Genomic DNA, 72,089 nt, shown 5'->3' on the forward strand with positions numbered 1-72,089 from the left:
TTTCACAATAGTGTGAAATCTGCAATTTCTAGCAATTCAGAAACCTTTTTCTCAGGAAGTGAATAAAAAGCTGTAAATCCCGAAACGTTCTACAAAAATGATAAGTAAGGTTTCGTTTTTTTTAGCATATTGTTTTTATCAGTAAGTCAAACGATGTTAGAGTTAGATCGATTAATTAACTTGTACCGCCATCTATTAAAAGTTTTTAGAACTAAACAATTAATTCACACTATTATTGTATAATTAATACCTAATTTGTAATAAAAAATTATAAAAACTATCCTATCTTTTAAGTTGGACCAAATGACGCATAGGTATGAAATTTGATAAAAATCGGCTGAGTAGTTTCGGAGTTTACTCTGAACAAACTTTGTGACACGAGATTTTTATCTATATATAGATATAGATAGATAGATATTCACTGTAAAAACGATTCAGAAACGTTCCTGGAAATTAATGGGCAGCTGATGTGCCCAATTTCTTCCAGTAACATATCTTGGAAAAATCAGGAACGCTTTCCGCTAAAAGTCAGTAACCTTTCTGAAATTGATCTTGAAACTTCACGCAGACGTTCGAAATCTGCCCTGTTAAAACCAGTCATGTCTTTAGAACCTTCTAGAATAATTAGGTAGGTTTAGTGTAATTAATTAGAACCTTCCTAATTTACCAAGAAGGCTCCATAAAAATCAGAGCGACCACGGCCAAAGCTATGTACGAAGGAACCAAGAGGATCTCTTGCCTGCAATTCCTGCTTTGCAAAGCTGTAGCTATCCATTGACATTTTTACTCTCATTGGGAACTAAGTCATTCTGGACAAGCCGCAAGCATCATTAGGTCGATACACTTAATAAACACGCTCATTCAATCTTTAAACTGGTTGCTAAAAATATTTTCCACAACAGTGAAAAGTCTGCACGTGTGCAACTTTTTAGCGATTCAGGAAACTTTTTTGTGACGATACTTGTTTTTACGGGGAAATAGGTGAAAACGTGTGAAATCCCGAGACGTTTCACGGAAATAACCAGGAACGTTTCGAAATTTTTTTACAGTAAGTATATATATATATATATATATATATATATATATATATATATATATATATATATATACTATATATATATATATATATATTATATATATATATATATATATATATATATATATATATATATATATATATATATATATATATATATATATATATATATATATATATATATATATATATATATATATATATATAAGGTAATGCATATAAAAATGGTAGAGGAAGTGGTGCAAATGTGGACGCCCGTTGGTAATGTGGAAGCATAACCTGTACGGCTTGAGAGGCGTTGCCCTTTTGCGGTGAACGCATCAACTTGTTACTGTGTTTGTTTAGTAAGCCTGTAGCGTTGGTAATCAACTCGTGTTTTATTATCAGTGAAGTTGTTGTTTTAAGTTTTTCTTGATTTTTGAAACTTTTGAGGTAAGTCGTTAAAGTTGGTTTTTTTACATAGTTCATTAAGCTATTTCTTAGTACTTAGGCCTGTATTGGTTAAACAAAAAATACTCTACAATCTGGTGCAATTAAGTGGATTCCTAACTTGAAAATATAGCGTAGTTTTATCTTCATAGTTCAATATGGCTATGCTGGTAATGTGGAAGCACTACACTGTTAGTAATGTGGAAACGTTTGTGACTATCTTCATGCGCGCCCATGCCTGCTGCTCAAAATGTTCGAATTCAAGACAAAGGAACCCGACCCAGTGATATTGATCTGGCAGAAACTGGCCCTGCAAATCGACCCGAGCCCTGTGTTATGCCTTGGGATGTAATGCCTGTACCTACGCCAAAGCGGAAAACTTCGATCAGAGGAATAGAACCTTCTTTGGCTGCAGTGATTACAAGTTCTCCCTATAAAACGGAACTTGAAAAAGCTGTGAACAAATCTAAAAATTAATTCCGACAGGGAAAGGGAAAAAACAACTACCCAAAAGAAAAGTCTTACTTAATGAAGAGTCAGATGACAGCGATTCAATATCCTCAGGGTAGTCTGCGATGGATATGCCTGTGGGAGAAGTACCAGCAGAAGAGGATGGCGCCTTTGACATTTTTTGCGGGGAGGCTTTTTCGAATGATGTTCAAGTGGAACTTTGGATCAGATGTTTGGTTTGCGAGTCTTGGTGCCATACTTTGTGTGCTGGATGTGTAAATGATAATTGCGTTTGTGACTGTTGCAAATGAACATTTTATTTTATTTATTTATTTGTTTAATTTTATTTTTTATTACAAAAGTTTAATTCTTAAGCCTTTGTATTAGTTTTGCTATGTACAGGGTGATTATAATTAAAGTTCCACTTTCAAAACGCTGTAAAAATAAAACCACTGGTCAGAATGACCTTAAATTTGAACGGAATATTATCGAAGATGGGGAAAACGTATGGAAAAACAAAAATAAATAGTTGAAATTTTTAACAATAGATGACGCTGCAAGTGCCAGAATATATAAATCAAAACACCTGTCATGCGCACTACTCATTGAAGTTGTTATAAAAACGCCAAATACACGTTTTTTCCCCTCATTTCGCATTTGAGAAGTTTACTATGACTGTCTCAATGAAAGTCCTGGCCGTCCCGATCACCTGATCTTAACCCGTGTGACTTCTGTATATGGGGCTATCTGAAAGCTGTTGTGATCAGTGCTCCAAATGCAAACTTTGCTGAGCTGAAGGCATGAATCGCGCAACACATTCCAAACGTGACCCGGAAACACTTCAATCAGTAGTAGAACATGCTGTTTCTCGATTTCAACTTGTTACAGAAAACGGGGTACATCATACTGAACATCTTTTGCGCAAGTCTCACGAAAAATTAAAGACTGATTTGATTTTAACTAATGCTTTTTATGCGGTTTTCGGCCTCAGGACAATTAAAAACCGATTTTTCCCATCCGATGTGATATGACCTTGCTGTGTTGGATGGGCTTACTTAACTAACAGTATCCCACCTGTATCCTCGTGCACGCTAAGTAGTACGGTGTTTTAACGTATAAATTACACCTTAGGTAATATTTTATGATTTATTTGTCATTTGTAGTCGACCACTATTAAACTATGATGCTTACAGCGCCATTTATTGCTAAAAGTTTTAACTATTTATTTTCTTCTGCCATCAAGTTCCCCCTTTCTTCGATAATATTCCGTTGAAGTTTGACGTCATTCTGACCAGTGGTTTTATTTTTACAGCGTTTTGAAAGTAGAACTTTAATTATAATCACCCTGTATAATAAATACACATTTAAGTATGAATTTTTTTAGTTAGTGTTTTTATCCAGAAAACAAATGTTTCCACGTTAACAGCACATTTTCAAAATTGGGTTAAAGATTCAACTTATTATTAACAATTATTGATACGATGTAAACGTAATGTTTTGAATAAAACCAAAAGCGGTTATTGATATAATCATTTTTTGAAGTGTTTCCCAGAATTTAGACAAATTGCATTGATAAAAAAAACTAGATGCACCAAAAATTAATACAGGGTTTCCACATTTGCACCACTTCCTCTAATTTCAACCATAAAGAAATTTAATATTTTTTAGTAAAATCTTCTTGCATAAATAGGAACGAAGCAAGGAAGACTGTTTAACAGAGATAATCGATTGATAGATTAATGCACGGGTGTTACGAGAAACTCACTAAATACCGTTAGGATACAATGAAATTTAACACATCATTTTTGGTGCCTAATTTGGCAAGAAATAGTCCAGTTGTAGCCAATTCATGATGTCAACGTGTGCATACTATAACATCACTTTCATTTTGACCTCAAAATAAACCGTAGCTCCATCAAAAGAACAGTGCAGATGATGCATAAAATAATTATGTAACTACGCCAATGTTTCAGAAGTTTTACTTTTTTAATTGCTGAAATTCTGTGTTTTTATCAATTTTATTCACAAACAAATCGTCCTTTTTTTGCCAGATAAGTATAAAGATATTCATTTTTTTTCTTCCTCAGTCCCATAAGGTTTAACCAATCCGCATGAAGTGCAACTCACAAATAAGATGAAAGCTGCATAATACTCTCTATAAGTATCTTATTCCCCCAGAGAAATGGTTTGGCATTAAGCCAACTGGTATGAAAGTAAGAATAAATTTCCTTTATTGATTGGGTTTTTTGAGAGATCAAGTAGTTTTCAAAATTTTGTTTTTATGTTGTTTTTATTTTTGTTATGATTTTGTCCTTTTATATTTATTCCTTAGAAAACATTTTTTTAATAGCCATTGTTCATATTTATGACAGTGCACAAAAACTTACTGCATGTAAATTTGGCTTATTAGTTATTAAACGAAAATATTGCTGCTACCTTAAAGATGTATCTCCCTTTTTGTTCAATATTTTTATAACAAAAATTCATGTTTTAAGTTTTAGCAAATAAACATTAATTTTTTACTAAAATCCTTTTATTTTACTCCAAAAGGTTTTTAATTGATTTTCGAGGACTTCAGTGACGAAGTAGTTGACAATGCAAAATTTCTTTCAACTAGGTAGAGGATAACAGTAATCAGGTGGGAAAGTTGCCAATTCGAGACTGAAAATCAGCAAAAAACCTTTTACACTTTTTGGAGCAATGCTATCCCTAGAGGAACAATGTTCCCCAGTTTTACGGTACTCATCGGAAAGTAGGTACCTACTATAGCATCGCACAAACTTCTTATTTTGAACATGATTCAGTATTAAAAATTATTATTATTATTACTATATTCTTTACTAGTGGTACCCACACGGGTTTGCCCGTAATAGAAAAATAAAAAGGTCTTTTGGTTCGCCTGTATATTTAAAAATAATGTATGGTGAATTTTCTCACCAATTGGCTTGTACCCATGTTACGGTTCCACATTATGATAATTTCGTAATTTACTCGTCCATCTTATGATATTTTTGTTCTTAAAATTGGAATAGAAAAAGAACCAAATCGAATTTTCGAAAAATCGCTTCAAGGTGCACACCCCCATGCTACAAACTAATTCTGTGCCAAGTTTCATGAAAATTGGCCGAACGGTCTAGGCGCTATGCGCGTCACAGAGATCCTGACAGACAGAGATCCGGACAGAGAGAGACTTTTAGCTTTATTATTAGTAAAGATTGTTTAAATAATATTTTTATCATCAGGCACAATAAATATTTATAACATTGTTGAAAAGTAAAACTATTTTCATTTCTGACAGGCTCAGGCTTAGCTAAAACACAAAAGTATAGCCTAAGCTAACATCAAATATCAATTAAAATTAATTTAACTATTATGAATTTATGAGTTTAAATATTTCATCACACGTGTTTAGCGTTAGTTGAGAGTAAAGTTTATTAAGTTAATTAGCTTTCCTTGGTTAACTAATTAGTTCGTGCTAATTTAAATATTTTACGCAGTTGCTTCAAAAAGAGAAATACAAACTGCGAGTTTTATAATTAACTTCGCCGACTTTCATACTATGTATCGATCCTATCTAACAAATCTTCAAACTAATCTTAGTGAACATTTTAATAGTTAAACACTTCTAGGTGTTCATCACTTATTATAGCTATCACCTGATATAGTTAAGTGTGATGGAAAAGTCTCCAGCAAATTGCACTGCGGAATATAATGGGTGCGTAATCGTTGAAATGGCGGACACTTCAGACGTAGGCAGAATAATTTATTATTTCAATTATGTGTAGTGAATGGAAATAATTAATGGAATTTCCAAGTTCTCTATCTGTGAGCAATGTACGACTGTAATGATAATTGAAATATTGAGTTTGTTGTCAGTTCCTGTAAGAGCAGTGCTTATCAATAAATTATAGTTAAAGGCGAACAGAGAACGGGCACAAATGAGAATATTTATTATTTAATCGAAGCTTGTATTTTTGATTACGATCGACTATTTTTGGAGCTTATTCGTAGTTAACACGCAAATGATGTTTACGTTATAGTTTTAGGCTTTAATTAGTGCTTGCATTATTCTTTTAAAACGAGTTTTGTTTACAGTGTGATTTTTTTTCATAACAGCTTAAAACTAGTAGCTGTGCTGGTTACGCAAAGCCGTAGTCGAATACAGGTGAAGTCCGCAAAAAATACTATTTTAAATTTCCTCATTTCCAATGGTTTTCTAAGACCAAACAACTAACTTAGTAGCACTCTAAAGCTAAGCAATGACTTTTGAGCTTAAAAAGTAGAAATAAGTAATAACAACGTATTGTTGAACAAAATTGCAGATTGCTGCAGACTCTTGTTTCGGAGTTACAAAGAACTCCTTTATCAATGTAAAATAAGTGCATTAAGACATTCGACTCATTCATAAGCCCGAAATACGTGTCTACAGTAATCTGCAACTCTGTGAAATTATGCATTGCGATTTATTTATTTTTTCTTAGTAGCACTTTGATGGCCGATTCGGACAGTCACGTCTTTCGCACAGTAAGTTTTTATCAGTTTTGTAAAAAAAAAAGGCTGGTTCCGTGAAAAATTTCTGTGGGAGAATGCATATAATTTGCGGGATTGCACAACAAAATAAAGTAAAACTCTCAGTAGACAACTTATAGTCGGACCTTAAAAATGTCATGGCAGTCAATTCAGCTGAGAAATTCCAGAAAACTGGAATTTGGACCTTACCAGCTATTTTTACTCGCGCAAATGGTGACTAAAACCAGACCCCCTGGAAGCAAATGCCGCCAAAATTAAATCAGCGTCTGTTTCTATGAAGGTTCACTTTTTCCAAATTTCTTCCAAACTTTAGCAGTACTTTTTGAAATATAATAGTCGCAAGTAACAAGATAGAACTTTGCACCACCCTCTTGAAGCTATTGGGGTAAAAATTGAATCAGCGCCCTTACCCTCCTGAGATCTACCTTTGTACCAATGTTCGTATGAATCCGTCCGTTACTTCTTGAGATATATCAGTCATGCATGACGGAGAAAACATTTGATTGCTTTATCTACCTTAGAGAATATGGCTCCAAAAATTAATGGACACCACTTCACTTGGGGATATGTATGTGTACCAAATTTCGTTCCATTGCATGCGATAGTTTTGCACTAGAACGGCCACAAAAAATTAGTCACTCACATATGAACAACAGGCAAACAGACATTCTCAGAAAACTATCATAATAGATTATGCACACCACACTCGAACAAATGCGATGAAATTATAAATTTGCAAATTTTCAGAAAACCAATACCTTCTTCTGTATATTAAATAGAGAAGAAAGTAATACGATTGATAAAAAGAGAAATTACTCAGCAAAATTGTTGGACCTACGCTTATCGTGAACCTACCTTTTATGCACTGATGAAGTATATTTTTACATCCTCGAAACAGCTCCTTGCTGACTTTGAAAATTTTTTATCACTTTTATTTGTATATCATTTTATTGGATTACTGATTTGTAACCTCTTTTATCGCTTTTATTTGCACTTTTATCTATTTTGACGTATGTTGCAGTTTTCAGAGTTTCACAACCTCTCCCACCCGCTCTAATTTCTACGTATTCTTTTGTAGTTTAATATATTTTTTACTGAGTTTATTTACGCTTTTTATCGCTTTTATTTCTACTTTTATTTACTTTGTGTCGTGTTTTGCAGTTTTCTGAGTTTCTTATCAGTCTTATTTGTATTTCTTTTTATGTAGTGTTTTATTGTTTGACAAATTGTTAACTATTTTTTCTTTCTTTTTTTTTTGTATGCTTGCTTACGTCGTCTCATTTTATTGTTTGTGTACATATTAACTGTTTTTACCGTTCTTATTTCTACGTTTATCTGCGTTATCTCGTTTCACCTCTTTTCTTCTTCAAAAGGTTTGAACTGTTTTTTCAAATTAGATATGTTTAATAATTATTTTTTAATCCTACACTTATTTTAAGATACCACACAAAATCAAAAAAAAAAAAAAAGAAGAAGAAAAGAAATTTTCCGTTTATCCAGATCGTACGAAACGCTAGACCTCCAACACAGTTGAAACCTGCATACCACAAGGCGGCGAATTTATATATATATAAATTTCCCCCTGTCTCTTCCTTTAATACCGAGAGTATCTCATTTGCACTAATGCTAAAATTTTATAAATATTCATTAGAAGCATCGTCTGCAAGGGTTCAGGCCAAATCCTCTTTTCTTCTCCAGTATCCTGTGTCTTATTAATAGCTGACGTAGAAGGAGGGAGTGTTTTCCGCAGTTAATTATTATCTAAGATTACAATTCATTTTGAAAAGTGTTTCGTGCTGTGACTGGAATGAACTTATGTTACCAAGGGATGAAGGGATTTCTATCTCCGGGTATTATTGTTGCTAATTACCTTCTCCTTTGACCACATGGAAGTGTAAGAGTGAAAGAGTTATGATATGGCGTGTGCATATATATATATATATATATATATATATATATATATATATATATATATATATATATATATATAATACGCTGTTAAATAATAAAGAATAATTGATTTTCTCAAAATAATAATGAAGTATGTGTATTCGTACAAAATCATTTATTGTAAATTATAGAGAAGATGGAGCAAACACAAATTTAAAAAATGGTCTCTATTTTTGATTTTCTCAGTTTAATGTTTTAGTACTGCTGTGGCCAGAAGGTAACAGTAGCAGTGAAATATCAATTGTGCAATAAATATTTTTAAATTCTTACAAATTGTAATACTTGTTCTAGTTCAGAAAAAACAGCTTGCCTTTGAGTTTAATTAGTGTGTACAGATTATCTTAAGTTATATGATGATGAATCCATAAATAAAATTTTTTTACAGATATAGCTACAAGACTTTAGTAGTCTGCAATGTGTGCTCTTGTATATCAACACACTTCTGCAGGTGCGTTTTCCGTGGTTCGAACACTCCCTGAAAGTCAGCAAATGAAATATCCTTCAGAACATGCGCGCAAGTTCAACAAGTTGCAAAGCATGGAAAAGAGATAAACAAATTTTATGCAAAGTATTAAGCGGACGGATAAACCGAGTGCGATTAAAAATCCCCCTGAGGGGAACTTCATCATAAAATTGTACCTAACCAACACCTGTTTAATGGACAGAGTTCGTGATGGGAAAAATGTTTCCACAACAATTCATCTACCCTTCATATAACCACGACGTTGTCCTAACAGTCACTTTCCACTTTCTAAGAGAAATGTCACCCTTAAAGAACACAACCACAAAGCTCTTGGCGCTTTCAAAAGGGCTTGTATACGTGCTCTGAAGGATGCTTTATTTTGTGACTTTCAGGAAGCTTATGAGGCTTGGAGATCTCTCCTGCAGAAGTGTATTGATACTCAAGGAGCATATTTTGAAGTCAATAAAGTTTTTTAACGATATCTGTAACATATTTTGTTTTGTGTATTGATTCTAATTGCAAGCAGACCCTGTATAGCCCTGTATGTAACAGACACTAGCATAGTCAGAACTTTCTTCTGTAGGAATCGTCTTTTGGTCATAGCATGAAATATTTATTTCCTAAAAGGTTTTTGGTTAAGCAGACCTTAAACATGCCTATAACACCCGACTAAAATTGTATTACTTTATTGACCTATAAAGCAGAAATTAAATAATGCTCTCAGGGTTTATCTCAAAAATTAAGCCAAAAATCTCGCAGTTAAACCCAAAAGACCCAGGTTGAGAATATTTGCTGGTTACCAGTGGCGAGTAAAAGCAAATTTATTGTTCGCCGCTTCTTTTTTCTAGTCCCAACATTTTTCGAAAACCAAAAAAAAAAAAAAAACAGATATTTCTTTTAAAGCATGAAAAGTAACTGTTTGAATGAAGGTTAATGTAACAGATTAGAAGCAAATGGAACGTGGCAACCAGCTGTTGAATAATGGTAACATGTCAGTTGCCACTTTTTTAAATTTATTTGCTAGCTGGCGAGTGACTATTGCTATTATCAATTCTTACAAAGCCCCCGGTTGAGCTACACACAATTAGCCAGGTAATAACAAAACGGAACAAATTAATTTGTTGCTAAAACGCATGATGAAATGCTTTAAACGGTAGCTTTTCCGATAACTAAAATCTTTTTACATTGATGTCAATATTATTAGCTCATTAGAGGGTTTACAAATATGCTAAAATGTGTATAAAATTACTTTCTCATCATTTGAAACTGGTGGAAATCTTTTTAGTTTCGCGAAATTCATTACTAAAGTTGATTGGTATTTTTTAAACAATTATTAATGATCCTTTACTATTGCAAAAATGTAAAATTTTTTATTTATTTTTTATTTTTCTCTGTGCTTGCGAACACCTCCACCGACTGCCTTGTCTAGGGGTCAGAGAAATCTGACTGCAGATGGGAGGTCTTGGGTTCGAATCTCAGCTCGAGAAGGACTGTACTTTTTCGATCCTGTCATTGTCTATCTTTATATAAATGCAATGTTGTGATGTGAATGGTTGCCTATTCTATAAACGAATCCTTATGGTATGTGTGTACTGTGGAAATCAGACTTCACACGAAGTTACGGTACAGTTGGAAACGTGAAGCAACGTGCCTCGAATTGCCAGAATAGCTGGCACAAGACAACGACAAAAAATATCTTCAAAAACTTTATATGGGTAAAAAATAGCGTAAAAGGGATCCCGATGTGATGTCTTTTTATTTACTTCTGCTGGCATGATTTTTTCTCTCTATTTTTCTTCCTTGAACCTTCAGCTGCATAAATAAGCAATGCGATTTTCAGATATAATAATTCTATGGATAATTATTAAATATGTGACAGGTTAATATTTTGAAAAGTTCGTTGTTGTCTCATGGCCAGAATTCACTCTGTTCTTCAAAATTAATGGTAGAATATCTTTGCTAAATATTACTGTTTATAACGCTTACATGTCGTACTGCTATGATTTAATTATGAATCCCGTATCAATTTTGTGTGCAAAATGTAAATAGACGGTAAACATTGTGTTTCTCTTTTTTATCGTGTATCCATTTTATGTATCTGAATTTCGCTCAAAGAATATTAACATTTATTTTTAATTACGTTTATAAAATGTGTTTGTGTATGTGTGTGTGTATTTAAAGTAAAAGATTTAGGTCACACATTATTCATACTAGCATTTCTGGATTTTCTAGAAGTAATATTTTTTTGAAACTGTATTCTGGTAAAATTGGAGATGTGTTTGAATTCAAACCAACTAAAGTGGGCATAGTTTTGAAAACTATTGACAGGCCACAATATTTCATTCCAATAGCATTAGGAAAAACAACCATTATCGCAGAAATATGGATCTTTATATAATGCGGTAGGTAAAACTATTTAACCTTTTTTAAAGCAGACGTAAATTAGTTTCACTTTGTGGTATTGATAAAACATTTAATAATCTCATGTGTAAGATTTTGCAATGTAGTCTATTTGATGGCTATAATTTACATTTAGCAAATATCCCTTCAAAATAAAAATATTTTTGTGTTCCTTCAAAGTTAAAATCTTGAAGATCCGTTGGTTTGATACTTTGTACTCGTTACCTTAATCTAAGGTATTAAACATTTTTTAGGTGTGCATACATGCATATAACACCGAATTGATTTTATGATTATTTTATTGCAATAATCTATGTTTAATAATTTTTTTGGAAAATAAAAGTTAAGAAATTCCGAAACTGTGCAAGCACTTATTTTCATTAGTCGTAATTTAAGCGTATAAGAACAGAATTACTTACGTTTACATAGCACTCTTGCATGAACAGATCGCTGGAAGTTGGAAAATTCCTACGAAAAAATATTTCGTGATGCTTGAAATTTCGCGATTACGACTGGCTCGCAAAAGTCGCGAAAATTAAAACTTCACGAAAATAAGTGTTTTTACAGTAATCAATGTCTCATTGATAATTTATGTTCAAACTTAATAACATTTTAACTGAATTTAACGCATGGAAAATGATAATATTTGCACAATGACGTTCACGTAACCATATCATTTAACAAATTTGTCTTGGCAGATTGTTAAATCACGAATATTTAATTTAACAAGCTGTTACACAGTGACATCACAATAAATGGACAAGGAATTAATACCTGAATGATTACGAATTCACTGCTTTAGTGTTGATAAGGATAGTTTTACTTTCAATAACGCTGAAATAATGGTTTTAGTCATTAAATTTGGAGCCGTGTCGCATTATGATCGAGTCGCATATGTTCCAAGAGAAATGTTCACGTAATTCACGTTATGGAAAAGACTAAGTATAACAATTTTTTATAAACATACGAAATATTTTTCGAAATTCGTAAGCAATCCTAAAATTGTTAAAACGAATTTATTAATTCCGTACCTCAGAACCAGAAGGACGTAAGTCACATTTTGATAATTTAACAGTAGAGAGGAAAAACTTCTGCTTCTGCATATAATGCATTATTAAACTGAAAATTGTAATTTTTAGCGTTGAACGGCGAAAAGCTAAACTGAAAATTGTAATTTTTGTAATTAGTACATTTAATTAATAATAATTGTACTGAGGTACATAATTTTGAATTCTCGTTTTATACACATAGAACTGAATATTTACTGAATAAAAAAAAAAATCCAGCTGATGTGTGCATCACATGACTTCCTTTTACTCCATGTCATTTCCCCATTAATAGCAATTTTAATGTGATTCAATAGTTTACTCTCTAAATATCACCAACAGTAGCCAATTTAAAATGAAATTTAAAAAAAAATCGTCAAATTTGTCTCCAAGTTGGCGAAAAAACTTGGCGACCAAAAGACTGGCAATATATCGCCAAGTGTCCGACAAATTATAACACCACTTGAGTTTACATCGAAATTAACAATGATTTTCCCCCAAAAAGGGGCAAAAGACCGCTTTAAAAACACACGAATGCAACCAAAAGGGAGGTGTGCACAACTAGACCCCACTAGAATCTACGTACCAAATTTCAACTTTCTAGGACATACCGTTCTTGAGTTATGCGACATACATACGCTCATACGCACATACATACGTCCATACAGAAGAGAAAACTCGTTGTAATTAACTCGGGAATCGTCAAAATGCACAGTTCGCGTGTCTATACGTTCTTCGGTACTTATCCAAGTGCGATCGAGTCGAAAAAAACACTCAACATTCATTTGGGGGTGAGCAAAATGGAAATTAAGGTCGATTTTTGAGTGAACGTTTTTTCGCGAATACAATACTTCCTTTTTCGTAAACGGAAGTATAAAGATATGTTTTTCAACAGAGTATACTGTTACAATGCACAAAATCAATGAGGGAGAGAGATAGAGAGAGGTATAAAATAAAACAATGAGGTGCGTATAGTATGTAGTAGTAATAACATGCAGTACTTTAATAGTACTATACACTGTACAGTAGATACAGCAATTACATCTAACGCATTTTCAATTGTTCAGCATTATCAACAATGTTTACATCATCTTTAACTGTCTCTCTCTCTCAGAACGTTTCTTTTTTCCTTTCCATTTTCACAAACATAAGGTTAACAGCGTGCTTAGGTGAAACTATATATCAGCAAACTTCGTATTAGAATGAAAAAAAAAAACTGAAAGGTGCGGTGTCGTTATTTGTTTACACTAACAAAGCGATATCAAAGTGATAATAATAGGAAAGTTCAATCACAAAACCAAAATTTCGTAGCTAATAATGAAAGCGATATGTAAGCCCCACGATTCCCTTCTGAGAATTTTCATGTTGCGGGCGAAGAACTCGCTTTAGCTCCAAAATTCGTTATTTGTATATAAAAATTAAAAAAAAAAAAATCGCCCTGTTTAAGACTCTGACTTTTTTGTATCAATCCTTGTAAACTCGAATAAGGGGCTAAAAAACTACGGTTTCATTTATGGAAAAGAAAAGAAATTATTCAAATTATTAAATGTCCCAAATTTCCCTCGATTTACAGATACTGATCTCAATCTACGTATGAGTAAATTTTGTGCAAAATGTCTCAGAACAAAGTAGAATGGCAATTTTTTTTATAATTTATCTATTTCATGATTTGTAAACGGAGAAAAAGTACAACTCAATGCAAAAAGAAACAAAATATTTTTATCTACTACATTACATCTTGTTTAAGTCTCTTTCGCGTCAAGTTCTCCCTGTTGCTTTTTTTTTTCTCTCTCGATAGGAGTCAAATGCCTGAAGCCCTTTTACTCTTAAAAAGACAATATATTTCGCCAAATTGCATCAAGCAGGAAAACAATGAAATTCCCTATGAGAATTTTATGACCAATCATTTATTCATTGATCGGGATTGAAAAACAAAAGTGTAATGCCGAACAAATATTTTTCATCTTCGTTTAATATTCTCGGCAGATTTGCTCCATCTGCATAAATTGAAGGCGTTGAACGGCGAAAAGCTATTTCTTGGTAGCTGATTTATTCTTACGGAATAGCTTGGCACGCAGCCAAATTTGACTGAAAGGTGCAGTAAATTCTAGTTATTGATTGGTGTCAAAACAACCAATAGTGAAATTATCCTCTTTGTTGTTATTACTATGTCCAATAAAATTCTTGTTTATTATTTTTTTATGTAAGAAATTAGTGTTAAGCGTTTCTGTTTTTTAGTTGCTCAAAGTTTGGGGAGCTTTTTTTTATGATTAAAAAAATATGCATTTTTATTGCAGTATTGATTTTAATCAAATAATCATAATGAGAAATACAGTTCGAGGAGTATAGTAGACTTCGATTGTCCAAAACTACACGAACTGAAGCCGCATTAACCGGCGTCGGTTTTCTTAAAGAAGTTGTTTCATGGTAAAATTAAACGGTGACACTTTAAGTTAACTGGAAGCAGCTATTTCTATTCTAGGAATCGAATTCATCGGGAATTTCTAGCCCTTCGGTATTCCCTCGTATGCAGGACCACTAATTAGTTTTTTAAACACTGAAAACTAAATAATTCATTTTTTTCAAAACTGTTAAATTTGGAAATACTCGATTTTTTAAAGATTTTTTGCTTGATAATATCCTCGTAAAACATATCATGTTTACATGTGCGCCCTTTTCCCCTACATGTTTATTTTTACTAATAATAAAGCTGAAAGTTTGTCTGAATATCTAACTGGATTACTGGATCTCTGTCTGGATCTCTCTGTATTTTAAACAGTAGCGCCTAAACCGTTCGGCCTATTTTCATGAAGTTTGGCAAAAAAAAATAGTTGTGGCAAAATTAATTTTTGCGCCCTGAAGTGATTTTCCACAAATTTTAGTTTTATTATTATTATTTTTTTTCTTCATTTCAATTTTAAGCTCATTTTCCACGTAAATTTGATGAAATGGAGGATATATTTCATTCACATTTTTAAGTTTGAAGTCATTTGAAAGCTTGGAATTTTTCTACGAAAATTAGAAGAGCTGTAAGATTTGTTTCAACTAAGTTAAGTTTCAAATAAGAAGAGTTGTTTAATTCGAAATGATTAACTTCGAGGAAATTATCAAAAATTAAATACGAACAGAATTATTTTCGTAACGGATATTTACGTTTGTCTGTTACTATGATTACGTCTTTTAATCACTTTGATTGTTTCATTATTTTTTTTTTTTAATAAGAAAAAAAATAAGAAAACACTTTTACAAAACGTACTTTTTTTGGAATCCAAACTTGAAAAATTTTAACTGTTAAGAAAAAGTCATCCGCTTTTATTTTCTTAGTTTTTATGGAAATATGTTCAGTAAACTTTTAAAATATTGCTATTAGAACGTTCTTTCTATAATATTAAATTTTGGGAAAAAAATGTTTAACTTCGAACTTTAAAGTCGAAAATGATGTGCCGAATTCGGGGACTAGCGTACAACGAACATCTGCATATGCGACCATGTTTTTGATTCCTTTGATATTTTTTTTTCTAAAAAACATAGTTGTTGTCATAGTAGCCATTAATAAAATGACAGTTGTATTGCGAAGTTTTCAAATTTGCCGAAAACATGAAGAGTTCTTGAAAACAAAATACTTAACGCATAGTAGACGTTAACTGTGAATATACAGACCAAATGACCTTTTAATTTTCTACTACGAGACAAGTGAATGTAACTTGTTATAAGTGTAAATAATACAGGAAGTTACTAAATTGAAAACTAGTGGTACTTGCTCGGCTTTGCCCATAGTAGAAAATTAAAACGTCAATTGGTTTGCTTGCATATTTACAAATAATGGATGACGAATTTCTCGCCAATAGATTATATTCATTTGCTCGCACATGTTAAGGTAATTCGTTTACACGTTATGATAATTTACGTGACCATGTTATGGTAATTTACTTGTCCATGTAATGATAATTTCCTCGATAAAATTACTAATTTTGTGCCAAATTTCATGAAAATCGGCCGAACGGTCTAACCGCTATGCGCGAAACAGACATCCAGAGATACAGATATCGTGACATCTAGCTTTATTAATAGTAAAGATATATGATGCGGCTCGTGTGCAACATATGACAGTTTTCAAGATTTATTTATTTTATTTTTTTACAATGTGAAAAAAAATCTTGATATGGGGCTAATGCAAATGAGACCAATGCTCCGGTTTCGAAGAAAAAACAAGCAAAAAGTTTGCAAAAAAAAAAAAAAAAAAAAAAAAAAAAACAGAGAAGAAATCGTTTTAAGGGGTAATACTTCCCTACTTATCCTTCCTTGTCACTAATGTTCATGTTTTGGGACTTTTCACCTCTCTAGACTTCAGAAGAATGTTTAGGGTTATTATAATACTCCCTTCTTTTCTAATTCAACATAGCGTCTATGAAACAGTCGAAAAAATAAACGAATAAAGGCGATGGATCCAAGTGATTGGCGATTCAGGGGTGCTCCGAACCTAAAATTTGGGGATGGTCGAAATTTTCAATTTGCCGAATGAAACTCCAAATTTTGCCGAATGATGAAGTACGGGTAAGCACAAGTAAGTACACCCAAACCTGTTTTTTGGCGGTCTTTTTTTTATACGATTTTTTGTGCGAATTTTTTTGTGCGTTTTATTAAAATTTTAATCAGATTGGGATTAAAATGACGAAATTATTTTTAAAACGAGTGCGAGGTAATATCTTCAAGTGACGACATAGGCACACCGATGGGAGGCCACTGTGACCTCCTAAATATTTCCTTATTCGGGAAATTTTGTCCGACTGCTCAGTAATATTTATCATCGCATGGTTAATTTTGATTTTTTTAAAGATTACAATTTTGTTAGTTTTTGGGTTAGTCCTATGTGAGACTTTTTTTTATGCGGTTACTATCCACCGCATAAAAAACTTGCAAAAACAACTTTTTAAAGCTACTCGTGAAATTTCGAACCTCTCATCGGGGCGCCCTCGGTCGATGGGGAAATCAGTGGTCATATTTGGATTTAGTAGGTCATTTTACATAACAATCAGTAAGAACGAAGTCAGAAGCATTTAATTTTGTAATTTTTTTAAAGCGGTGATTAAAGTTTTTTTCTCACATCTTTCAAAAAAATAAAGTAAGCACCAAAACCACTTTTCATCTTCTTTTATAATGCATTAACATTATCATTTAAATAGATAGTGATAAAGTTTAAAATGGTATCATTACCATAATTAATTGCGCGTTTATTGAACAAGAAATGTGAAGAATTCACTAACGAGGAAAACATTTTTTTTTCATCACATTAAAATGCCTTTAAAAACAAACGCAGAAAAAAATATGCTAAACAAAATATCTTCATAACACGGCCATTGACTTTACAAGAGAGAGAAAAAAAAAACACTATCAAAATAATTCTCCAGGCAAGTAAAAGGAAAATGAGGAAATTTCTACTGTTTCGCTAGGCAACCAATCAATGAGATTTTTTTAGAACTTTTAGATAGGTTTGGCTCTGTGCCAAAACAACTTGCTTGATAGAGAGGAGAAGAAAATTCGAGAAATAGAGTTTAACATCTTTAAGGTTTTTTTTTTCCATTAAACTTTTTTTTTTCATTTAATACATCTGAAAATATTTCCTGAATAAAAAATGTTTTTATTTATTTGTTATGGTTAGGCATAGTTTTTTTTTTCGTTGAAATATCGATCGTATTTAAACTATTTCTACAGAACGTTAGAATAATCTAAGGCAGCGATGATAACGAAGAAGAGATTTCGATTAAATTTTGCTAAACAGCTCTTTTTTAACCTTTTATACACTGCAAATCTTCAGACACTTTTTGAACACAAACACTTGTCACCTTTTGTCTACTGCTTTTTGTTATTTTTTCGTCTGCTGTGATTTGAATTTAAGTTTGCTATTTATTCTCGTTTGCAATGTATAAAATTCTTTTAAATGTCTTTTTTTATTTTTCATTTGCGCTTTCTATTGTTTTTTTTTTTCTATTTTTTGTAATAGCAGCAGAAAAATAAATGATGCAGAACAGGTTTACTTATTATTATGGAATTGAAGGATTTGCAGCAACAAAGAGTTAATTCCACTTTTTGGTCATTTCTTCAACAAGGATTTATCTCCGGTTGATAGTTCTCAAGTTCGTTTTGTTCAACAAAAAGTTATCTCCGATTGATAGTTCTCAAGTTATTCACTAGAATGAGTTAGCTGCATAATTCTTTTGAGGCAATATGGAATTAACTATGGGAGATTTCCCAATAATAAAATAATTGGAGTTAACTCTTTGTTGCTGCAAACCCTTCATTTGTGAATGTGGTTTTTCCTCGCTCTATGTTGGCAGAAAACATAATTTATACCGTTTACATAATTATGCAATTAAAAGCATTCTCTTATAAAAGTAAGAATTTTGATCATTTTTTTTTAGAATACTTTAAAGCACACTTTTGAAGCATTTCTCAAAACAGTTCCAAGAAAAATTTTCAGAAAAAGTTTTTGGCACAGACTCTCGTCTCCTGTCTCAAAACACTTTGAAGCCATTTTTTGGCGCATTTCTCAAAACACTTCTAAAAGCTATTTTCAAAATACTTTTTGAAACATTTTTCCATCACTCAGGCATGTCTCTTCTTTTAGAACACTTTGTACCATACATTTTGGAACATTCCTTTGATTATACCAGCATGTTTTTTTTTTTTTTTTTTTTTTTTTGCTGGTTTTAAAACATTACCGCTGACTAGCTGTCATCTGTCACCGGCTAATTGACGGTCTTCGACTTGGTAAAGCTGTCCTATTTGACCGCATTCGTAACACCAGTCTTCATCAATTCATTGACCAGAACACCTAGTAGCAGGTGAATTCCAGCGGTAACGGAAGGAGAGTTTTACAAAAAAAATCGATGATTTTCTGTCTGTGAGCATATCAAAATACATATTTTTCCAAAAACTGATGCATAGACTTTTATACGCATCACAGTAAGTTGCTAAAAAAGCCAAACCAAGAATTTTTTGTTAATAACTTTTTTTTTAAATCTAATTCAAAAAACGGTAACGGAAGGACATTTTTGCGACATAATTTTCACGCTATCTTGCTCTCCCCAAAAGTTCAGCCAAACCATAAAAGGGAAAATTCTATAAAAATCAGGGAAAATACGGGAGTGTTTAATCATTACAATTTCGCCTTTAGTTTCAAAAAAGGATTATTTTAAGCATTTGAATTGTGTATTTGTTAAGGGTAATGGAAAACAAAAAGTCCAAAACAATTAAAATTCGCAAGTTTCAACTTGCAAACATTTATTCAGCTAATACAACAGTCTGAAACAAGGATATCTAATGCCTGAGCCAACTGTTTCAATTATGAATTATTTAAATAATCAATAATTTTATCTAATCCATAGAACATTTGTCTTCTTTCTCAGCAAGCACGAAGATCATTCCCTCATTATTACGCATTTTCAAACAAGATACTTCTATTTCTTCATCTTCTATATAGAGTACCTGTGTCACATTGCTCGTTGTTATTTTTTTCTTTTCCATTCAACTAGAAAAACTTGTCCAAATGCTAATGAATCCTTCGGCATTTTCTTATAATTTGGTGTTTTTTTATTCAGCTGTAGAGACATGAAAAAAATTGAAATTTTTCGTCGAAATAAATTACCTTCCGGCGAATTGCTGCGACACATTCTTTCTTGAAATCATTTCGCTACCAACTGATAACTGCGTGTTCAGGTCACCAATGTAGAGACGGGTAATCCAGTTGTTAAAAGCGAATATTTATTGTAAATTGTAACAAAACACATTACCATTAAAAGATAGGCCGTTGCCACACAGCTGTATCTTCATTTTCAACATTATTTATTGACTTCCAAAGTCAGTCTGTTGACTTTGATGTAAAATCTCCTTCAATTTGCTAAAGTACTTACTATATTCAATAACATAACTTGTTACAGGATTCAAATAGCGCATATTTTGTGTGTCAGGATAAGAATGTATATTTTTGGATCCTTTTTTCTCCATCTTTTTGAAAGTTGATCTATGAATTTACTGATCTCTTCGCAGTACGTTTAACGGTCAAATCTATGCTTTTAACAGTCCTTTCCTGTGACTTGTGGCAGCAAATCCGAAAGCAGTTTCAATATTATATTGTTACAATGTAAATTTCAAGTCTTTAAACAAATCTTTCTGCTTGAATTGGCTTGTCATACCACACACATGTCATACCAAAATGATTTTCACATGCTTAGGAGTTTTTAAGTAGTTTTCATGATTTTCATCACATGCAATAGAATAAATAAAACAACGAAACAGTTTTTAATAAATTTAAATAAAACTTAAATTTTTAAATAACATCAAACATAATTTGCACACAAATATTACTTATATATGCTTTAAATGTGACTACTAACTTTATATAATATCTTGTTTTGTACTAGCATTCTAAAATTTTAGCCTGTACCAGCTTATAATTAAATGTCCTTCCATTACCGTATTTTTTTGTCCTTCCGTTACCATTAAAAAACATATAAATTAAATCCATATTAAAATTCTAACCATGCTTTCTTGACAAGGGATATACTTCTGCTTTGCATAAAAAAACACTAGTTTCTATACCCAATAGGTTCTTGGTGAACTAACTAAGATGTAGTATTTCGGTAACGGAAGGACTCAAATTGCCACCTTAGTAATGAACCTATTTCATGGTTAAAAAAAAAGAATTTTAAATTACTTAAAAAATGTTTAACTAGACATGCAAAAGATAAAAGTTAACCTAAATATTATATGCTGTTACCAAGTTTCTTGAAATTACAGTATGTAACAAAAAAGAGATTTTTGCCCTGTAGAAACACAGAGAGAAAACTTGATTTTGCATTTGATTTTCTAAAAGTCATCAAACTATTTTAAAAAAAGTTAAGAAACTCAGTTATTTCTGAAGAGAATCGCATATAGCAAGTGACAGAAAATTGATTTTTAAAACTCAAGTGTCAATTCTCCTTTTTCTTGGAATTCACCAACATCATATTAAGAGATTATTTTGACTGGTAGTTAGGGATCGCTGATGAAATTGTATTTGTACGAGAGAAATAGACTTTTTTTACAACTGTGTCCAAATATGTCTCCAATCTATTCTCAATTGTACCCTCAATCTGTTTCAAATGTGTAACCTACAGTGCTGGCCAAATTATTAGACTAAGAAGTTTTTTTTTTTTTTTGTTTTGTTTTTTGTACACTATTTGTACTAAAATACTATTTATTTTACTGTTAAAGTACAGTACATACTGTACACTGATTATTACGTTATTTTAGCATAATTTAATGCAGGTGGCAGCACTGTCTGCTTTGTTTATGTTCTTCGTTTATCTACCGAACCATCAACATAACCTCAATCAGCTTAAACCGTTCACTAGTTCTTTTTATTAGTGTGTTCTGTTATTTTTACAGTTAGTTTTAGGTAATTAGTGAGTATGTGTATGTGAGTATATATAATAGTGAGTATAAACAATTTTTTACCTCCTTCTTTAAAAAGTTAAGAAATGGTGTAACCCTTGTGAAAAGTATGCCAAAAAGACTTAAAATGTTCATCAAGAACAAGGGAATGCATACTAAATATTAGATAATTATTTCATTGTTCGTTAATGTGTCTATAGTTATGTAATCAATAAAGAATTTGCGTTTAAAACAGTCTTAGTTTAATTATTTGGCCAGCACTGTAGCTTAAGCTTAACGCAAATGATGTGCTGCGCACTTTAGGTTGTACGCGGAATCCACATCCGTACATTTTCTTTTTAACAGAGAACACCTGGAATGATTTTCAGTGCCCACTCAGGCAACTGAAACATTGATGACGAACACTACTTAGCTGTATAAAAAAGGCTACATTTAATCAATGGGGCTACACTAAAGAGACTTACTTAAATGAATTTAAAACGATACATTTGCTTTGAAAGTGCAAAATCTAGATTCGTTTGGTTTCGCTAAGCTTTTTTATAAGTGAGATTTTGACAGTAGAACTAAGCAAAATTAAGGACATAATCTGCGTAGCAGGTAATAGTCTTCTGATATTTTCATTTTTCCTATGTTACAGAACGTTTTGAAATTATATTTTCTATATCTATTTAGAAATTTTTTCTTTTTATGTATTCTTAACAACATTCTTTTGGTAGAGAGTAACTTTTGCTTAGAATTTTTTTTTCGATGTATCTGCCTTGTATTATGTAATTTGCGCATTTTAAACTTTTACAAGCTAGAGAAAAAATCAGTTTACATCTAGACATGGCGTTTTTTTGACAACAGGGACAATCACAAAAAAATGGGTTCTAGTTTACAGTACATTGTAGTACATTGGTTTAAAACAAGTAAAACCAGAGCTAATGCCCTTGTTTTACTTGAATACTTAGTACTTTTTTTACCTGGTAATCCAAATAAGAAAAACTGGAATCCTGTTTACTCTTTTTTTGGCAAAATACCTGTAACAAACCTTGTTGAAGTAATAAATATTCCCAGTGCATTCTTAAGCTGAAAAATTTATAAAAAATGAACTTTACGTTTAAGAGATTTGATGAAATTAAAAGAAAATTACATGACGTTTTTTTCTTACACTTTCCTCCCTCCTCCTCTGAATAATAGTAAAAATAATATTAATAATTTTAAAAAATCAAGTATCATTGTCAAAAAGTTTCCTGAATTGCTACAAGTTGCACGAATGCAGATATCTCATTGTTGTGAAAAATATTTTTAGCTGCCAGTTTAAAGATTAACTGAGCGTATTTATAAAATGTATCGGCATTAGTTCGGTTACGGCCTGCCCATGTTGGTTATGCTCCCCAAGGGAGCGAATAAGTATGAACTACATTGATTTGCAAGAATTGCAGGCGAGTAAAATTCTCGTTTCTTACTTTCAATTCTTGCTTGGCTTTTTGTTCCTTTCCTATTCCCATTTTAAGAACATTTTACCGAACAAATTATCAAAACGTGGACGAGTAAAATATCATAACGTGGACAAGCAAATTAAGACAACGTGGACGACCAAACTACCATAACATGGGTGAGCAAATGAACATAGCACGTGAGATCATCCGTTATTTGTAAATATACAGGCTTACCAAATGACCTTTTACTTTTTTACTACAGGCAAAGTCGTGAGGGTACCGCCAGTAATTTATGTAATACAAACCGCATTTTCACAGCAATGATTCCTGCATGCGCTTCAAATTTACTAATTACACTTGAAATAAATACATTGTTTCGCAGCAAAAAACAAAGCTTTTGCGTTTTGCTTTGTCCATAAATATTCAACAGAAATGCTCCATCTTTTCATTTAGTTCATCAAGCTAAGCGCATTATGTCCCTTTCACGGCTTTGTAAAAGCTCATTTGCTTCCCGTTCATAAATATTCATTTAACGTTTCCAACTTACTAGCAAATGAGGGGATGAGGGAGGGGGGATTAGACTGATACTAAAGTGCTTCAGATTTCTACACAACATTTTCCATTGGTTAAAAGGGTAGTGCATGGAGACCTGCTGCTAATGACGATCTTTGATGGCGAAACGATGCTTATTTGGGTCATAACAGTTTAAACTTCTCGTCATTTGGTACGAATTGAAGAGCTTAAATCCGACATATCGTTACTGTTGTGTGCAGTTATTAAATACAGAGGATTATTCTTATTTTCAATCATACAAAAACATGCATTGAGAGTAATTCAGGCACATTAAATGCAAAAGCTTTGCTTTTAATTTTTTAATAGATACAGTAGAGTACAAGCCGCATTCAGTGACTGTAAAATTTATTGAATGCATGCTTTTATTTTACAAACAACTTGAAGGTACAGTCATAGAAAAATAAAAACGAAACACTTTTAATAATTCGGCCATTATACATGCTAGAAAGGAAAGAAAGGTGTCATCCGTCTTGGTTTAAAGTCTTCTTTAAAACTACTTAGGTAAAATTTTGATAAGGGACCACATACAAAGCAAAATAAGCACCAACTCTTGATTTTCAAATAGGAACCCCTATTTTTTGCTACATAATTATGTTTAGACAGCCAAATGCGGCCAATGTACGAAATATCATTGAAGTCCGTGCAGTAGAACAGGAGGTATTAACGAAAAACATTTTAGGAACCGTCACCACATTGAAAACGCTTCTTTCAAGGTCACGGCTTATCAAGTAACGGAGTATAAACAAAAAAAAGTTCGAGATTATTCAGCTCAATGCATGATTTTATTAAGTTCTCTTTTTTTCCATAATTCGATACTTTTTGGCGGATAATGTTGCGCCACAGAGCAATTTAGGGTCGATTTTTTTTTTTTTGAAAAAAAGATTAAAATATTTACTGATTTTTGTCTATCTGGATTAACCTAAGAAAGACGGATGGGGTTTGGCTGGTCCAGCGTATAGATCGTTGTTTAATAAATCGAGCAATGACAAATTAAAAGTAATGGAACTTTTTGACTTTTTCTAATATGAACCTATTAGATTGCTTATATAATCATTCAAACCTCATAGAAATGTAAATATCTAACCTTATACCTAGAGTCATGATGTGAATATGTTTGATAAATGTATTTCACCTATGTTACAGGTTTATTATGGAAAGGTAAAAATATGGGTATGGATAAATGGAAAGTCTTTAATGTAAAATGGAGTTGCGCGTTTTTAATTTCGCAGAACATCGGCAGAAGTTTGGGCCATCGCACGCAAAAATACAAAAAATATACCGCACAACGTGGGAAGACGCAGCACTAAATAGATTGGAGACACGGGCGAAGCAAGGTTTATTTATTCCGTGAAAATTTGCTCTATATACATAAAATGAACGAAGTATCAATCTGAAAAATAAAACAGAAACTGGAGAATATAAATACCCGTTAATGAGCAAACTGTTCATATTTGAACTTTATTTGGTAAAAATTTGGTTATATGAATTAACACGGTGGACAAACACGGTAATTGTTCTAGCGGCTTTTTTGTAATAAAAAAAGGAGAATTTGTTTCAAATTCAAATTTGATGCGGAAGATCACAATGTGTGGTAATATTAAAAAAGCATAACACAATTGGCGGTTTTAGTTAAACACGTAATGACTCTTAAAAGCAATTTAGGAAAGTAATTTCCCAATGCTGTTTCTAGCAACGAGATTCGAGATGGTTCAACCCGTAATTTAAAAAGACAAAAGTTATTTTATCTTAAACCAAGGTAAACCAAAATTAGACTTCTTGTCATTTCTCTAATTTCGTAACATTGCACTTGCAAACAAAGCTTCGCATTATTTAATTTTGTATCGCGCACCATATACTTGTAAACAAACATTTTCCATAGTATCGGGCCACAGACTGTCGCACCTGTAGCAAAACTACACGACGCATACCCGACAGCCGATTTAAGCGATCCAGAGGTTACGATTCCCATCCTGCTGAGAATTTCGCGAATTGGAATCGAATCATTCGGGAGGGATGCAGAAGTCACCTCATTGAAGCTGAGAGTGCGAACAAACTGGTAGGTAAAGTAAATTTATCTGCTGTATGTTTACGGCCTCTCACTGGTCAGATAAATTTTTCTCATCCGCCAGTTTTTAGGAACTCTCAGGTTCAATGACACGATATCTGCTTCATTGTTCGTTTAAGCCTAGTTCAAGGCGTTTATGCTCATTATTCGAACCAACAGCAGCCTCCGAATAGGATAACCAATCCGCAATTACATCGCAGTGAAGACGCGATCCACATTTCAGCCCGCGAAGCTGGTGCATGTGGCCCGTTGTTTGCTTAAAGAATAAGATCAGAAAGTAGAATTAGTTCCAGTGTCATAACGTTGGAGACGAATATGCAGACATTGGATTCTGAAGAACATGCATTTAATATAAGATAGGCATTTAGTAGTTGATAACAATAATTTATTATAACTTTCTTTCTTTTTCCATATTTTTCCATGTTATTCAAAAAAGAAGAAAATAATTTGAAATTTTATCTTAGTCTTGCGAGAATGATTTTAATATGAAATGCACGGAATTGACAGAGAAAGTAAATAGAAAAATAATATTTAAATTATAATTAAGAATAGAAAAAAATTCAACTTAACCTGACACCCAAACTAATGTTTTTTTAAATCTTTGACGAAGTCCAAAAAAAAAAAAAAGTTCCCAACTAGCCACAAATACTACTTTTGTGCAGAATACGGGTTCAATGCACGCGGCCTACTACTGCGACTGACATATCCTCTCCTAGATCTTAACACATTGAAAATTATTCAAACACTTCACAAAATAATAATAATAATAATAATAATTCCTAAAAACCAGCAAACTTCTCAAAAAGAAAATATTACCTATTGACCCATCTGGATACTGTTAAAGAGGAAATTTCACGCTGTCGGCTATTTTTCGAGTGTTTTTTCCCGATTTAGACGAGGTAATAGTTTTTCCTTTTAGCAAATTATCACCGGTAAGAGAATGTGCTTACATTCCTGAACACTTACAAAAAATTATAAAATGAATTTACCTAACACGTGAAACCTTGAAAGTAAAAACACGGTCAATTATCCGTAAAACGAAATGTTAACGGATTCCTTATTTTCTGTACAGTGGACTATCTGTTTAGCTTTTGGGCCATTGAGGATGATTTTTATATCTGAAAATAGTGTAACGGTGGCATATTTTGCATATATTTGTAACTTGTAAAAGCCATTGAATTTATTCATGACTCTTTCTAGGAAAACACTCCAAGATTTTTTTTTCCAGATTAAAATGTTTGTGAAGAGTACTATAGCATGCTTTAATGTCTTGAGGTATACAAAACCGTCAAAGGCAGCACAACGGTTTTCGTATTCGAAGCACCACGCAAAAGGTTTTCCCACAAGATATGCAAGACAATCATTTGTCTCTGCATTAAGACATTAGATGTACCGCCCGTCTGATTCAACCGCAGACAACGTGCCAGTGGACACGGCAGAGCCAAAGAATATCGTTGACAGAATGACAGAACCCCGATAACATGTCTCACGCTTTTTCGTTTTACTTGATGCTATTTTTCCTGCAAATGCTCAACTTTCTGTACTATTTACAGTCTTATGAAAATTTGAGCCTCGAGTGGTGTGAATGCAGTTTTTTACTGTCATTTAGATAGAATTCATCCATTTAATTACCTAAATGATATGTTGCATTGAGAAGCAACCGGGCAACGCCGGGTAATAAGCTAGTAGTTAATACATTCTTCAAATCAAAATTGCTTCATTTATTATATTTATTTAATCTTATCTCCGCATTATTAGTGATACCGCAAACGTGACATTGCACTGAAAAAAATGTTCAGTTAATTCATTGTTAGATGAATAGTGTTACCTTTTGTTTTGAAGGAAATATTCATGTCATAGATTTTTGTCATAACAAAAAGTTCTCTCTAGAACTAGACGAGCCTACTTTCCCGTATACCCATACTACTTTCTAGTACCTGATCAATATTCTCAAAAGTAGCTAAAATCGCAAATGTTTTCAAGCATATTTTGAAAATACTTTAAGCTGATTTCTAGGAATAAAGCATGTTAGATGCGTAAAAAAAGAAAAATAGCAGCAACTTTTAAACAAAGCAGCTAATACACTTTTTTCCATTAAAAAAATCTTTAACAGCTTTCAAAACGAAAAAAAAAAATAACTAAAATTAATAAGCTCATTAAAATAAATACATCATATCAAAAAAAAAAAAAAAATCGTTTCTTTTTCCCCTGTTGCCAAAAACAATTTTTAAATGAATAAATGCAATTACTAAAATAAATAAAAACAATAAAATGTCAATTTAAAGAAATAAATTTCATTGTCAAAAAAAAAAAAAAAAGTCTGCGCATATCTTTATGTAGAAACATAAATGACTTCGAGGTTATTCGTCGAAAACTGAATACCTAAATTAAAACTTTAGTGCAAAAATAAAAACAAGTCAGATCAACAATAATTATTTCACAGTCAAAACCATAGCTGCGGAATCGAAGTCGGGGTCAATTCTTTTTGGGGTAAAGGAGTTGCAGTCGAATATCTAAGAATCGGAGTCAGTCATTTGTCCTCCGTGTATACATTTTTGCCTAAGCTACGAAGTCAGAGTCGAAGTCGGGGAGTCGGAGAACGATTAATTGTCGGGCACAGGAGTCGGAGTCAAGTACCCCTAAATTCTTGGAGTTAAAGTCTGGAGTTTGGCGTCAAGAGCTATTTCCAACAAAATTTGTTTGAAGTAAATCCGCCTTCAAGTACGGAATCTACATTGACTTTCAGTTTCCCCGTAGGCGCTAATGTTAAGGGATTTGAACTGTTTAAAATTGAAAGGAAAATTGTTCAAATCAAAACGATATTTCATGTACAAGTTTTTCATCAAATGCTTTTTCCTACAAAGTTTGTTTGAAGCAAATTAGCCTCACAGTTCGGAATTGCCTTGAATCTCCCCGTAGGAGCTAATGTTAAGTTTTTTTGAACTGTTCAAAATTGGACAAAAAGTAGTTCAAATCAAAATCTGGGAATCAGGTGTCCTCGCCGAGAACTTTCGAACAAAAAAAAAGTTTTTTCGAATCGGACTATTCATTCAGAATTTAATAGGGAGGACAGACAGACAGACCGACATACATTTTCCCTCATCTCAATACCCTATTTTCCAATTTTTAATTTTTCCATATTTATTTAATAAATTTTATTTATTTTTGCCCTTTTTTTTTGCTATATTTTTAAGAAGCACTAAGCCTTCTTTCATGCTTTCTTCTTTTCTTTCTGACTTTTACTGGGAAAGTAGGCTAAAAATGAATCGAAAGAAAAGACCAATTTCTTTTCTTTGCTTGAACTTATCAATATAACTATCCAGATATTCGTATTTTTAAGCAGCCATATTGCTTTTATCGTGTATGTGTAGTGTATTGATTTTGAGGAAATTGAAACCAATATCTTTAAGTTAATTTAAAGAACATGCTTCTTGTTCTTAAATCGTTGCGATAAAGCTCATCTTAGCCATTTATCAACATGTGTCAGTAAATAAACTAAAACTTAATGTAAAATACATCAGAGTAATTTTTCAATTTGTTTCTTTTAAGTTGTCATTTCAAGATGCCACTTTCGTGTTTGATAACTGATATTAAAAGCAACCAACTCGGCATGCAATAAATTTGGGAAGAAAATTCCATTCCATAAACTTTTTCTTTCACTTTGCGACGCTTAAAAATCCGAAATCGAACGCCACGTTTCACAACTCCCCATCATTCATTGCGACTCCGGTAATTATTGCCCACCGTTCCGATTCTTTTTTTTTTTCTTTATCTCACCTCTTTTTTAGTTTTTCTTTACCCACCACCTATTCACTGCACCCGTAGCCGTTGTTTGGGTTCCACGACATTGTCTCTGCCCCATTCATTATTTTTCCACTCTGTCCCAGGAATCGATTTCCTTAGCAAGGAACCTCCTGTGCTATCTTCCTCAACCAGTTTGTTTGAATTAGTTTTCGGGACTCTTTTAAAACTTCACATCATTCGGATGGAAGATAGGGGCAGGTTGGAGCAAAATGCAAGCTCTGCCCGAAGTTATTGGGCTTCGGCAAATGGAACCACATTTGTTTTTTAATCGATTTTTATGAGACACTTTATTTGTGATGTTATTTTTGTAATCTTTAATGAAAAACTTCTTGTCACTATTTCAGCATCTAAGAACAAGAATCAGCTTTATTTAACTCAGGTGTGTGTAAAGAGTTGTAATCGTTGACCTTGATCTCATCGTGATGACAAGGACTTTTGAGGGAAACTCGAGCTGTGCAATGGATACAAAAATCAAATTGTTAAAAAAAATGTATCAATTAACTCATTAAATCACAAACAAAACTAAATTAATCAAGTCTTGTCGGTATTTCAACATCTTAGAAGAAATCTTCCCGTTCCCTATTTAACCTAATTGGATTTAAAGAGTTGTTCTTGTTGGCTTTCACCTGAACTATAGTTAGGACAAACCATGACAGCGCTTAAATCTTATAGGCCGTGGCAATCACTGAAATTCATGACAACAAAGAGGGCGCTACAGACTCTCTCTGTTTTATGTTCTTACAATCAAAATGTCCAATCCCTGTTCAATCAAAAATAAAGGAACTTTGAAACGTTGTCATTAATTGATGAATACACAGGATTGGGTTCAGCGCCTCCGGCGGTCAAAATAAGCGACATATGAAGTTTCGCAGTGATTGGTGGATACGCAGGATTGGGTTCAGCGTCTTTTGCGGTTAAAACAGGCGACATATAAAGCTTCGCATTTTTCCAGAAGAGCAGATCATCTTAGGCTACTAATTGCATCGGTTTAACACAGAAAATTCATAAATTGTCTAGGCCCGTAAGTATAGGCGAATTAAGTGCGGCCGTGGACAAACCTAACTTTACTGTAAAAACAATTCAGAAACGTTCCTGGAAAATAATGTGCAGCTGATGTGCCCAATTTCTACCAGTAACATACCTTACAAGCACCAGAAACGTTTTTCTCTAAAACTCGGTAACCTTCCTAAAAATTTCAGAAAATCTTCCCGTTTGTAGTCAGTCGTGTATCTGGAATTTTAGAGTAAACTTCGGTAGGTATCATGTAATAGCTTGGCACCTTCCCGATTTATTAAGAAAGTTCCGTAAGTAGCATTGCAAACGTGGCCAAAGCAAATCCAGAACTGCATGTACGTATGGAGAAATTTACTTGCTTGCTTGCAGCTCTTGGCAAAGCAACGTAGTCCTACTTATTCGCCCCCTTTGGGAGCTTAATTAGCATGGACGAGCCGTAATCGAACTGAATCCGATACACTTTATTAATACGTTCAGTTAATCTTTAAACTGGGAGCTAAAAATATTTTTCACAACAGTGAAAAGTCTGCATTCGTAAAACTTATAGCAATTCAGAAAACTTTTTGACAATGATACTTGGTTTTTCCAGGAAGTGGATAAAAACCATTACAATCCCGAAACGTAACACGGAAATACTCAGTAACATTTCAGAATTTTTTAGTGTTGGCAAAGTCGTAAAACTGTTGTTAGTATCTGCCTAGCATTTACAGTGCTGTCAGAATAATCGTGCAGCAAATATAGATGAAAAGGACTTTCGAATCAATTAATTTTATAATACATACAAAAATTCAAATTCCTTAAAAAATGTATCAATGAAATCATAATTGGGTTTACTAAATAAGAATTTTTTTTTATATAAATACAAACATTTCATTTAATATTGAAGAAGTCCTGTCTGAAGAGACCTTAGAGCAGGATCTATAAATAGAAGGTCCAAGTCCAATCATTGACTCATAAAAAGTTTGGACAAAGATCTCAAGTCACGTGACTTAACAGCGACGAATGGTTGACACGTTGTGATGAAAATAGCGAAAGAAACCGGATCTCTTCCAACGCTTCGCCTTGAAATTTATCACGTGACTTGGTTTCTATGTTTCACGAACGAAAGTTTACTCTCCCTCTATTTTATCTTTTCTGAATTGGAAGAGACATTAATAAGGATATTAAACGGTTCAAATTGTTCCTACCTACATAGTTTAATTTCTGAATACGTATAAATCATTTCATGTGTTTACTCGGTTGAGATAGTTCTAAGTTACAATTAAATGAAAATATTCATTAAAACTTCATAAATTTTCTCCCGGTCTCAGCTGGATTAAAATGTTCTCCTGATGAAAATGCAATCGTTTAATGGATACAAAAATTTAAATTGATGTACAAAAACATATTTATTACAACTGAATTTCCTCATGGTATGGTATATTTTCTAACATGCAAAAAATATTTTTTTTTTTTGCTTGAATTGCATTTAATTCATTCTGTTCTTTAATTGTTCGATGAATGCATAAGTTTGGATTTTTTTTTTATTTATTATTTTTTTTAATAATAAACAAAAGTTATAAGAACAGTATGATTTGGATTTTGAATAAAGGCTAATATCTTCACCTCTCTCTTTATTGTTAAATTGGGTCCAGACCGGACATTGTTAAGAAACACAGACTTATAACCAGAAGTCACAAAAATAGTTATAAGTCTTTATGTGTATCTGTTTTTTATGGTGGTAGAATGATATGCTTCAGACAAAGTGTGAGAAAAAATCTATGATCAAGCAGAATCGAACTCGATTTAATTGAATTTTAGCAATGCTATCAGTTAAATAGAAATCGTTTAAAACTAGATGCCTTTAAATTGATATAATTCTGGTATAATTTCGCGAAAATATTATACAATGCATTTAAGAAGCTACTATATGAGCTGAAAATAATCTTTTATTTTTCAATGACGGTGTTCTGTAATTTACATTTAACAATATAGTAAAATTTCCGCCTAAACTGTTTCGTTGAATTAGAATGACTAATTAAAAAATATCGGAGTTTAATGCTAATAGGACAATGCATTCCATTAATCAAATTAACATTGTATTTTATCTACAAAAACACCTGTTAATTGTTTTTTTTTCCTCTAGAAATCTAAATACTAAACTTTTTTTTTAAATATCTTTCTTATAACTCAGTAGAATTTAAACTTATCAGTTTGTTCTTATTTTGTTTTGACTATTTAAGAATGTTTTCAAAATATGATACGAAATGAAAAGTTTCAACAGTACATTTTATTTAGAGAACTGGTAAATAAATGTATAAATTGGCTGGTAAGGAAGCAATGTTCAGTCCATATCAAATTTTAACATCCACAGAAAAAGTTAAAAGTTTTCTCCTTCATGATACATCTTGTATGCTGGTGTCTGTGTTACAAAGCTTTTAAATAATTAATTTAGTAATTCAGTCTTAGAATAAAAGAATCTAATCGAGATGGACACAGGGGGATGAAATTAGTAGTGGTACATAATAATGTTTTTTAGAGAAAGAGTAGTTTAACTTAAGAAATGCTTTTACGTCATTAAATAAAATAAACTCAATGCTAACTGTACATTCCTCAGCTATGGTAACATATGTATTATCCAGAGGTTGTGACATTGTTAACTATGCATATTGTTAACTAAATGAATTTAGTAGGAAGTCTTCTTCCCTTGAGTCTTAGAAAGGATTAAAGCATACTTGATTTAATGTATATATTGTCGCATCAAAGCAACAGTAGGATATCTTTCTGTTATTCCTGGGATTAGATGTCTTACTGAAGGTTTTCCTTGAATTAAATGCCATACTGTTGTTCCTGGAATAAGATGTATGACTGTTATTCCTGGAATAAGATGTATGACTGTTATTCCTGAAATTAGATGGCTTACTGTTATTCCTGGGATTAAATATCTTACTGTTATTCCTGGAACTAGATGTCTTACTGTTATTGCTGGAATTAGATGTCTGATTGTTATTCTTTTGATTAGGTATCTTACTGTTGCTGTGAGGCTACAAAGTTACAGATCATCTGTTTACATGTGTTAATATTTTGCTGAACGTGTCATTTTATTCAGTTTTAATACATTTCTTCTTTCTCTTCCAGGTTATGGCAACATAGCTCCCCGCACTAATTGGGGGAAAATCGCCACCATTGTTTATGCCATCATTGGTATTCCCTTGATGTTGCTCTACCTCACCAACATCGGAGACATTCTTGCCAAATCCTTCCGTTACGTCTATGGACGAATATGCAGTTGTGGTTCCAGTGACCCCTACAAGCGCCGGCGCCATCACAACAACCACCATCCCTCCGAGAACTATCGCGTGCACCATATTGTGGCACACAACTCTCCAAATAGGCACCACCCGAACTCTGAGCCAGGTGTTCAAGACAAACTGCGCATGCCCAGCGAAGATGAAGTTCGAATAGAGAACATGCCGGATTTAGACCTGGACTTAGACTACGAGAAACCTAGAGTATCTGTTCCAATAACTTTATGTCTTCTCATCTTAGTGGGATATATATCGGGTGGGGCTGTTTTGTTTTCCCTTTGGGAAGGGTGGGGATTCTTGGACGGATCCTACTTTTGTTTTGTGACGCTGAGTACAATTGGTTTCGGTGACCTCGTTCCAGGGGATTCTGTTGTATCAGACGAAGGAACTCAAGAAAAGCTTGTTATATGTTCGTTATACCTCTTGGTGGGGATGGCTCTGATTGCTATGTGCTTCAACCTCATGCAGGAAGAAGTCATCCACAAAGTTCGAAACTGTGGGAGAAGAATCGGTATGATCAAAGACCAGGAGGAAGAGGATGACATGGGCTGACGATACTGGTAGTTAGAAAATGGTTCACAAGTTCACTGTAACGAATCATTTCTTTGAAATGGATAGTGTGTTAGAACTCCGTGCCACAGAACGGATGCCCTTCCCTGATGGAATCAAAATGTTGTTCTTCTTCAAAAATGTTCAAACAAATAGGATTTCAAGAATTTTTATACGAAATGCTTATAGGACACACCGTATGAGTTCTTCAAAAGACACTGTAGTATCTGCGTGCTTGATGGTATCAGGTAACATGATCAAAACAGATACTGTTGTGTTTATATGAATGAAAGAACAAGACATTTACTAATACTGCCCACCTTCTTGCATTTGTTGAATTACTGACTGTCGCTTTTTAGGAGGAACAAGTCTGAACAACATTTTTAAGAACACAGTATAATAAATGCCGAAAATGTTACGCAACGATCAAAATGTTTGAACAAATTTAAATTTAATTATAATTATAAATTACAAAAACTTGATTCTGTAGATAAATTTATATGTTTGAAGATGCATTTGCTTTTATGTGTTTAAAATGGTATGATAATTTTGAAACAGTTATTTTTTTACAAAGTAATTAATTATGAGACATGAATGTTGACTTGAAAATTCACTTGAACAAACGTATACTTTTTTCCCTATAGGTCTTTAAAAGTATATAAACGATGTAAGCATTTTAAAAGGAAATGCTCAAGAATGTACCAAAATATAAAATTGCAGAAATTGTTCAAGTTGTAAAGAATTTATGTGAAAAAAATTACAACTGCCTCTGAAATCAAAACATGTATGTGGATTTTGTCTAACATAACTTTCAAAACAGCCACATATTTTATAATTTCTGTTTTATTGATTTATTAAAACGTTCAATAAAACTGTGGAACATGGGAATATTAACCACTGAAGTTAGAACGATTAAAAAACACATTCAGCTTGTATAATAGTTTAAATAAATCTATTATTTACCAAAATGTGTAATTTAAAACCCAATGTAGGATACGTTTCAAATTGTTATACTGTAATCATTTGTGTCGGTGTAGGTGTTTGTGACCTACTGACAAGAAAAGACTGGGTAGGGAATTTAGACTCTGTCCAAAATACGCAAAAATCTCTGAAATCAAATAACGTTTTCAGTAAAAGCCGCCCATTAATCTAAATATTTTCCTCATTTATCACACAGTCTTTTAAATGCACCCAATATGTCGGAGCATTTAAACGAGATAAAAATAACACAGATTAAATTAAGCAAGATAATTTTAATGCATGTATAGCTTTGGGATATAAATATGGACAATATGCAGTACATTTTATTTGTTCGAAATTGTTTTAGTGAATAAGGTGAAGAACTGATTTAGCACCGTTATTTTTCTGTATTACTTAACGTGCAATACTGCTCAAAAGGCAGATAGATACATTGTTTTGTCCAGGAAAAAAACATTATCAAAAACAAGCCTTAAAACGTGTCAGTTTTGGCCAACGTGTATCCAAATCGTTGAAATAGTGCATTCGAATTGCTTGAAAAGGCATTTTTTCCACACACATACAATTTTCTTGCACTCTTAAATTATTTTATGCCAAAAAAGATGCTTCCTTAAAAAGTCTACAGTATTTAAATAAATACATTGCTGTGTTTTGTTAGTTAAAGAATAGTTGATGCAATCATACCAAATAACTAATTGGCAATCATAGTAGTGGTTTATAAGATCTTGAGAAAGATAGGTACTGCTATATGGTTTTATGGTTTTGCAAGTCATAAAGATCAAATTAAGTATGAAACTAATGATATCATTAAAAACCAATTATGTGACTCATATAATATCAATGTAAGATAATTAACTCAAAAATGCCCGAAATCAAAAAGAAACACTAATGACAATCGTGAAAAGTATGAATAGATAGTTGTTGGCCATTTTAAATTACATTTCTTTGAGCGCGATGACAGTGACATTTCATCATGAAACGAAAGTAAAACAACGGAAGTGGCTTTTGAAATGACATTTCAAGTTTTAATTGTTCGAATGGATTTAAAGTTATTTTAACTAATAAATGCAATAAGCATTCTACAGTCAATTTGTCAGCATTCTACAATTATAAATTCTTCCTCTTTTTTCATCAAAAGGCATTTCATTGCAATTAATTAGCACCCCAACACATAAACGTCCTGTCGGTGTTCAGATCACTATAACGGCCATTCCACGGAAATTTTGACCCTCATATTATTTCACTAAAAATAATAATTTAAAACGGCAATTATGAAAGTTTTATATCTTAACAAATTACAAACGAATGTGTGATTCCTTAAGCAAAATATTTCGTCATGACTTTTTTCAATAATTATTTTTTAATGTAATATGTGAACCGTCACGTGTGAGACGAAGTGACTACTTTTCCGTGGAAAGGCACAAAACATAAATTGTTTTCTATGGTTTAAATTATTGTTCCTCAAAAAATGAGATAAGTTTCCTTTACATTGGAACCTTTACTCTCAAAATCAATAGGGCAAAAATATTAACTAATTCTTATGCAAGTTACAAGAGGTTGACTTTGGATGTCCCGTACGTGACTCATGCAAATAAATTAAATTTTAGAAAATAAACTGTTAAATGAAGATATAACTGTGTCAAGAGTATCTTTGTATCAAATGTAAGGATTAAAAATTTTGCTAACCCTGTTTAATTAAAATATTATGAGGTCCGGCAAAATTTTTAATGAAATTTAAGCGACTTCTTGTCCTGCACGTGACGGTGGAATGGCCCATAAGCGATTATAGGAAACAAAAAAAAAATATTTGGGCTCAAAACCATGTTAAACGAATATTTGCAAGTTGTACTTTTATCATTGCTTTAATCGGTAGTTTGTAGCACAAAGACATTTATGTTTTTATTTTTGGAATATTTGTTTTACATTAAATGAATGAAACATAATACTAAAAACAACTATGTCTGAAAATAGGTTTAAATTGGTCAGAAGTTAATGACACATTACATTTCAGTGGCTATTTGCTACAAACAGTACATTTTTGTTGAACTTCTCTTGCACAATGAAATCGCTGTTATCGTAATTATTGAAATAGTAAAACCCAGAGAGAGATTATTTTCTGTTACCTTAAAACTTTTTTTTAAGAATTTAACTTGCACAATAAAATTACATTCTCATCGTACCTAAAAAAATATATTAAAAATAAAATTTTTCTTTAAAGAATATAATTTGGGAGACAAACATTTTAGCGTGTATAATTTGTTTGCATAATTGAAGTTGCTCATATTTATTATTGTTACGTTTACATCATGGAATCGCAAATCGTTAAAAATATTAATAACAACGTTTGTAAAAATTGCACAAGGTTATTTTTTCATTACACATTGTGTATATAATCCAATGTATATTTATTAATCAATAATTATGTATAAGTTACAATTATCAACTTGCTGTTTCATTATAAAAATTCTAAATCAAATGTTACCAAAACCAAAATTTATTGAATGTTTAAATTGTATTGAAACATTTTCTACAAAGCTATGAATGTAAAGCTCTTAGAAGATATAGAAATCGGCAAAATAATAGAAGTTAAACTTTGACATAACATTTCTGATGAAGATATTACTTCAAAAATTGAGAGCTGGTTAAAAAAATACGAGAACTTTTTTCACGGGTTTTATGAAACTTGTTACTCAAATGACACAATAAAGTTTTTTTCTACTATATGGGTCTTCTTTTTACGATTGATTTTTATCATTCAGTTTTAGTACACTATTTATGACACACCTTTTCCAGCTCTAAATTATTGTAAAGAAGAAGCATCACGAAACTCTATATGGTGATATTAGTCAGAAAGTCTTGAACAGTCTTCAATTAAAAAACAGGCCATTTAATAAATAGCTATTTATTTAATGCTGCAAGAGCATAAAATGAAGCAAATTTTCTATTTTTCTTTTTCATTCTTTTTTTTTAAATTATTTATTTGCTTACTTTGTTATTTTTTTTCATAAATAAAATCAACAATATGTAAAATAAAAATACCTAACAGAAATATTGTTTCTTAGTTATTTATTAAAAAATGTAATTGAATTAGTAAGATAGGTTTGAAACAGTGTCCTTTTGAAAACAAAAGTTATGCTGGTTTTCTTAAAATTACAAATTTTACGCGTAAAATTCGTAATTAAAAAAAAAAAAACAGACCCTTAAATGGCTGAAAATGCGAAAGAAAAAATCTCTTAAAATCTTTTTAGGATATTTTGCATATTGTCAGGGTCCGATTAAGATATAAGGATAATACTAGACAAAACGCTTTTTTTGAGGGGGGGAGCCTCCCTGTAGCCAACTCTTACAGTTGGGTAAAAACTTTTAGCCATTTGGGGGCCCCTAAAAAGTGAAGGCACTAGGCCGCAGCCTGGTTAACTCATTCGGTAATCAGGTTCTGCATATCGTAGCTACTGTAGTTTCTGCAAAAGAGTAAGTTATGGTCATTGGACTGGACATTTACCGCCTAATGTAAAGTTAGGTAGCATATCTTCTTTTATATCTTAAAACCAATCTTAATTATGTTCTGAGTTAACTTAGGTAAATTTTTCAATCATTCAAACATTTATGCTAGTAATGTAGGTGTGTGTGTGTGTGTGTGTGTGTGTGACCTAAAATTATCTCTTTAACTTGTGTTAAATTACATACAACTTTGTTAGTATATTTAACATTATATTTTGCTTTACAAAGATGCTTTGAAACTATTTCAAACTCTAATTGGGATCTGAAAAATGAATAAACGTTTTAAAATTATCATCCAAAGGATTATTTTACCCTTAAGATGTAGAGAGTGGAACCTTTATTAAAAAAAAAATGTTAAATGCTTCTTTTAACGGCTAATAAAGCATAAAAGGGAATTCAATACACTCAAATCAATTAGTTCAAGGACGACACTAAGTGCCAACCTTCCTGCTGACACTATTCTTGCTGGTTTTTATGTAAATTGACCTCCTCAATCCAAATATAACTACTACCCCCCCCCCCCTTAAGTCTCACTTTGTGGAAATAAATGCTGTCCTGCTTCATAATTTATTATTGTTTAAGAGCTTATATTATTGGATATAATGTTTTTGTAACACCTCTTGCTTAATAGAGTGCTCTATCTGTTAAATATTTTATAGCTAGTTTTTGTTTTCTCAACCGTTGGTTGAATAACCTTAATTGTGATTGCTTTTTATCACCGATAGAAATGATTAATTTCAATTCGAAAAGAAAAGCATAATACTAACAAACCGCAAAATGTCATCAATTGATCTCGAATAATAATCCATCTTTTTCTCCACTCCCCATCCTTTACCTTTTCTGATTACCAGTCCGATTCTTTGTTGGATCGCACTGAAAGATCATCCATCATTGAGGGAGGTTAATAGAGGCAATTCCTTCGATTTTTTTCGCCCTCTCTCCACCCCAGAAAACGTTTCGAGCAACCTTAAGCAGTAGTGACAACCCGGAGGTATATTACAGGAACTGAAAGAGGTGGTAAACATGGCGTCACCCCCACACTGACAGCGATAAATTCAGTCTTGTGTGATATTTTCTAGGCTTAAAGTGATTACTTGCTTACTAAGAGTAAGAGGATCTGCCGATATTGGATGTTTCAGATTGATCTTGACAGATTTCACAGTAAGTCTAAAAAAGGCTTAAACAATAAATCTTTCAAAAAGGAGTTGGAAACCAGTTGTACGTGCAAGCGTAATTCTCTTTCTTTCCTCTTGGTAGCAACATGTTGTTTTTGAAAGATGAGAATATTTCTTCTTGTTTGTTCTGCCTGATGGTTTTTGAATGAGTATGTACCAAAGCAATGAGTCCGACTTACCTGAATATTTTATCTGAAAAATACGATAGCGATATTAGCTGTCTTGAATCACCATATATATATTATAGCCAATAATGATTGAATAACGCTTCTGAATTTATCATCAATGAAACTCGTGCCACGCTTTGATAATTTGATAATATATTTTGGTAATGTTTAATATGCAGGGAAAGGCTTTATTATGAAAGGCTAAACTGGATCCGATCTTTTAACAGTTTTACTGATAAGACTGTGTCACTTCAGGGGAATGGAGAAACGAAAAATTGGTCAACACTGAACTCTATCTACAGGACTTTGGGGTTCATCCACTGGAGTGAGGGTTAAAATTTCAACTGTCAAAATATCACCAAACAGGCCATTTCTTCGTTCAATTGTTCCCCCGTCACATCTTGAGGGGCAATTTTCTAGTTATTTAAAGATTAAATAATCATCTTAAACTAATCCCTGCTATTTGAAACGTTAGTAATTATTAGTAATAATCAGTAATGCTTGTTTCAATTCATCTCGATAAATCTAACCACGATAAATGTAAACATTAGATAACGTTTAACACCTGCTCGACATCTAGTCTATCCCGTCTACCTAGATGAACATTTCTCCCAACCCTCTACCTTATCGGAGCGAAGTTTAATGACTGTCCGGTTCCGCAATGGCATTGAAGAAGTAAATCACATTTTCGTTCCAGGATCCAATCCGAGTTTATGAATAAAGAGCAAATTAAATGCAATCTAGACAACATGAGACTGCATTTAAAAATGGATTTTGTTCAAAAATAAAGGAGGCTACCCCTTCCCCGTTTGTCAGCAAAGATTTTCCAAAAAAAGCCAACCTTTCTCTAACATCATTTTTTCAAAATATACAGTTTACAGAATTTGATTAATTTTGAAAAAAATGTATAGATATGACTTAAGAAAAAAGAATGTGTAAACTAATATGAAAATGATACCAAATTTAATCTCTCATACTTTGAGTCATCACGTTTCAACGAATTTTGACTGTTATCTTCTTCTTTTTTTTTTTTTTTTTTCAACTGGAATATTTTAAATGCAAGACTTTTTTTTTTCATTGTGCTTGTAAATAGAGACTGGAAAAAAATCGTACGAAACAAATTTCTTCAATTAATCAAATAAAAATAAAACGACTAGTAATTAACTTGATGTTTTAAGAGAAATGATTGGAGTACGATATTTAAATGCTAAGAACTATTTATGCACAATAATTGACTTTAAAAAATAACAAAAAAAAGTTTTTTTTATTTTTTAATTATTATTCTTTCAAGATTTATTTTATATTTAAGTTGGCAAGAAATAAAATATTAAAAGTTGAAAATTTTACCAACAATATTTTTTTTTAATTGTTCATTAATCTTTGTCAAAATCAAAACAGTAGTTAATCATTAAGCTGGTTTAGAAAATACAAAGTTTACAAATCAATTACCATTTTTATAAAAAACTGAAACAATTTGGCTTATTAAGCTTTTTTTTTTTCATTTTCATAATGGCGTTAAAGAAATGGAATTAAAAGACTCTTTAGAATCTAGGGATTTAATCCGATTGTAGAGTGAGTCTTGATGAAGAACAATATCTAAAATCTAGACACCGTGACACTAGATGCAATTCGTTAGTGATTCATTAGATTTCGTATAAAAGCGCTAAACGAAATGTATTGTTTTTTACATTTTACAGTATACGTTTACATAAAGACATAAAATTCAGCGAGAAAAGCAGTTTAAAAACCTAATTAAAAATTAGTTAATCGAAAACCGTGCGAGTAATTTGTGAAGAATGGTATAAATTCAATAGTTTACAAAGAAAGTATAAAAAAGTCACATATCACAAAAACGCACTTAAAATCATATAAATATGAATTTTACTGCTTGTACTAGAAAATTACTTTAGCAAAAACAAGGAATAGTATATTACGCTATTTATTAAATTTCAAAGCGTTAATAAAATAGGATAATCTTAAAGAAAACCGAAGCAAAAAACTATACGCAAAATTAATTTTGTGGCTTCCTTTTTTTTTTCTTTTCCAGCATGCACATGATATAACCTTTCGCTATCTGAAGCAGGATTCACTCCATGATAGTAATGAAATTCGATCCATCACGGAAGAAAGAATCAGAACAATTTCTTACGTTGTTTTTTCTGTCACGCTTCATGTGAAAGATATCAATGTGTCTTGCATTGGTGACAGATTTCCAAGTAAATTACTATCCGGAGAACAAGATGATGAACGTTGGGGATCAGGGTTGTGTAACTAATAAATTGCTGCTTTCCGTAGGAATATATCTCGAGCCATGTCTCAAAGTTTTCTTCACAGTATTGACCCAACAGAATATTTAGTTATTCGGAACGCATATTCATTGAAATTCTTTAACACATATTATGAATTTTATTCATCCAGAAGTGTCAACAAAACTTTTTTTTTCTGATGTGCTGAAAATATTTACATACAATGTACATGAATTACAGGAGAAAACATTTCGCGTCAAAGAACTTGGGATAAAACACAGGTTAGCACGTAGTAAAATACGTACTGTGCTTCCAATAGAAGTCTAACTGCTTTCTTACGAACATTATTGATTGCGTAATTTTAAAACCTAGTATATCCATATATGATATTTTGGGACAACATTTGAGGCAGTGATAAGCAAAGGGATGCAAGTGGACCATTTTAAGTTTCGAGTAAAGCGCGTTTAAAGATTAGATCCTAAGTAGACTTTCATTGAAATTTTTTCTAAATCATGCTGTACTGCTGCACCTACCTGGCTACTAGTACAATCTCTTGCCCCAAGACAGAGGAGAGGTTCATCTACCATTTGTACTGGCTATCTTCAAAGTTTTACTTTTGTCACTTGCATCCCTTTGCTTCTGACTACCTCATTTGTAGATTAGTTGTCGCATTATGAGTTTTGAAGTAGAGGCAAATGTAATTATACATACAATGAAAGTAATATCACGTGTGACTTTCTATGATTTAAAACTAGGGATTCAGTGAGACGCAATTCTGAAACATCGATAATCAGCCCCAAAATGTCTCGGTACTCATCCCGGGAACTCACGTCTAATGACACGTTGCTCAGATGGCTTACGGAATTGCTTCAAAGTAGGTAATACCTTATAAATAAAACATCACACTTACAAAAACTGTATTATCCAAAAGTGTGTGCGCCATGTAAAAAATTATAATTTTTAATTCCTGCTGCCTTCTGCCAAAAGAAAAAAATAATAAAGTTATATCAGTATCTATATAAAAAACTAAATATGACTAGGGGGTTCCGCCCTCTAATCGCTTCGCTCACCAACTAAACCTAAGCTGGCGTTCCAACTAAACCTAAGCCTAAGCTAAGCGTTCGAAACCTAAGCTGGCTAAATGCCACTCAATTGTTGATTTTAATGCTTTTACACATGGATGTGCACTAGACATTCTGGGTATCCAGCGCTTAATCTTCTGTCCTTTAAAGTTTAAAGAAGTGAGACTGGGCGGAATGATTTCCTCTGAATGTCCTGTATCCAACGGTACCAATATTGATCTGGTAGACATGGACAGTCCGGAGAAGATTAAATTACAGACCCGCACACAGACATAAGCGCACAGTTTTCATTAGTATTGATTCAAGCTTATAACAAGAGTTTCTCTTTGGGCCCCATAAGTAAACATGACGCTAAAAAGCAAATCTTGTCACAATCTGGGTAAAATAATCTGTATCAGTCAGATATGGAATGCGAAATAAATTGCTGCAATAAAATATGTAAAACTTTATAGCACAAAAACTAATTTCCAAATTGCTTAAAATCTTCCCCTGTGTACGTCACAACATTACAAGAATCATATATTCTATAATATTGCATAGAGCATTACAGTGTAGCAAGATCAAATTCAGCAACTTCAAAAACAGATTTAAACAGGAACTTCTAAACTATTCAGTAATTCAATTAGTTGACGGAGTACAGTATTTTTTCGTGAAATGAAGAAGAAAAAATTTTTTCAGAACCATACCCAGAAAGTGCAGCACTGAATTTTCTAAGGTTTTCTTTCTTTTTTTTAAATTAATATCGCTAAAAAATTTTTAAGTGATGCAAAGTTAAATTATTTCACTGAACGTTACCTTAAATGATTGTAGGATATTTTTTTCATGGAGTTTCATATGTTGAACTGAAATCGGTAGAAATGGGAATTTTTAAAATATCGATGTGTTTACTCCCAGACAAAAGCAATGCTTAAAATAGTTTTCCCAATCTATACAACTATTATAAAGAGAGAGAATGGATTTTTGTATATTTATATGTTCAAGGTAATCTCCGGAACCATTGCAACTATTTGAAAAAATATTTCACTGTATGAAAGATGCATTCTTACTGAGTGACATAGGCTATTAATTATGCATATATGTATTTATACTAATTTTTTAAACCAATAGTTTGTCTACACCACAAGTTTATGTTTCGTTCTGTTTTATTGATATCTACGTAAAAACAAACACCAATCGCAATTCAATGACAAAATCGTCAAAAGTTCTACTTAAACTGAATGCTGAAGGAATGGAAATTACGATATCATTATAAAAACCGTCAATTCCTTCACACCTATGTGAGGCTGCAGAGGGTCAGACATGTGAGGACTGATTTATCAAAAGGGCACATATTCATTTCCCGAAAAGGTTCAGGAGGTGAGAAAAATGAATTAGGGTCAGAGCAAAATAGTTTTACCAACTTCTCTGGGTACATAATTGAGCACAAAAGCACAGCAAATCACGGCCCAGAGTGAGATTTTTTTTTTTAAGTGAGGATACATCGCGATCTTAATTATGGATATGTGCCCTTTCAAACGAAAACCTGCATGTTAAAAATTACGATTTCACCAAAACTAATACTTCATATTCTCATATTCTCTTATCGAAGTATATGAACCTAAGAGTAGTGGATAAAAATTTTAGAATTTCGGACATGGGTTTCTTTGAATCTAAAAGCCTTCGTACTACAGATTCTTTCAGGATGTGTCCCATTTTGTTCAAAATAAAAAGTGCAAAGTATGGATTTGTTACCTTTTGATCAAAAAGACACATTTTAAACTTAAATAAAATAGGGTTTTCTACGCTAGGACTTCTTGAGAGTAAGTGATTTGATAAAGGTCATCTGAAAGATTTAGAAAATGTCATAAAATAGATTTTTCTAAAAAGTGGATGTGTTCCTTTTTGATAAATTACTCTTCATATTCGCGGGTTCGAATCTCGGCTCGAGCATGGATGTACTTTCTCTCTCCTGTCCTTGTCCTTTCTTTGTGTGAATGTGTTGTTATGCTGTGAATGGTTGCCTACCCTATAAACGGGTCCCTGGCATGTGTGTACTGTGGAAGTCGGACTTCACACCAAATTATGGTACAGTTGGAAAAGGGAAGCAACGCACCCCAAATTTCCAGCCTAGCTGGCGCAAGAACAACAACTCTTCATATAGCATTCTATTAGCATTGGATGTCGCCGCATGTTTATGCATAAAAATTTATTTAAAGGAATTATAACTGAGATTCGCTTCGAGTAAATTAGTATTTGAATTCAAGTAGTGCAGATAGACGACGATATTAATCCGTGTTTCAAAAACTGTAAATTTGCAGGAATTTCAGGCTACCCTTTGAGATTTTTTAAAAATCTATACAAATATTATAAAGAGAGAAGGTTTATTTTGTATAGATGTATGTTCCGGGTTTTCCTGAACCACTGCACCTATTTTGAAAATTCCTTCACTATATGAAAAGTGCATTTTCACTGAGTGACGTAAGCTATAAATTATGTATATATGTATATTCAGTAAATTACCGCCCATTAGCCAGGGCTAAAGCAGAAATACGTGAAATACAACTGGAAATGACTGAGCTGGCGGTGTATTTCACGTATGTATATATGTCTTTAAAGTAATTTTTTAAAGTAATAAATTTTTTTGCTACCAGTTTATGTGTCCGTTTTGTTCTTCTATACGAAAAAACCAAAAACATCTGCAAATGAAATCACTTAGGTTGCATATAGTTTAGAAAGTTCTCAAGTCAAAGAGTAATTGCACGTAATTTCCGTTCATTTACACTTAAGAGTTAAAACATTAACAAACAAAAAATATTCGATTCGAAAACAACTACCAAAAAGAGAAAAAAAACAAGATTTGGAGAAATATTCTTCAGGATGACCGTATCAAAGCGTTTAAAACGAAATAATAGCTTACAAATATCCCACCCGAAAGAAATTGCGCAAACAAAAAAGTGAAAAAAACAAGTTTTCCGACGAAAACGAGTGCAAGAGGTTGAATGACATCCCGGGATTGAGGAAAACTCACCTCTTTTTAGAATATCCCTTATTCATCCTATTTGCTGCTTGGATTTTTTTCATCAAATAATTATTTTACAACATTTTCGAAATTCAATACCTGTCCATTATCTTTTGATAATTAATGGATAGGTCTTGTCAACGTAACATGCAGCATGAACAGAACTCGTACTTTTAGAGGACTATACCCTTTGAAGCTGCTCTTACTTTATGCATACAACTTTCAAACTATGATACTACACTCAAAGAATTGTTTGTAACAATTTTACTATGAAATCATTTTTTTGATATCTTCCCTTTTTGGCAAACATTTAAGAAATATCTCTGTGATGACATATTGCAAGGAGAGAGTAAAACAGACAGAGAAAAAAACAGAAAAGACAGAGATTGAATGAAGCCGAGAGTCAAAAAGAGGAGTTTAGTTTGCTAGGGCCGCAGAGAATCAACAAAAACGATTCTGTAAGGACAATATTTGTATATGTTTGCAACGCGCAGAATAAATAAGTTTTTAATCAAGCAGCCAAATTAGTAACCGATCAGCGACTTTCTTATGATAACAGAACGCAAATGAATATTTATCGCCTTACCCGGGAGAACTGAAAAAATGTTGAATACATTTAACACCGGCTGAAATCAACTAAGAATGTGTGTGCGGGTTTTTTTTTTTTTTTTTTTTTTTTTTTTTTTTTGACTAAATTTCAGCAATTTTACTTAGCGGTGGAAAAATGGAGCTATCCGGATTTAAACTACTTTGAATGTCTCCTTCCAGAAAGACTCCGTACGTTTCATAAGAAAAAAAAAGGGGGGGGGGCATTTGCAAAGTTTCTTCAAAAGGTTAGCCCCATAATGTAGGAGAGATGTTTGATAAGCCACTGTTTTAATATAGAAGCCCTGAATAGAACTCCAAAGGAACTAAAAGCAACGTTATGAGAGGTTTCATCTTCGCATTTGCCGGTGACTTTAATCAAATTATTCCCATGCTTTCCTAGATGCACGCTTGCAGATATAATTCAAGCCTGTTTAAAGTCGTCTCCCTTTAGGAACTCTGTACGGTCTCGGTATCTTAAGAACACTTTTAAAAGCACATATTCATTCTATTAAAAAAGGCGGTATTCCATTAATCTTGTTGCGAACCTTTGTCTTATAAATACAATCGAACTATATTTCCAAGTAAAATCAATATGGACTAATATGATTTAGAAAATTATTCTTACTGAATCAGCAACAGGTCACTCAGTTCATATTTCTTGAATTCCCACGGTCTTTGCACATTTTCATTTCCAATATAAGCAATTGAAATTTAAAATTAAAATGTCCTATGCTATAACCTCGTCAAAACTGAAGGTCAAACGTACAATTATGCGCATCACGACATTACATTTATGAAAATTATATTGTTCACGGAGAATAAAAGGATGGTCTCTCTTAATTAAGAACTGAAGTGAATCAATTTCTTCTAAAACCTTATAAAAACTGGAGCAAAAAATGTTATATACCAGTACCATAATATTTTAAAAGAAAAATAAATATGCAGAGTATTTCTTTAAGACGGATAGCTTTTCAACCCGAACGAGTTCAGGACGGGACCCTGGTTATTTATAATTTGATCCAGTACTTATTACACATTATATAAATATTTAGCACTTAAAATGCCATGATATTAAAACACGATTCTAGCTGTTCATATCGCCATCCCAAGTTGTACTTTGCACACTCTGACGATAGTGATTTTCATTTCTTTCCCCCAACAACAGCTATACGAAATTGGCAGAGAAAATGTGGATAAATAGATACAAATCTCCTTAACAAATATCCATCTTTCAAAAACACTAAACTCATATTTAGCTTGGATTTGAAAACACTTGTTTCACATTTAAAAATGGCCGATCATATGTTTTAAATTTTAAAAAATCAAAGCTCTTGTTTCCAAAAGTACTTAAAACGTGTATCTTTCATTTAACTTTCTTGCAAGCGAAATTAAAGTGTAGTTTTCCGGTCAGGAAATGGCCACTCAAAATTTATTTCCAGCAATATATTTGATATCACGGTGCCAATTTCGCACTTAACGCTCCCCCCTTTGAACGCAAAAACAAATTCATGCTTGTCTTAGTGGTTGTGAAAAGTAATTTAGAAGCCCGAGTGAAGTAAAAAAAAAAAAACAAAGACAAACAAATATTTAAGAAGCATAACCTGATGCAGGTCTGAAATGTTTTCGACCAAAATGGTTATTTTAAGGTATTTCAAAAACATCGAATGTAGTTTTTAATTGTTTTAGCTTTTGATTTGTTGCACAATTTTAGAAATAAAGTGTTATGTTTCGGTTATCTATTTGATTGGATTAAATATCATTCATTAATTTCTCTTTTTCAACAAAACTTAAATATAAAAATGTAGATAACAGTTAAAAACCATGTTTTAGATTTTTTCTCTTTTACAGTTTTGTTTCAAAAACTGAAATTGTTTTTCTTTTAATACTGCAGTTTTTTAATTAAATCTTAAACTTATAGTTTTTGCTTGAAAGTTATGGTTAAAATCTAAAGCTCATATTTCTTGCTAGATGAGTTTTTTTTTGTGTTAACAGTTTAAAAATATTTTTTTAACTTACATTAATATTTCTTCTTTGTTTATTTATTATTTTTTTTAAAGATGTCCATCGACAAAACTTGTTTTTAAATTTTTTTTCAGTTAACGTTTTGTGACGTGGTTATAGAAATAAATCATTTTGTTAACATTATAGCTACTTGATTAGGCAAAAAATCCAACTTCTTCATTTTTCTATGGCAGCTAAAAGTTAACATGAAAAATGCATCATATTTTTCATAAAAAACGTTTCAATTTTTAAAAAATTACAATTTGTTTGTAACACTAAATTTGCTTTCTTTTAATAATTGATTTTTTAAACTGACAACTAAGATAGACTTTATACTTGGTGCATACATTGCGATAGGTCCACCAAAAACAAAATCAATAACAATTGTTGAATTTGTTATAATGGATATAGAGCACATTACTTACTGTACCAGTTCGTTTAATGGAAAAGACAATGTATAAGTAACATACAAAACATAGCAATTTTGAAGAAAACAAAACAAAATAGAAGCAGTTGTTTCACAGAGATAGGCCACTGTACCAAAAATTACAATTTAATAAAAAACGTTGCATTCTTTATTTCAGAATTAGTTTAGAAATCATTTTCAGCAGTTTCAACAAAGTTTTAAATAATTTAGAGCTGTTTTTTTGCCAATCGGTAGAAATAGTTGATTTCAAATCTGAGGAACAATTGTATTGCCTTCCGTATATGTCCACTGCCCTTGTGAGTGTGTCCCGTATGTGTTTTAAGTCAAGGATCTACATGCTGGTAAAAAAAATTGCATCACCCTTGCATTTTCAGAACAATGGAATTATGTGAGAAATTTTGGTCGACCGATTAACGATGAATGTATGTGAAATTCTGCAAAACTTATGAAATAAACACTTAACAGCAGGAATCCGGTAATTTTTTACGTAGATTGGGGCTGTTTCCGGGCCAAGGCAAACTGCTGACCCCATGCTCATTTCTCCACACCTGAACCTGCGTGTGAGTTTATTAAAAAACAAATTTCTTAACCCCATGTCAATTTAAGCCTAATGGCAGGATAAAGGTTTTTAAATTCTTACTTACCAATTTTGCCCTGTGGCACGGAGCAGAATCATCCTGGAAAATGACGTTTGGAACTGAAGTAAAGTGATCCCGGATAGTATATATAGGAAGCCATTTCTCCTCCAAAATTCCAATATACACCGAAGCGTTTACTGTTCTTTGCACAAAGTGAAGCTCACCAACTCCTTGATCAGAAATACATCCCCAAATCATCTGTGATACGGGATGCTTGACTGTGTGTTGAATGCAGTCGGGATGATATTCTTCTCCTTTGCGGAGCGGATGATGTATTTTTTTTATTATTATTTTTTTTTTTACTACCATTGTAAGGTTGCTAATCTGTAATATGCATCCCGATACCCAGAAACCTTATCAAACGTGGCAGTGCCAGAACGCACAGGGACACTGTCCTTTTCCAACATGAAGAACATTAGCCGCAAGTCCTCAGGTTTTTGAAAGGAAATAATCATCAAGCAGCTCTTGGCAGCCAAGAGCTGAATGTTCCGAATTTTATAAAATGTTCGATTTTTCAAACAAGGCTTTATAGCTTGTAGTATTTATGACAGCACAAGTGATGAATTTTAGCGCGTATTTCACTGGCGCTTTGAGAGCTTACGCTTGCTGTCTACCGTGTTTCCACGTTATGATAATTCAGAAGCGAATTAAATATTGCGCTCATGGCTGATGGCATTAGTGAATGGCATTTCATCATTGTGATGTCATGTGCAGAAGCGTAAAAAATAAAATCGAATCTGCGCATCAATTAAAATATATTTTTTAAAAATATTAAACTTTGTCAAACTCTTTAAAAAGTGGACAGATCCCATGTTTTTAAGCACGCTCTTTCAGAAAAAAATACTTTTAAAATTTCGGAAAAGTCCCCATTTAGAAACTTTCCTGAAAAATAATGGGCAGCAAATATCCCCCATTTTCTAAAGTAACATATCTTGCAAAAAACAGGAACGTTTGCTGCTAAAAGACAGCACCCTCACGAAAATTATCCTGGAATCTTACGGAAGAATTCTGAAATATTCTCGGAAAAAAAAACAGTCATGTCCATGGAAGAAATCGGGAACTTTTAGAGAAAGCTTCGTAACACTAGCTTGGCACTTTCCTGAATTACCTGGAAAATTCCTAAATAATTAATGCGAACATGGCCAAAGCTAAAGCAGAATTGTAGGGAAGCACCAAGCATCTAACTTGCCTGCAGTTCTTGTTAAAGCTACACTGTAAAAAAAATCCGAAACGTTACTGAATATTTCCGTGTAACGCTTCGGGGTTTCAATGGTTTTTATCCATTTCCTGGAAAAAATCAAGTATCCTTGTTTAAACGTTTTCTGAATTGATACAAGTTGCACGAGTGGTGACTTCTTACTGGTGTGAAAAATATTTTTAACTCCCAGTTTAAAGATTAACTGAGCGTATTTAAAAAGTTTATCGGCTTCAGCTTAATTAAGGACTGTCCATGCTGAATAAATATCTAGAGGGAGCGAATAAGTACGGGCTACGTTGCTTTGCATGAATTGCAAATAAGTAACGAGTAAAACTCTCGTTACTTACATGCAATTCTGGCTTAGCTTTGGCCATGTTTTCAGTACTGCTTGTAGAACTTTCTTAATAAATCAGGAAGGTGCCAAGCTATTATATGATTCCTACCTAAGTTTACTATAAAGTTTCAGAGACACAACTGGCTTCAAACGGAAAGTTTTCTGAACTTTTCAGGAGGCTTATAGGATAATTTCAGGAAAGTTACTGAATATTAGCGGAGAACGTTCCTGGTTTTTGCTAGGTATGTTACTGGCAGAAATCGGGCATTATTTTCAAGGAACGTTTCTGAATCGTTTTTACAGTGTACGGAATCCAAGGACTTACATTTTTCCCCCGTTTGGAGCTCAATCAATCTAGATGGCCACAATCGAGCTGAAGACGATACAATTAATAATTAAGCTGAGCTATTCATGTTTAAAAATGGCAGCTGAAAACATTTTTCACCACAGTGAGAAGTCTTCATGCGTGCAACTTGTAGCCATTCAGAAAACTGTTTTACAAAGGTACTTAATTTTCACAGGAAATTTATGAAAACCAGTGAAATCCCGGGACTTTGTTCGCAACAACTCAATCTGAGACGTTTCGGTGTCGTACTTTTTCTTACAGTGTACCCTTTCAGAAGATAGACATCGTAATAATTTTTGGATTTTTCCGTCCTTTTTTTGATAACGCCCAAATCAATTTTTAAAAACGTTTAAAAAGGTAAAAACTTAAGAATCAGAATGTAATTCAAACGTTTAATGTAATAAACATTTTTACATATCTACTATTGATACATGTAAAAATTGATTAATCAAATATTACCTATTCGAAAATTATTTATACATATGCATTAATTAAAAAGCTTTTGTGAATTGGAAATATAGATATTATAGGCATCAAACTTTTAAACCAACGGATCAAACTCGATTAGAACATATGTAAGTGTTATCCGATGCGCATTTGATAAAAAGTTAAAAATTGTTTAGAATAAGAAAGTACAATACAATAGTAAGTTACTGTCAAGCATTATAATAGCACAAAAAGTTATTGCCTGTTTTTTTCTTATTTCAAACTTCGTTAGTTAATGTTATCATTACAATAAATTACAGAATAAAACTAAAAATTAATAATATTTTTTGAAAGCAATTTTGCTTTCTGATTCCTTGTTTGTTTATTTTTTTGTACTCAATTATGAAATATAATATCGGTTTAAATTGAATGTGCGTCTTTGTATAAATCTACCTCTCCAGCCATAATAAGTTTTTTTTCCTTTTTTTTCACAATCTTTGATAATACTTAATTTGAACTTCTATATAATTTTTAAAATGTCAAAATGCATGTTATTACTACAAGTTTCTTTAGTAAGAACTAAAAGTAAAAATTTGATGTCGTAAATTTATACTTAATTTTTTTTTATCCAGTACTATTAGGAAACAATGGAACCTACTTAGCTGTTCCCGGGTGAATGCGGAAATAAAAGTACTTTTATTTGTAACTGCACTTTAGCGTTCTAACCGAAACAAAAAATAAATGAATGTGACGGAAACAAATATTTAGGAAATGTAATCTGATGCAATTTTTCAAATTGTTTTGTAAGAACGATTTTCGCTATTTTTATGCAAATACAAACCTAAGTCCGGGATTTAATTGTTTTGAACTCTCGATTGTTATTACGCGAAGAAATTCCGCTATGTTGACACAAAATGGCTTTCTTGGCATTAACTTTTATGTAAAAAGTTTTTATTTGGTTATTTTATGGTCCGTTAAATTTATTACAAAAGAGTAGTATAATTTTAGTCTGACTTTTTTTTTAAAGTGCGATTAAAAAAAAAAAGTGACATTTTATTATTTCATATTTCAGCTTTTCATGGCACCGCTGCTTTGAAAAAACTAATGTCCCACGAATTAGTTTTTTTAAAAAAACAGTTAAGAAAAATTGCATTGCAATAAACTATCAAGTTTTACATCTGATTTTTTCAAGAATATTTACCGCAATATTAAACTTATTATATAATAATGTTTCGACACATTATTTTGGTTTAAGTTAATTTAATTAACATCGTACATAATATTTTTCAAATATGTTATTTTGTAGGAATGCCATAATTTCCTTAAGACATCATCAAATTTCATAAGTGAGATATAATTTAAAAACCTTTTGTTATCACACTCGGAGAGAAATAAACCGAGTTCGCATTTTGTCTATATTTTAAACTACATTTAAAAAACTGGATGAGTGTTGTGTTTAAATTGCAAATGTGTAGTTGCATGGTAAAAAGTGAGGGCCGGATAACTTGGTCGGTAGAGGATTTAGCTTTCAACCGATTGATCGAATGGTCAAATCCTTTGAAATGATCTGCTGTTTTTGAGCAATCACGATTGCTTATTGCTTTCATTTGACTGTTTTTGACGTTCCTTTGATTTTTCCCACCAGCACCCTCCGCAGCATCACCGTCGACCGGCTCCTCACGACGCTGCACCTCTAGCGAAAACCGTCCCCAGGTTTCGTCAATATCCTACACTTACACGCATACATACACGCACCTACACACACATATATATATACACCTACACACATACATACACCTACACACATACACAAACACACATGCACGCTCACATACACACAACTACCCACACACTCATGCCTGCACACAGACACAAACACATATGCCTACACACACATACACATACCCCCCACACACACCTACACACACTCATGCCTGCACACAAACACAAACACATGCCTACACACACACATCCCCCATACACACAAACACACACGCCTACATACACACACTCGTGATTGCGAAAAACATAATTTGAATTCAAGATGACAAAATTCATTTTTTTTTTTTTTTACCTTGCAAATATGTAAATTTTACGTATGAGGCAGTGAGAAGCAAACGACGTAAGCGGACATTTCCAAGTTTTGAGTAAAACGCGTTTAAAGTTCTGGTCCAGGTAGGCTTTTATTGGAAAGTTTTCTAAATCATGCTGTACAGCAGCACCTACCGGGGCTACTAGTTCAGTCTCTTGAACCTAGATAGAGGAGAGGTACCCCAACTATTTGTACTGGTTATCTTCAAATTTATAATTTTGCCACTTACATCCCTTTGCTTCTCACTGCCTCAGATGCAGTCTTCAAAAAGTAGGGTAGACCGGGGCACGTTTACGGAGTGCCATTTTTTCAAAACAAATGATAACTAGGGAGCCAACAGTCAAAACAGATTGATGCTGCTCCCTAGCAAACATTCTCACAAGTTTTTGAGCAAGAGTCGAACTTCTGTCTAGCATGCATAAATAATAACATGTTTTCTACCTAATTGAGAAAATTTTGTGCTGAACGTTCTGAAGCTTAATGTGATTAAATAATACTCATTTAAGAAAGAAAAAATGTAGAAAAATTAGCAGAATTATATCCTTTTTTGAGATTTGTATTTGTATGAACCGAAATGTTATTAATTTGTTTTACACGTTAAAAATAAATCCAAACTTGGCAACAGGGCAACTTTACGCGTTGTCGTCAGAGCACCTTACGCACGTTGTTACTGTGTTTAACTTAAACGTGTCCCTGACACATTTTTCTATCTAAACTGTCTGAAACCATTTTAGTATTTTCCGGCTAATTAGCTTCAAAAATTACCATTTGATTTTTAATTACGTTGCACATTCGTATGTAGTGCTGCCTGAACGCCGCCTCAGCTTTAACTTTATACAGTACTAGGGGGCAGTCCTAAACTTGTTCTGGTTAAAAATACTATCTGTTTCAAATAAACATTATGCAGATTGTTTCTGTTTTAAAATATCATGGTATGCAACATTTTTCGTTTCGATTTTATGAGGTTTTGAAAGAAATTGGTTCACTTCAGTTCCTAATCAAGAGAGACCATCTTTTACTTCCCCGTGAACAATATAATCTTCCCATATATAACTTTGTACGTTTGACCTTCAGTTTTGATGATGGTGATGGCATAAGAAAATTTCATTGGAAATTGTAATTATTCATATTGAAAATGGAAATGTGCAAGGACCACGAGATTTCGAAAAATGTTCCTGACTGACCTGCTGCTGGTCCAGTAAATATAATACGTAAATTATATTAGACCATATTGATTTTTCTTGAGGTCCAGTTAGCGTGTCCTGAAAAAGACTGACTGTTTTCAAAAATTTATAACGGAAAAATGGTTAATGATAAAAAAGTAATTTTTGCAAAAAACTTATGTTTTATGACCCAGAGTTCAAAATTTTAGTTCAAATTTTTTTCAATAGACTGCGCTGCAAAGAGTAAGCCTCTAAGTCAAAAAATAATTAAGTATTGGAATTCACCGATTTTTCCTCCGATTGTGGTTTTTTTCCAACATGTGGTTGCAGCCGGCAGCAGACATTTTGAAAATATCGTTGCGTAATTTTGTTTATTAAAAACCTTTCTCAAAAAACTATGATGTAATTTTCCGTCTTTCTTTGCTTTACTTCCTACAATCTGCATCGCCATCTATTTTGCAATTCTTGAACTGAAATTTGGCATTTTTGGGGACGAAACTTACGGCCCACCACATGAAGTTTCTGCAAAAATTATTTTTTATCACTAACCATTTTATTGTTATAAATTTTTGAAAACGGTCAGTCTTTTTCAAGACACCCTGTACATTGCATACCTAAGACAAATTAGTTTCACTGCTAAATTATTTGAATACCGCCTTTAGTTTTAATACAACGAATATGGGCTCTTAAAAGTTTTTATAAGATGCAGAAACCGTACATAGTTCCTAAAAAGAAGACGACTTAAAACACACTTAAAGTATATCTGCCCGCGTTCATCAAGGGGACCACAGGGATAGTTTGGTAAGAGTCACCGGCAAATGCGAAGATAATACCTCTCTCAAGGTTGTCTTAATCTTTTAGCTCTTTTAGAATCCACGACTTCTATATTCAAATAATGGCTCATCGAACATCCTTAATACATTATGGGGCAGAACTTTTGAAGACGCTTTCCGAATGGCCCATTTTTTTCTAATGAAACTTACGGAGTCTTTTTGAAGTCTTTAAATCTGGATTGGTCAGCTTTTAAGCAACTAAGTAAAATTAATGCAAATAAGTGAAACAAAAGTACACACACATTTCCTGTTTGCCTGTTGAGTTTGGTTAGGTTTATTAAATTTTTTTTTCCGACAGACATTACTTTGCGTTCTGGTATCATAGGCGAGTCGCAGACCGGTTACTAATTTGGTTGCGTGATTGGAAATGTACTCATTCAGTAGGTTGCAATAATGTATCAACTTTGTAAGGAACGCATATAAGCAACCTTTACTCCTGTTCAGGCATAGGACAATTTCAGGTTCTCTCACTGGCTTATTCGAGGGTCAAATCAAAGCTGCCAAGCTGTGAAGCCACTGCAATGTTGATGGTCGTCTTACGCAGTGTGTTTCTTTTTTGTAATTTGTTAAATACGAATAAGCATTTGCAAATGAGATCTTTAATTGAATGTTGCTGACAAAAACAGCATTATTATTTCCAATCAATTTCATCCTTTGCAAAACAAATGAAAGTTGCCTTTGAGAAACTACGCTTCGAGATAAAAATAGGTGGCGCCATCTTTAAGCAAAAAATGCATCTTTTACTACATCGTTTTAATTTAAATTGAAGTTGTTTTTAAAATAATTCTCATGGTAAATTATTTTTTTGATGGAAAAGCGAATTCTACAATTTTTCATATTTTTAATGATATTTAATGCAATTTAAACAGCGTTCCTTTTAAAAAAAGATTTCCATTTAAGTTAATAATAAATACTTCTAGTGAATAATTTAAGACATAATATTTTCTAATATAGTTTTCTCTTGTGCCAGTTGATTTCTAGCTAATTTCTATCGAATAAGAGTTAGCATCCGAGAATAAGACTTCCAATTGAACACTGAGTGAGTCTGGCTAACATATCCTTCTTGTCACATACTAATTTCATTACTCATAAAATACAATAATGCTCTGCTTTAAAAAAAATGTAAAATATATAATTAAACGAATAAATAGGATTATCTTTAAGCAAAAAATGGCGCTTTTGAAGAATGTACTATTGGAGTTTAAATAAACTCATTTGTCAACTAATTCTCAATGTAAGTTTTTTTTATTAAACAGCGAATTCTTTATCTTTTAATAATCTTCATAATATTTAAAGTTATGTAAAAAGGAATAGGTAATTTAAACTCTTGTTTGAAAATAACATTAAAAAGCAATGTTACTTAATGTAAAGTTATATGTATGTTATTTCAAGTCAAATCACTTTCAAGTCAAACTTTCAGAAATCGCACCCTTTGACACTTTTAAATTCATTTATTGTTTTAAAAAACAAATCACACACAGTTGATGAGGCAATTCAAGAGAAACTCATGCAGTTTCATTTCATGAATAGTTTTGAAACTATTGAATGTAATCATTCAAATACATTAAATATCATTCATTCATTGAAAAAATTTTAAAGTACTAAAAAAAAAATTAAATTTAACATCTTGTGAAATATTTTTTTTTTTGTATCAAACTTAAGTTGTCTTTAAAACAAACTTTTTTTAATATTCTGTGTTTCTCGTAGAACTTGAGAATTTGAAAATTAAAGTGAACAAACACACTTTCATAATTTGCATTTTTTCCCTTGATGTACAGTCATAGAAAAAAAACGAAACACTTTTAATTTTTCGGCCATTATACATGCTAGAAAGGAAAGAAAGGTGTCATCCAACTTGGTTTAAAGTCTTCTTTAAAACTACGTTGGTAAAATTTTGATAAGGGACCATATACAAAGCAAAACGAGCACCAACTCTTGATTTTCAAATGGGAACCCCTATTTTTTATTACATAATTATGTTTAGACCGCAAAATACAGCCAGGGTACGAAATTTCACTGCATTCCGTGCAGTAGAACAGGAGTTATTAACGAAAAACGTTTTAGGGACCGTCACCACATTGAAAACGCTTTCTTTCAAGGTCACGGCTTATCAAGTAACGGAATGTAAACAAAGAAAAGATCGAGATTATCCAGCTCAATTCATGATCTTTTGAAATTCTCTCTTTTTCCGTAATTCGAAACTTTTTGAGCCGATAATGTTGCGCCAAAAAGCGATTTACGGTCGAAAACTTTTTTTTTTGAAAAAAAAGTTAAAATATTTACAGATTTTTGTCTATCAGGATTAACCTAAGAATGACGGACCGAGTTTGACTGGTCCATCGTATAGATCGTTGTTTAGTAAATCGAATAAGGACAAATTAAAATTAATGGAACTTTTTGCCTTTTCTAATATGAGCCTATTGGATTGCTTATATAATCATTCAGCAAATTAGCCTCAAAGAAATGTAAATATCAAACCTTATACCTAGAATCATGATGCGAATATGTTTGATAAATGTATTGCACCTATGTTACAGGTTTATTTTGGAATGAATAGAAAGTCTTTTGATGTCAAATGGAATTGCGCGTTTTTAATTTCGCATAACATCGGCAGAAGTTTGGGCCATCGCACACAAAAATATAAAAAATGTACCGCACAACGTGGGAAGTTGCTGCATTAAATAGATTGGAGACACGAGAGAAACAAGGTTTATTTATTCCGTGAAAATTTGCTCTATATACATAAAATGAACGAAGCATCAATCTGAAAAATAAAACAGAAACAGAAGAATATAAATACCCGTTAATAAGCAAACTGTTCATACTCGAACTTTATTTGGTAAAAATTTGATTATATAAATTAACACAGTGGACAAACACGGTAATTGTTTTAGCGGCTTTTTTGTAATAAAAAAAAAGAGAATTTGTTTCAAATCCAAATTTGATGCGGAAGATCATAATGCGTGGTAATATTAAAAAAGCATAACACAATTGGCGGTTTAAGTTAAACATGTAATGACTCTCAAAAACAATTTAGGAAAGTAATTTCCCAATGCTATTTCTAGCAACAAGTTTCGACATGGTCCAACCCGTGATTTAAAAAGACAAAAGTTATTTTAGCTTAAACCAAGGTGAACCGAAATCAAACTTCTTGTCATTTCTCCGATTTTGTAACTTAGCAGATGCACACAAAGCTTAGTATTATTTGATTTTGTATCGCGTACTATATACTTGCAAATGAACATCTCCTATAGTGCGAGGGTATAAGCTGGCGCAGCTATATTGCTATAGCTACATGAAGCATACCCGGGACAGATCAGTTTAATCTATCCAGAGACTACAATTTCGTCCTTGCTACGGATTTCGCAGACTGGAATCGAAACTAATCGTGCGGGATGCAGAAGTCACCTCATTGAAGCTAAGAGTGCGAATAAACTGGTAGGTAAAGTAAATTTATTTGCTGTATGTTTACGGCATCTCACTGGTGAGATAAATTTTCTTCATCCACCAGTTTTTAGGCACTCTCGGCTTCAATGACATGACACCTGCTTCATTGTTCGGTTAATCCAGATGTTCGGTGCAGGGCTGTTGTGCTCATTATTAGGACTCTCTGCAGCCATCGAATGGGATAACCAGACCACAGTGGAGACGCGGGCCACATTCAGCCCTCGCAGCTGGTCCATGTGGCCCGTTGTTTGCTTAAAGAATAGGACCAGAAAGTTGAATTAGAGTGCCAGTGTCATAAAGGTGGAGCCGAATATTCAGATATTGGATTCTGAAAAACATGCATTTAATAAGATAGGCATCTAGTAGTTGATAACAATAATTTTTTACAACTCTTTTTTTTTTGGTCGATATTTTTCCACGTTATTAAAAAAAAAAATTGAAATTTTATCTTTGTCTTGCGAGAATAGTTTTAATGTGAAATGCACGGACAATGACCGAGAAAATAAATAGAAAAAAAAAGTATTTAAATTATAATTAAGAATAGACAAAAACTCAACTTAATCTAACACGCAAATTAATGTTTTGTTAAAAAAGTTCACAATTAGCTACAACTACTACTTTCGTGCAGAATACGGGCTCAACGCACGCGGCCTACTACTGCGACTGACGTATCCTCTCCTAGATCTTAACACATTGAAAATTGGATAAAAATGAAACAACGTTTAAAAGCACAGAAAAGATAAAAACTTTATAAAAACGCAGACATGTTTCGGAGGCAATAGCCTCCTTCCTCAGTGCGAAATGTACAAATAGATGAATCAAGGTCAGTGGGAAAGTTTTAAATTGCGTAACCGGAAAAACGTTGACCAATCAGCTATCAGCGAGTGCTGAGGTAAAATATGGCGTATTCTAACATGTAAGATTGAATAAGATTGGAGAAAAATGCGGAACAGCAAAAGACTCATTGCAAAGATAATTTATGTTTTTATGAATGTAAAAGGATTCTAGAAAATCTAATTCACCTACTATTGTAGGTCTGCAAATGATCTTGGCTTCCGAAAAGAGAAAATTGTGCCCTGTGTCCCAACAATGTTTAGCAATTGAAGATTTGTTCAGTTCCTGTTTTTTAACAAGGTTTTCATGTTTTTTCAAACGAAATTTAAGTGAACGCCTTGTCTATCCCACGTAGAACGCCACGTCTGTCCCACGTTCAATTCACAATGAAAATTATTCAAACACTTTACAAAAAATAATAATAATAATTTCCTAAAAACCAGTAAACTTATCTAAGAGCAAATATTACCTATTGACCCATCTGGATACTGTTAAAGGCGAAACTTCACACTGTCGGCTATTTTTCGAGTGCTTTTTCCCGATTTAGACAAGGCAATAATTTTTCCTTTTAGCAAATTATCACCGGTAAGAGTCATTAATTCTATACTGCCTATTGCAACATGACTAGCAAGAAAATGAGGTTTTATTGTATGTTTCTATAAAAAAGTTGTGCATGTTAATTTTTGTTTTCTGAGTTATTGTCTTACAAAAATCAATGGCTAAATGCAGAAAGAATAAAAAAGACAAAAGTATTTTAAGTGTCTCTTTTAATTAAAAAATTTCTATAAAATATTCTTTTATTAAACAATGAAGTAGTGTTTCGCATTATTTACACATTGACGTTTGAATGATATCCACAAAAAACTGACGGTTGCAATATTGTGTTGTTTTTCTGCTGAGACAACGAATGAATTTATGCATTTAAAAAATTCATAGACGTAACTCTAATGTAGAAAAACCACGTTATAATTGGTTTGCTTATTTTGTTGAACATTTTTTTTTCTTTTTTTACGAAGAAACCAACTTTCATAATTTCTGTTTTAAAAAAGTATACGGTCCCCTAAAGTAAGAAAAAATGAAGTTTTAAGCATAGTGCAAAAACTACTGAATATTTTGAGCTCAAATTTTGGATTCCCGCACAAAAGCTCTTCTAGATTGTTTTTCTGTTAAAATTTAATATGGTTTCAGATCATATTTTTTTCAAAAAATATTAAAATAATTCATAAAAAAACTAAAATTACATTTTAGGTGTTGTAAAGGGCGTTTTTATTATTGGGTCGATTCATATTTTGATATAAAAAAACAATCTTTGCCGTGCCTAATCTAGTTTTTGTGTTATGAGTAAAAATATCAAAATACGTTTTAACATTACGAGAGGAATTTTTCAAAACTCGATTCTGAAGTAACGGCTGGATCGAATTAAACAAAACTTTGCATACAAAGTTAAAAAAGGATGCTGATCACAAATATGTGATAAAAAAAGGGGGTTCTCATTGAAAAATTTGAAGTTGATGCTCGTTTTAATATGAAGACGACCCCTTAACAACAATTTTTTAACATAATTTTGTAGAACTTTTTATTCCTGAAACAATGACACCTCTCACGTGTCTGTGTCAATAGTCTTTGAATACGATAGTTTGTTTTTTTCTGAATCCGTTTCGCAACTGTTTTTATGAAAATTTAATTTATCTTCATATGATGTGGAAGAATTATTATTTTAATAATACTATGACTTTCTAGTCCAGTCACATGTACTTCAAAAACAACAGGGGACTAATCATAATTTATTGATATTAAACTCACATAAAAATAAAGTAAATATTGTAAAACAGATATACATAATATATCAGCCAGATACAATGTGAAACAATAGATATAGCAACGAGAAAGAAAAGTTATACGATAAACAATTTATTTACTGGCACAAGAGAAAGTTATATTAGAAATTAGCATGTATGAAATTATTCACAATACGTATTTGGTATTAACTTAAATGGTAATAATTTCTTCACGAACAGCGGTTTAAATTGCATTAAATATCATTAAGAATATGAAAAATTGCGGAATTTGCTTTTTAATTATCGAAATAATTTACCGTGGGAATTATGTAAAAAATAATTTCAATTTAAATTAAAACATTGGCGTAAAACATGCATTTTTTGCTTAAAGATGGCGCCTCCTATTTTTATTTCGAAGCATAGTATCTCAAAGGCAGCTTTCATTTCTTTTGCAAAGGATGAAATTGATTGAAAATGAGAATGTTGTTTTTGTCTCTAACATTCAATTAAAGATATCATTCGCAAATGCTTATTCATATTTAGCAGATTACAAACAAGAAACGCACTACGAAAGCCGACTAGCAACATTGCAGTGGCTTCACAGCTTTGAAGCTTTGATTGACACTCGAACAAGCCAATGAGAGGGCCTGAAATTTTCCTATGCCCGAACAGGAGTAAAGGTAGCTTATATGCGTCCGGAGCAAGTTTACGCAACCGACTTGGAATTAAAAAAAAAAATCAACGATTAAAAACACAAACTGGCCAACAACTGAATGTCCCAATTTCGACTGCATTTACTGCTTCATAAAACTGGAATGTCTAAAATTTCATAAGTTAAAACATAAAAATTAGAAAATTCATTGAAAGAAATCCGTGTAAACGTGCCCCTCGGTCTACCCTATTTTTAGAGCATGATGATAAATATTGAGCGCGAATGCTTTACGTGGGTCAGCTAGTATTTCTAAAGCATAAATAATATGGTTTTTAAATCTTGTACTTAACTCGACGTAAAACTTTTGTGCGGTTCAATTTTATTGAATGTTTTCGGAAAAAGATTGAAAATTGTTTCTAGTTGAAGAACAAAATAGAGTAAAATAGACAAATCAATTACGTTCGTTCAAATTATATATTTCAAGACACTAACCTGAATCAATTTGCCTGACCAAACATATTCTCAAATTTAATTTCTCTTGTTACCCCTTTTCAAACTTGTAGAGCATAAATGCTTTCGTATTTTGAAATAACTTGTCGCAATATGCAATGTCAACACTTTCGTAACTAAATATTAATAAGCCATGTAACTTTTAAGTAAAAAATCATTTAATTAACTGCTGCCAAATTATATGTAATGCTTTTTAAAGCAACTTTGCAATGTCTGCGCTAAAAAAGTAATTTTTTACTGATTACTCTTGAATTAGCTAGGTAGAAAATAAATAAATATACTTTTTATCTAGAAATAAAGTGTAAGTTAAACAACCTAATATATCAGATATCTTTCAATCCACGCGTACACATCTTTTGCGTTAAAAAGGCATTTCTTGTAATCGCAAAACACGTGTTAGTTGTTTTTTGCAAGCTTGTGAACTTACTGCATTGTTTAACTTACTTTTATCTTTCTACACCAGTCTTAAAATCTTTAATAAAGTATAAACCCGAAAACAACAACTTTTCAAAGCGAAATTCCACGGAAGCGTTTAAATCATTTTTTAGATTATAATCCCTTCCAAATATGTCAATTTATGACCTGAAACTATGATGCCATGGAGAAAACAATATTAAATATGAGAAACTATAAAATAACAAAATGGCGCTAGCGTGGAAGGTTATTCACAGTTACTCTTACCTTGGGAGGAAGGAACTTGAAAGAATTGTTCTCCAGTTTACGGGATTCCCTCACTCTTCACTAAGATTTGTGGCTCTAATATATTTAAAAGCTTTTAAGGGAAGGAACACGAGAAAAATAAGAGCGTGATTTAAGGGACGGAAACAAATATCTTTGGAAGATTTATGCAACTGCTTTCCACAAATGAGCAAGAGTAAATTAATCATTTATTATAAAAAAATTAAGATGTGCGTTTGCAGTTATTGATTTTTTTTAATCTTTTGAATTCGATTTTTTTGTGATTGATTGAATTAGTGAGTGTTCTTTGTTTTCGTTAAGGAACATTTTGTAATAAACAAGTTAACGGCATATTTTTTTTTTCAAAAGCGTTTAAATTGATGACTTTAAGGTGGTAGACACAAACTGTCTATATTACAAAGATATGTCTGCAAATGAGTTTTAATTGTGTTCTGAAAACAATAAGTGTTTTAATAAATTCGTTTTTTTCCATGAGACTGGGAGGGGGATTTTCATTTTGTTCAAACCGTAACACGTATTTAAATCAAATCGCTCAATCAGCCGATATCACTATTCATGAATCAGATAAGATTTCGAAGCAATATTCTTTAGTTTGTGAGCTTCAGCGAAAAGGTGATGCCCCTACATTAAGTTCTTGATGAAAAAGCCATACATTAAGTTCAAGCCTTTAACAGTTCAGCCTTGAAACTAATATGTTTGCTACATTATTTTTTTTTAATTTCAAATATTCAAAAAGTAATGCCTTTTGCTTTACACAGTATAAGATGAGGCTTACAGATGTAAGTGGTAAACAGCAAACACATATGTTTACAACATTGTAAAAACAAACACTTAAGAAGATGTCAGAAGGAGTAATATACTGTTTACAAATTCGAGTAAAAACTGCAGAAAATAAATAAATAAATAAATAAATAAATAAGGAGTTATGAGTAAATATATAAGAAATGAAAGCACAAATTTGCAAGAAAATAACAAACAATTAAACACAGCTCACAAATTTAAAGTGTGATTTTTAAATATGATTATGCAAGACCACACTGCTGAAGTCGAACCCTAGGAAAAATTAATCACTGCCAGTGGATTGTCTCAAACACCATACTCAATCACCATTGCACCACTTTATTTACCTTTATTCCGATCACTGTGTCACAAAAACTATGATTATTTAGCAAAGAACTAAAATGACAAGTCCAGATATTTTGTTCCAAAACCTATTGATTTTAATCGATCTGGAATCGCAATGCTTTAGGCTATTTGGCAAAAGATAGTAAGTTGATAAGGGAAGAAATTACAACATTTACCAAAAAAAAAAAAAACATAACAAAAACCAATTTGACTGAAAAAAAAAATACTTTCTCGTCCCCAAAACATAGTGTACCCTCTCCGGGCGGACACTGGGATCCGTGGCCAGTGCCCAGCGGAGCAAGTACGGTAGTAGTATTTAGCCACCAGTTTCCCACCCGCAAGGACCTTGGTAGTCGGTCACTCTGGACTTTGGGAGTCTCTGCCCCTATCTATATGTCACCCTTCAACACTGATTAATGATGGGGGATTTTCTCAAACAGTTTTGTGATATTAGTCAAAATAATGTATTTTTTATTAAATGATTAAAACATTTTTAATTAAATTTCATAAAAGCATGATTGAGAATAATAAAGTATTAAATAAAAACGTTATGGATAAATTGTTTGTTGATGAGCTGTAGGAACTTCAAAATTAATGCTTAATATTAAACGAAATTCAATAGATTGTAGAAATACGCATAATAAGAGCATAAATCCGCCCTGGTGATATTTTGCTATATTAACGATATTACTTTAATATGCTTTTGCTTAAATTAATTTTTTAATGTCAGCATGCATTAATTTAGCGTTTTAGTACGTAAACTAACAATGGAATAACTTTAAAAAACTTTAGATAGAGTGATTTTTCCCTATTTTTTTTAAACTGAATTGACGAATATAAAGTTTCTTATTTGCATGTAATTAAATAGAACAGAATAGAAGTAAACAATCCCCAGAATTATAATTTAGCACATAAGCATGATTTGACTCAGCAGACGTTTTTTTAGTTCGTTTTGACTTGGATGCAACACAAAGAAAAACTACTCAACAATACAAGTAATTTGCATTTCATACTTATGACTTTGCCTTATTCGTGCACAACCTTGTCTATATAAAGACTTCTTTCTACAATGAAAGATTATCAAATGTTAAAAAAAAGCAATAAAACATGTTAGAAAAGCGTATAGCAGTTGTAATATAATTTTATTAAATGTTCTTGATCATTAAATGTCGTGTACGTTTTAATATAATATGTCGTTACGGTATCAAAAAATATCAGTTGCCACCGTTTCTCTTCTTCTTTAAAATCATTTCACATTTTCATTAACATTTTTGGTTACAATTCGACACATGACGCAAAATTATGCACAGCCAGCTAGGTAATATGCTGTATAACTAAACCACATTAGATGCATTTTCGACAGCTAAATGTATGACTTATACAACAGGAAGAATAACTATGCAACCCTTTTTTTTTCAACAAATCCAAAAGTATATTTCCACATTCGTAATTATGCACAAACATGCATTGCTATGCAGCATCATTCCAAAGTAAAATACATGCAGAACTACACAACAACAAGCATAATTGCAAAGCATTAATACTAATAATATAAAGCAGTAGAGTTTGTTATTTTGAACGCGCTAATTTCAGGAACTTCTGGTTCGAATGGAAAAAGTGTGTTGAATAGTCCATTCATTGAGAAAGGCTATAGGCTATATAATATCACGCTATGACAGATAGGAGTGAAGCAGCAATAAAAACTGTTATGAAAACAGCAAAATTGAATTACAATATAGAATGCTTGGAACGCAGGATATGCGTAGCCACGGTGACTCGACTTGAAGATGAGGGCATCGTGATTCAGTGGGAGTAGCTTCGAGTCAGCCATGCGGCAAAAGTCGAGATGCCTTTTAGAGAAAATTCTAAACGATGTTAAAATAATATGTAAATACATACATACATACACATACACACACACACACACACACACACACATATATATATATATATGTGTGTGTGTGTGTGTATGTGTGTGTACGTATCATTGTCTTATTTTTCCTATTAATTAACTAATAATTTAAAGCTGAAGAACTTGTTTGTTTGAACATGCTAATCTCATGAACAAATGGTAGGAATTTAATGTTGAATAGTCCATTCATAGAGGAAGGATATAGGCTATATAACATCACGCTATGACTTATAAGAGTGCAGCAGCAATACAAAATGTTATCAAAACGTGAAAATTTATATCTATACTAATATTATAAAGTTGAAGAGTCTTTTTTGTTTGAACGCGCAAATCTCAGGGACTACGGGTTCGAATTGAAAAATTCTTTTTGTGTTGAATAGTCCATTTATTGAGGAGGACTATAGGCTATTTTTTAAAAAATCAGATTGACCAAAATATTTGTAATTGCAAATTAAATGCTTAATTAATTTTTTAGTTCTATGATTTCCTCATAGATGGTGGGGTAAGTTAAGTTCTATAAATTCCTAATTGATGGCGGGGTAAGGTAACTCTTCAAGAGGGCGCTAGCTGACAGTGTCGATAGCTGCGAGGAACCATACCCATGCTACGCTATTGTGATCTGCGAACAGATTTTTAATGCTTTATTTTTCGATGTTCAGGTATACAATTTGATTTTGAAGGATTTTGCTCCCTTATTTCTTCAACGTTTGTTTTTGTTCTTGTAATTGAAGATAATTACTTATCTTAGTAAATTGATTTGTCGTATTATTTAATTGTGATTGTTCTTTATAACGTTTTTATTATAGCATTGTTTATTTGGCGAAACACTTTAAAGTGCAAGGGGAAAACGCTTCACTCGCTAAAGAGAAGGGTAACGGTAGCGTGGTTGCTTGCCACGTTAAGCGATGAACTATGTAGTTGAAGAATTATTTTGAGTTTTAAAGCTACTGCTAATATTTTTATGTGTTTTGGCGAATAGTTTTAAATTCCAAAGAGACTTTAATAAGTCTTTTGAAAAGGTGTGTACGCGTTTTAGTTGAAAAAAAATGATCATTTCACATCAGAAGAAGGGCGGGGGGGGGGGGGATTTTTTTTGTCCAACGGACTTCCTTTACCTTTTTAGCACGGACATCGCCGTGCGGGTATTGCTAGTCATATATAAATGCGTGTCGAACAGGAATGTTTTATGATGTAGAGTTTGGCGCTCAAAATTTTAGGGGGTGTTTCAGGGAATTTTTCCCCTTTATTTTGAGAGTGGGGGTGCCGTTCTTGGGTAGTTATCGTGATATTAAAGAGTGAGGTTCAGCATTGCCATTTGGGGAGGGGGGAGGCTAATACATTACTGCATAATGTTATAAATACACTATAGTATATCGTCGCTTCAGATCAACAGTACGAGATCTAATCCCCGGAATAACACTAGCATATCCAACTGTTGTTCTGAGGCGATGATATTTACTTTATTAGTATACGTAAACAGTTTATTAAACAGACACATTCACTGAATAGTTTTCAGGCGACACGTCAAACAGGGAAAAGATAGACATAAAACAAAAATAATTCTACTTAAAAGTCTCTGAGTAAGGTTTTCTTGGAGACCTCTAAAAAAACCTTAAGTCTCTTTAAAGTCTCGAAGTGAAGTCTGGTCACCGTCACAACAGAAGATTATTATTGCAAAACTAATATGCACTACTTGTTGCTAAAGAGGATTTTCTACTGAGAAATGAATCAAAATAATTCTTTCTCACCTCAAAATGCTTGTTTATAAATAGTGCTAACCTAGTTTTTACTTCAATAAACATAAATAACTCATATATATACAGCGTGTTCGTGGAACCATTATAGTGTGCAACTCATTATGAAAAAAGAATGCCAATACAAGCTGTTTGCTTCATCCCCCCCCCCCAAAAAAAAAACATAAAAGTTTATGCACAAACAATTGTTATTTGATTGGATAACCATACATTAGCGATATGAATTTTAAAAACGATTTTTTTTAATCTCTTGCGGTTGCAACTGACGCAGTGTACTAAATGTAATATTCTGTAGCATGTAGCCCAGTTAAAAAAAGTAGAATCCTCAAAAAATGTTGTTTGTCACAAAAATAGTTAGTAGCAATATTTCCTGATATTATTCTGGAATTCTTCTTACGAATTCGGTAATCTCCCTGGTATAATCCCCCAGTCACGTGTCAGGAACCTTGAAAGAAAACCTATGCAGGTTTAACATAGCAGCTTGGCAGCTTCCTGCCTTGCCAAGAAATCTCCAAAAGCATTATCGAAACCATGGCCAAAACAAAGCCAGAGTTGCTAGCAAGCACCGTGAGTCTAAATCGCCTGCAAGTGTTATAAGTCTGCGGAGTCCAGAGACTTATTCGCTTTCATTAGGAGCTTAGTCAATCCGGAAGAGTCGCAATCCAGCTGAGGCCGATACAGTTTTAAATACGTTAATTTAATCTTTGTACCAGTAGCTAAAAGTACTTGTCACAGCAGTGAGAAGTCTGCGTCCATGCAACTTGTAGCAAATCAGGGAACTTTTTGACAAAAATACTTGATTTTTCTTTAAAAGTGAACGAAGACCTGTAAAATCCAGAAGCGTTCCATGGAAATAATGTTCCACGAATCCTAATAACAGCACTGCGATTCTGCCAATTTAGGTTCAATGTTTCATTTTTTTTTCAATTGAACAAAACAAATGTGCTTTTCGGTTTATGTATCAAAAAGTTCACTGATCTTTCCTACATGTTTCTTTTTTAATTCTTACCCTTTTTACATTTTTATAGTAGAATACAGCATTTTTTTTTATTATGAAACACAGCAGAAACAAATGTTTACATACTTACTTAATTTATAACTTATCACATTCTCACAGATTTCTTAAACAAATTTAAACTATTTTTTATTCAATGAGGATTCTAAATAGGGGGTCTCCATTTAATTTAAATATAGTAAACGAATATAGACTTGTTTTACAGATATATAACAGTTAAATAAATTTAAATTACTTTTAATGGGCCGGAAGAACAACACAATTAGATTTACAATGCAGTTCTTGCATAGCTTGGGAATTTTCAGTAATTAATTACGATGGCAGCGCAAACAGTTCATAACAAATTTGTCGCATCAAAATGAATGATAGTCAAATTCTTAATTTCGACTTAAGATGCAATAACGACTTTTACACATTCTTAAGATAAACAGGGGTGTAAAGCGAATAAACTGCGCCCATTTAAATTAGCCCTCAAATGAGGGAATCGCGTGCAGAAATTAGCATAACGGCCTTCGGTAAGTTGGCTCTTTTGTTTAACGAGTCAGTGGTATTTGAATGAATGGCAGTGAAACAAATGGTTGGACTTGAGTTTATCGACCTTTAAACTGAGTGTTGTTTTAAAGTCGAGTAGTTTTCGTAGATATGGTATGTTTTGGAGTCAATTGCAGACATGAGTAACCTTAAGTGAGGGTTAAGTAAAGTAGAAACCCTTTAATCTAAACCCCCGTTATCCAAACGTCCATTAATCTGAACGCCGCCAGTACTGTAAATAAAACATATTTATAGTTTGTTTTGTATTTTTTAATTTTTAAAATTTTGATATTTTGCACGTAATAAAAAGAAAATTGTTTAAACTATTTTAACCCCTTCAGTCGGAATAATGAAACACTTGAATAAAAATAATTATATTTGGTACACAGTGTATATTTGGTACACACTATGGTAAAGGGTATCTCATAGAAAGAATTTTAAGTTTGTAGGAGAAAAAAATAAAAGAGTTATGGCACGTCCAATATTCCGGAATTACATTTTTGAAAATAGTATTTCATATTTAAAAAAAACGAAAAAACACCAAACAAATTTCATAATCAAATGTTCTTCAAACTATAAAAAAAAATATATATATATAAGCGTTCAAAACCGTTAATGAAATATTATGTATTTTTTAAAGATCAGGAAAAAAACCTCCGTTTTCAGATGAGAACCAATGATTGAAAAAATGATCCACTTAACAAGTCCACGAACAAACCAATAATTTTCATTAATTAACCAACCAATGCTTCTCATTTTAAACATAGAGATAATTGACCAGGTTTTAATAGTATTAAAAATAATGGGCATGGTTATAAGAACGCAAAAAAATTAATAAAGAGATAAAGACTAAAATAAATTAATTTGAATTCCGAAATTTTGAATTCAAATTATGTTTTTCGCAATCACGAACTGAGAAAGGACCCCACTCATTGGAGTTATTGTTTCTAGAAACGGCTCCTGTCCCTCCCCCCCCCAAGCCTGCCTCTCCTCCTGGGCGGTTACGTGTGCATAGTTGTGTGTGTGCGTAGACCTGTGTGTATGCACGTAGGCGTGTGTGAGGGTATGTGTGTGAAGTCGTGTGTGTGTATGTGTGTGAACGTGCGTGTGTGTAGGACATGGACGCCTTCGACCAGGAGAAGTGGGTAGCTCAAAACCGGAGCAGCCGCGCCGCCAGCAGAGGACGGTGG

General features: G+C 32.5%; 1 protein-coding gene across 1 annotated transcript; it reads left to right on the forward strand.

Moving 5' to 3' along the window:
- Positions 1–1,993: 1,993 nt before the first annotated feature.
- Positions 1,994–34,452, forward strand: LOC129228453 (potassium channel subfamily K member 18-like). Its single transcript, XM_054863134.1, has 2 exons — positions 1,994–2,190; positions 33,702–34,452. Exons 1-2 carry the CDS (start codon positions 1,994–1,996, stop codon positions 34,450–34,452), a joined length of 948 nt encoding a protein of 315 aa, XP_054719109.1.
- The last annotated feature ends 37,637 nt before the right edge of the window (positions 34,453–72,089 follow it).

The sequence above is a fragment of the Uloborus diversus genome, chromosome 8 (assembly GCF_026930045.1).
Source record: "Uloborus diversus isolate 005 chromosome 8, Udiv.v.3.1, whole genome shotgun sequence".
Lineage (NCBI taxonomy): Eukaryota > Metazoa > Arthropoda > Arachnida > Araneae > Uloboridae > Uloborus > Uloborus diversus.

What these genes read in the sequence shown, in the direction of transcription:
- LOC129228453 (XM_054863134.1), top strand. Translation starts at nt 1,994, where the DNA reads ATGAAGAGTCAGATGACAGCGATTCAATATCCTCAGGGTAGTCTGCGA. An exon ending in ATACTTTGTGTGCTGGATGT is followed by an intron (nt 2,191 to 33,701) that starts GTAAATGATAAT and finishes CATTTTATTCAG; the next exon opens with TTTTAATACATTTCTTCTTT.